General features: G+C 47.3%; 2 protein-coding genes across 5 annotated transcripts; one reads left to right on the top strand and one right to left on the bottom strand.

Moving 5' to 3' along the window:
• Positions 1-19,883: 19,883 nt before the first annotated feature.
• Positions 19,884-27,011, bottom strand: RWDD4 (RWD domain containing 4). The gene is made up of 7 exons (XM_049771437.1): positions 26,763-27,011; positions 25,945-26,025; positions 23,430-23,539; positions 23,155-23,302; positions 22,135-22,252; positions 20,498-20,547; positions 19,884-20,344 (listed from the first exon to the last, which is right to left on the bottom strand). The coding sequence occupies exons 1-7, from the start codon at positions 26,784-26,786 to the stop codon at positions 20,303-20,305; spliced, it is 573 nt and encodes a 190-aa protein (XP_049627394.1). The 5' UTR covers positions 26,787-27,011; the 3' UTR covers positions 19,884-20,302.
• A 526-nt stretch (positions 27,012-27,537) lies between these two features.
• On the top strand, positions 27,538-68,856 carry TRAPPC11 (trafficking protein particle complex subunit 11). 4 transcript variants are annotated; one of them, XM_049771418.1, is made up of 31 exons: positions 27,538-27,671; positions 30,966-31,111; positions 32,702-32,931; positions 34,235-34,404; positions 35,004-35,074; positions 36,705-36,819; positions 38,544-38,643; positions 39,417-39,490; positions 42,356-42,452; positions 44,679-44,812; positions 45,514-45,661; positions 46,405-46,498; positions 47,345-47,424; positions 47,919-47,997; positions 48,092-48,146; positions 48,612-48,757; positions 50,197-50,258; positions 50,563-50,695; positions 51,864-51,994; positions 53,135-53,290; positions 55,541-55,728; positions 55,819-55,967; positions 57,404-57,525; positions 59,334-59,453; positions 61,518-61,583; positions 61,669-61,825; positions 63,351-63,462; positions 64,493-64,584; positions 65,934-66,067; positions 66,767-66,934; positions 68,618-68,856. In XM_049771418.1, the coding sequence occupies exons 2-31, from the start codon at positions 31,039-31,041 to the stop codon at positions 68,660-68,662; spliced, it is 3,501 nt and encodes a 1,166-aa protein (XP_049627375.1). In that variant the 5' UTR covers positions 27,538-27,671; positions 30,966-31,038; the 3' UTR covers positions 68,663-68,856. The 4 variants fall into 4 exon arrangements, with proteins under 4 accessions (XP_049627375.1, XP_049627374.1, XP_049627376.1 ...); XM_049771417.1 differs by having other exon boundaries at positions 27,538-27,675; XM_049771419.1 differs by lacking the exon at positions 27,538-27,671 and having other exon boundaries at positions 31,067-31,111; positions 32,634-32,931.
• Positions 68,857-69,855: the final 999 nt, after the last annotated feature.

Below are 69,855 nucleotides of genomic sequence, written 5' to 3'. Positions count from 1 at the left end.
TGGGGGACCATATGGGATAAATTTTTTTTTTTTTTTTTTTGGTTTTTGGTTTTTGGGCCACACCCTGTGACGCTCAGGGATTACTCCTGGCTATGCGCTCAGAAGTTGCTCCTGGCTTCTTGTGGGACCATATGGGATGCCGGGGGATCGAACCGCGGTCCGTCCTAGGCTAGCGCAGGCAAGGCAGGCACCTTACCTCCAGCGCCACCGCCCGGCCCCATTGGCATATTATTTTCAAGATGAGTTGTGGTACTGGGTTGTTTCTATCCTAAATGATGTTGGGTGTGTCAGGGGCTGCTGGGTCTTCCATTGACAAGGGGTTGGGGGAATCTGCCCACCCCCATTACCAGAAAACCCCAGAGTTTTCTTTTTCTTTCTTTTTGTTTTGTTTTGTTCCGTTTTGTTTTTGATGCTCAGGAGTTATTCCTGGCTTCCTGGTTATGCACTCAGAAATCACTCCTGTTCGTGCATTTGAATTTAATATTCCAGAACATTTAATAAACAAAGAAAGAAGAACAGACAACACATGTGTCTAGGAAAACAACCTCTTTGATGTTCTCATCAAAAATAATTATCAGGGCTGGAGAGATAGTATGGAGGTAAGGTTTTTGCCTTGCATGCAGGAGGACAGTAGTTTGAATACCGGCATCCCATATGGTCCCCTGAACCTGCCAGGTGCGATTTCTGAGCTTAGAGCCATGAGTAACCCCTGAGTGTTGCCTAAAAAAAAAACCCAAAATTATCAAGGGGCAAGAGCAATAGCACAGCAGATAGAGTCTGTTTGCATGGAACCGACTCAGATTTTATCCCATATGGTCCCCAAGCCTGCCACAAGCAGATTTCTGAGCACAGAGCCAGGAGTAACCCCTGAGCACTGCTGGGTGTGGATGGTGTGGACAAAATAATTATCAAGGGGCCTGAGAAATGGTACAGGGGTTTTTAGGCATAGTTTGCCTTGCACATGACCAACCCTGGTTCAATCCTCAGTGCTACCAATAAGCCCCTGTAGGAGTGACCCCTGAACACTGTGCCAGGAGTAAACCCTGAGCACCACTGAGTATGACCTAAATCTACACCCTCCAAAAGAGTAATTATGGGCCGAAGAGAGATAGCACAACGGTAGGCATTTGACTTGCAATCGGCCGACCCAGGTTCGATTCCTGGCATCCCATATGGCCCTCTAAGTCTCCCAGGAATGATTTCTTAGTGCAGAGCCAGGAGTAACCCCTCGCCACCGGATGTGGCCCCAAAACAAACAAACAAAACGTAATTATGAAGGAAAGCATATTATTTCCTAAGCACCTGACAGTCATTCCACTCAAACGAGAAAAGGGATGTCCCACTGACTACAAATAACAATTTTGTTTTGTGGCCACACCTGGTGGCACTCAGGGGTTACTCCTGGCTCTGAGCTTGACACCTGTCTGGGTTCATTTCACCTCATTTATGTTCCTTCTGTAAATGTTCAGCCTTTGGCTGTCCAATGTCAGGTTTGTTTTGTTTTTATTTTTTTTTAATTAAAATATTTATTTTAGCACCATGATTACAAACATGTTTATAGTTGGGTTTCAGTCATTAAAAATAAAGTACACACCCCTTTCACCAGTGCAACATTCCTACCACCAATGACCTCCATCTCCCTCCTCCCCATCCCCTGCCTGTATTCCAGACAGGCATTCTGCTTCTCTCACTCACTACCATTGTCATGATAGTTGTCGGTGTAGTTATTTCTCTAACTGCACTCACCACTTTTTGTGGTAAGCTTCATATCATGGACCAGTTCTTCCAGCCCTCATCTCTATTGTCTCTGGGTGTTACTACAATAATGTCTTTTATTTCTTAAATTCCACAAATGAGTAACACTTTATTTCTTTTTGATTAATTGATTTTTGGGCCACACCCTGCGGTGCTCAGGGGTTACTGCTGCTTCTGCGCTCAGAAATCACCCCATGGGGCCGGAGAGATAGCATGGAGGTAAGGCGTTTGTCTTTCATGCAGAAGGTCATTGGTTCTAATCCTGGCATCCCATATGGTCCCCCAAGCCTGCCAGGAGTGATTTCTGAACATGGAGCCAGGAGTAACCCCTGAGCACTGCCGGGTGTGACCCAAAAACCAAAAAAAAAAAAAAAAAAAAAAAATCACCCCATGGCAGGCTGGTGGGGGGAACCATATGGGCTGCCAGGAGTCGAACCGGGTCCCTCCCGGGTTGGCTGCATGCAAGACAAATGCCCAAATGCTGTGCTATCTCTCTGGCCCCTGAGTGACACTATTCTGTGTCTGTCTCCCTCCCTCTGAGTTATTTCACTCAGCATAATAGTTTCTATGTACATCCATATATAGGCAAATTTCATGACTTCATTTTTCCTGCCAGTGTCAGGATTTTTTAATGCTTTGCCCAACCTGTCTCTCACACTCTGATCTTCTTGGCCGATCTCCTTTGTTCTTGGTTCTTCTGCTCATGATTCTCAGATGGCTGTGTGAGTCCTCACTTCCTTTCCCAAGCCTGGTTCTTTCTTTACTTTGTGCTTTGAATGTCTCAAAAGTGCCTCTAATTCAACACATCAATTACCCAACTTGCCTCTCTTCTTGAAGCTGGTCCTTCTCCCTCAATTGGGACATGAGTGATAGGTGACAATGTGCTAACACCCAGTTAGGTGTTCTCAGCCCTTCTCGGACTCAGCATAAGTCTATTTTCCACACTTGATGCAATTCTGCTGGCTGAGATTCCTGGGCTGGTCTTTTTTTTTTTGTTGGTTTGTTTTGTTTTCGGTCATACCTGGCTGTCCTCAGGAGTTACTCCTGGCTCTGTGCTCAGAAATTGCTCATGGCAGGCATGGAGGACCATATAGAATGCTGGGATTCGAACCATTGACCATCCTGGATTGACTGCATACAAGGTAATTGCCCTACAGCTGTGCTATTTCTCTGGCCCCTCCTGGATTGGTCTTGATGTTTCCTCCACTGTCTTGGGGTTTTTGAAGGGCTCAAGCACATTTCTTGTTTTGGGGACTCTAGGTTTGGTCCTTGGCATTGCGTAGTACCTGGGTGCTGTGGAAAACCATCCCCCAAGCACTGAGACCAGAGTAGGCCCTGAGCATCACTGGGTTCGCCCCCCTCAAAACTACCCCCCCATAGTTAAAAGCTATACATAGCGGATTTGTTTCTTAAAATAATATGCACCGATAAATAAAAATCGATGGCAAAATCCTATTCTTTGTATATTCAATTTCAACTAAGAAGAACACACACACACACATACACCCAGCTATGAATCAGCAAAAGTATCCCCCATCATGGAAAATATACCGAGTGGATTTGTTTCCTAAATAATATGTCTCAATAAATAAATACACACTGATGGCAAAATCATTTCTTTGCATATTTAATTTCAACTAAGAAGAACACCCACCCCTCAACTATGAAGCAAAGAAACCTAGTACAAAGCGGGTTCAGTTGGATTCACAGGTGGCTCTTCAGGCAACACAGTCAAAATTTACCAGTGACTCGTAGGATAAAAGAGTCTTTCCCCTTTTCAAAGACTCACTGGGAGCGAGGTTACAAGTGTGTAGGAGTGTTTTGAACATGAAAAACCCCTCTCGGAGCTAGCAGTCTGTGCAGCCAAAAGCTTTTCACTCTTGACAATGATCACCATGCCAACAGGCCACAATGGCGGGCAGGGTGCCTCTCCCAGAGAGAGTTCAAGGGCAAGCTGCAGCCTGGTGAACGGCCTGATCTCGTCTCTCCGCACAGAACTTCCTACTGACTAGCAGCCAACATTCGTGGGAGCCTCAACCTTGAGCAGGATTGAGGCTCATTAGGCTGCCAGGCTCAGCCAGTTCCCTCCTGTGGATCCTTCCTGGAACTTCCTGTTCCTGTCCTTTTCTCCAGTTCTAGGAAGACCCTTCAGTGTGGTGGTCATCAAATTCTTTCACCGAGTGCCCACCTCCCTCTGCCCAGAGGTTCAGGCCTCGGTTTTGATTGGAGCTTTTCTCTTTAGGGCTGGGGTCACACTTACCTTAACCTAAGGGGGAACACAGGCTTCCTCCCTCCTTCCAAGGTGTCTTCTACACTGGGGTTATCTTGATATGCTTAATATACCTCTCACATCCGAGGTCTCTAATGATACTACATTTGGGGTCTCTGAACCAAAATGATTGCCCACTCTCAGTAAACCATGAGTCCTTAAGACATGTTTATGTTCTACACATGCATAAATCTCTGTTATATCTTCTGAGGCCTGCTATTTTTCTTGTGTGGAAAAATAGAGTAAACATTTTTTTCTCACTTTTCAATGAACCATCCTGCATGTCTCCTTGGTCATCCACATAGATGCCTTTGGGAACTCTTCACTCTTCCTTGTGGCAGAGCTCACATGCCAAAGGGCTTCTAATACACAAATATCGCCATGTTTAACCCTTCCATTGGACTACGTTGTTCTCAGGAGAAAGGCCCAAGTCTCTGTACTGTATTTTATTTATTTATTTATTTGGTTTTTGGGCCATACCTGGTGATGGTCAGGGGTTACTCCTGGCTATGCGCTCAGAAATGGCTCCTGGTTTGAGGGACCATATGGGACACGGGGATCGAACCTTGATTCATCCTAGGCTAGTGTGCACAAGGCAGACACCTTATCGCTTGTGCCACTGCTCCAGCCCCTCTTTATTGGCAAAGCTTTTTTAAATTACTTTATTGAAACACCAGCGTTATAAGATTGTTCATAATACAGGTTCTTTTTCACAATTGCAAAGTTGTTCAAGATTGGATTTCAGTCATACAATGTACAACACCCTTTGCCAGTATACATTTCCTGTCACCAATATCCTCAATTTCCCTTCATCCTTCCAACCTGGGACAGGCATTTTTCCTCTCTCTCTCTCTGTCTCTCTGTCTGTCTCTCTGTCTGTCTGTCTGTCTGTCTGTCTGTCTGTCTCTCTCTCTCTCTCTCTCTCTCTCTCTCTCTCTCTCCTTTTTTACCCCTTTAAACACTATGGTTTGCATTATTGTCACCATAGGAGTATCATGCCTCTCACTTTTCCTCCTTCAAGTACCCAGTTCTTGTCCAGAGTGACTGTTTCCCACTATCATTGCCCTAACAGTCCCTCCTTTGCTGTCACTGCACTCCCTGCTCTGGAATGTTTGACAGCTAGTGGGTAATTCAATAAAGATGGTGTCTCTTGAGACCAGAGCTATAGCACAGCAGTAGGACGTTTGACTTGCACGTGGTCAACCCTGAACGGACCCCGGTTCAATTCCTGGTATCCCATATGGCCCCCTGGGCCTGCTAGGAGTGATTTCTGAGTGCAGAGCCAAGAGTAACCCCTAAGCACTGCTGGATGTGACTCAAAAACCAACTCCCGCCCCCAAATAGGATGGTGAAAATTTTATTCAGTAGTCAAAAAGGACAAAGCTTGGAAGCAAACTCCCCCATGAAAATAAGTCTAGTGCCAGTTTTTTTTTTTTGGTCACATTCGGCAGTGCTCAGGGGTTACTTCTGGCTCTCTGCTCAGAAATCGCTCCTGGCAGGCACGGGGACCATATTGAATGCCAGGATTTGAACCACCATCCTTCTGCATGCAAGGCAAACACGCTACCTCCATACTATCTCTTCAGCCCGCCTTTTTTTTTTTTTTTAAATCTATCACTTGTTTGTCCTCTCCTCCTCTTCCTAGTCAAACCCAAGCCACCATGAACTTTCAGCCGACCCCTGTGCTTCTCACATGGAGCAGGGAGCCCCTGTCAGGAGCATGACGTGTGTGAGATAGATGACTCCATGGAGCACACGTTTTACATGTGAGAGGCCTAGGCTTGACCCTTAGTAGCACACAGTTCCTAAACAAAGCACAGTCAAAGCAATCTCTAAGCACCAAGCCAGGAGCAGCTCCTCAAACACCACCAGGTATAGCTGCAACACTAAAGTTTCCCACCTGCATCCCCCAAAAAGAAGCATGGCAGGAGGGGCTGGAAATCCATCATTCTCGCTCAGCCATGTCTATGCCCTCAGACCCTGGTTTCTATACCCACCCTCCCAACCCCCTGTGTTGAGCCAGTGCTCGAGGGTTATTCCTCACTGTGCTCGGGAGCGCCCCTGGTGGTGTCCAGAAAGCTACATGGTGCCCGGGACCAAGCTGAGTGGACAGCATGTAAGGTCAGCATGGTAACTCCGGTCTATCTCTCAGACCCTCATTCACTGTTTTCTTTCACTGTGCAGAAGTGTTTTGCTGTGCTGTAGTCACAGGTTTACTTGCACTGTCGTGTTCCCAGTTGTTGGTGGCATCTGAAGGCCAGATGACCCAAAGCTTATATCTCTGTTTCCTTCTCTGTATCTTACGATTTTAGTTCTTCTTTTTTAAATATTTTTTTGTGTTTTTTTTTGGGTCACACCCGGCAGTGCTCAGGGGTTACTCCTGGCTCCATGCTCAGAAATTGCTCCTGGCAGGCACGGGGGACCATATGGGATGCCAGGATTCAAACCGATGACCTTCTGCATGAAAGGCAAATGCCTTATGTCCATGCTATCTCTCCGGCCCCCCTTTTTTTTAATATTTTAAGTTTATTAATTTTTTAATAATATATTTAATCACCATGACTATAAACATGTCTGTAGTTGTGTTTAAGTTATAAAAAAGAACAGCCCCTTCACCAGTGCAACATTCCCACCATCAATGCTCTCCATCTTCCTCCTCTCTGACCCCCTACCTGTATTCGAGATAGGCATTCTATTTATCTACTCACTCCCATTATCAAGATAGTTGTTGGTGTAGTTATTTCTCTAACTAAACTCACCACTCTTTGTGGTAAGCTTCATACCATGGGCCAGTCCTTTCAGCCCTCATCACTAATGTCTCTGGGTATTATTACAATAATGCCTTTTATTTTTCTTAAATCCCACAGATGACTGAGACTATTATTTGTCTATCTCTCTCCCTCTGACTTATTTTACTCAGTGATAATAGTGTCCATGTCCATCCATATGTAGGAAAACTTAATGACTTCATCTCTACTGATGGCTGCATTGTATTCCATTGTGTATATGTACCACAGTTTGTTCAGCCATTCATCTGTTGAAGGGCATCTGGGTTGTTTCCAGACTCTGGCCATTACAAATAGTGCTGTAATGAATATAGGTGTGCAGAAGACCTTTTTGTGTTGTGTTTTTGTGTTCCTAGAGTAGATTCCTAGGAGTGGTATAGCTGGATCACAGGGGAGCTCAGTTTCCAGGTGTTTTTTTTTGTTTTGTTTTTTGTTTTTTGGGCCACACCCGGCGATGCTCAGGGGTTACTCCTGGCTGTCTGCTCAGAAATAGCTCCTGGCAGGCACGGGGGACCATATGGGACACCAGGATTCGAACCAACCATCTTTGGTCCAGGATCGGCTGCTTGCAAGGCAAATGCCTCTGTGCTATCTCTCCGGGCCCTAGTTTCCAGTTTTTGAGAATCTCCATATTGTTTTCATAAAGGCTAGACTAGAGGGCATTTGCACCAGCAGTGAATGAGAGTTCCTTTCTCCCCACAGCCCCACCAGCACTGATTTTAGTTCTTCTATTCACACTCTGTGTCCTTGGAGAGACTCGATGTAGTTGCCATAGACATTCATGTCCAAATCTTTCAGATGCCTTTGGAATTTGGTCTCTACATAATATAAAGCATCTTGGGATAATCTGTCCTCAAGGATCAAATGAGATGTACCCAAACCCCAAAGGTCTCTCAGCCATGTGCAAACATTTTATTTTCTATTCATTCTCCTTCCTGTAATGAGTGTAAATTATATTCATAGTTGTTTCTTAATTCATAGTTATTTTCTTACTCGGAGGATAATTGTTAACTATTTTCCCTACTGATTATCATGGAAGAAGAACCAGGCTTTTAAAAACTGTGAGATGAGGGACAGAGAGTTAGCACAATGGGAAAACATTTGCCGTGCACGTGGCCGACCCGGGTTTGATCTCCAGCATCCCATAGGGTCCCCCGAGCCTGCTAAGAGCGATTTCTGAGCATAGGGCCAGGAATAACCCCTGAGTGCCACCAGGTGTGACCCCAAAACAAAACCCAAACATGCCTTGGCTCTGACATCACAGAAGCCATCTTCAGTTTTTTATTCCTAGTTGTGCAAAGGGGTAGCTGTGACAAAATAAATTTTTTCCACATATTAAGGAGAGCAAATGCTCTAACCTCTTCTGCCTCAGAGGCATTGTAGCCCTGGCAGAACTGTCTAGCACTGTTATCAACTGGAGCAGTAAATAAAAAAATCTAATACCTGTGGCTGGAGCGATAATACACTGGGGAGGGTACTTGCCTGGTATGCGACTGACCCAGGCTTGATCCCCAGCTTCCCATATGGTGCCATGTGTAATTCCTGAGCCAGGGCAAAGAGTAGCCCCTGAACATTTTTATGTGTAGCTCCCTTTCTCCCCAAAAGGAAAACAGAAATCTAAGAGCCCCTCCCTCGCCAATTTTCTCCACTGGATGTTCTCAGAGTTTCTCTGGCTTTGATTTTTTGCTGGTGGGAACAAACGGTAGAGATCAAGGGGTGTGAAGTAAGTGTATCTTTCAGTTTCAGAACCAACGCGTATCTTGTGGCTATTATCGTTTGGAGCATGCTCAGTGGTGCTACTCCTGGCACGTGCTCAAGGGACCATGTGGTGCTGGGGATAGAACCCTGGTCTCAGTGAGATAACATGGAGGTAAGGCATTTGCCTTGCAATCAGAAGGTCGGTGGTTTGAATTCTGGCATCCCATATGGTCCCCCGTGCCTGCTGGGAGCGATTTCTGAGTGTAGAGCCAAGAATAACCTCTGAGTGCTGCTGGGTGTGACCCAAAAACTAAAGGAAAAAAAAAAAAAAAAAAGAACCCTAGTCTTCCACATGTAAATAAAGCCCACAGCATCAGAATCGGCAATCTTCTTCACCCTGATAAAAACACCCAGAACAGGGGCCAGAGTGATAGAATAGCAGTAGGGTGTTTGCCTTGTACACAGCTGATCTGGGACAGACCCAGCTTCAATCCCCAGCATCCTGTATGGTCCCCTGAGCCTTCCAGGAGTGATTCCTGAGTGCAGAGCCAGGAGTAACCCCTGAGCACCACTGGGTGTGGCTCAAAAATAAAATATAGGGCCCGGAGAGATAGCACAGCGGTGTTTGCCTTGCAAGCAGCCGATCCAGGACCTAAGGTGGTTGGTTCTAATCCCGGTGTCCCATATGGTCCCCCGTGCCTGCCAGGAGCTATTTCTGAGCAGATAGCCAGGAGTAACCCCTGAGCACCGAGCACCGCCGGGTGTGGCCCCAAAACCAATAAATAAATAAATAAATAAATATAAAGCAAAACAAAAAAACAACACCCAGAACAACATTTGACCACATGTCTGAGCATCATAGGGTCCAGTAAAATTGACTCATAAAATTAATCATGCCAGGACCAGAGCTATGTAAAAGTTTAACAGGGAGGACCCTTGCCTTGCATGCAGCTGACCTGGGTTCGATCCCCAGAGCTACATTTGGTCGCATAGAGCCAGTAGTGATCCCTGAACACAGCTTGGTGTGCCCCCAAAACAAATGAACAGGGGTTACTCCTGGCTCTGTGCTTAGAAATTACTCCTGGTAGTTTGGGGGACCATATGGGGTGCTAGGGTTGAACCTTGGTTAGCCATATGCAAGGCAAATGTCCTCTTTGCTGTGCTGTTACTCCAGCCCTATGCTTTTTATTTACTTATTTTTTTGGTTTTTGGGCCACACTTGGCAAGCACTCAGGAGTTACTTGTAACCCTTCCCCAACTTCCTCTAACCTCTAACCTTTAAGAGGTCTCTAACCTCTTCTTTTGGTATGTAAAAGCCCATCTGAATTACAGGACATTTCCCCACATTTGTGGGTGGGGTTCTGGATAAAAAAGAAAAGGTCTGGCTTTGGGCTTGGCAGAGCAACCACATGGCACATAAGTAGCACATGGCAGAGAGAACTGACTCCAGTGAATATCTTTTCTGACTTCTGTGTATTATTTCTCCACCACTACCCTGCTTCATCAAGCTTGTCCACCTGAGGGGTTAGAAACATGGAAACATGGTACCTGGGGTGTTCTCACCAAACTCGTGGATTATTTTAATATTTTTATTCGACAACTGGTGCCAAACAGGGAGCTGAACCCTAGAAGAACGTGATGGAGATTGAGAATACAAACCCAGTGGAAGCTCAATGGAAGAGAAGCTGTTTTCAGAACTTCTGTGTGGATTATTGCGAGAATTGCTTCTGAACCAGCTTCTCCTATCCTCCTTAGATGAGGATATGGGATATCCCTTTCCCTTTTGGGAACTGTGGGAAAACCAAACCTCAACCCAACACCCAAAGAACGTCTCTTCACATGGCCTTTATAGTCATTGTAAGATATTTCATTGCAAGGTGTGTTCTTTAAATGTGACAATAAGCATGTACTTACACACAAATACAGACACATAAACACACTCAGACACACCCACAGCCTGCATTTCCCTAGGTTCCTACTGAGGAGGAAGCACAACTACCTCTAAGCAAACTCACTATGTCAAATAGTTATTAAGCACTTCCTGTGAGTGAGTGAGTGAGTGAGTGAGTGAGAGTGAGTAGCACTTGGGACAGTTGGCAGTTTAGGAGTTTCACTTGCCCTTTGGAATTGAACCTGCAGAGACAAAGTAGTCTGGCTTTGATCTCAGAACTTCGTGAATCCAGACCAGGGCCAGAAGGCTGAACCATGAAAGGAAGCTTGTCACACAGAGAGCGGGGAGTGCAATGAGGGTAGAGAAGGAACTACTAGGACAGGGAGAGTTGGGAAATGATCACTCTGGACAGGAATGGGGTGCTGAAAGGAGGGAAAGTGATAGATATGATACTACTTCAGTAACAATAATGCAAACCACAGGTCTAAAAGAAAAATAAAGGGACTGGAGTGATAGCACAGTGGTAGGGTGCTTGCCTTGCATGCTGCTGACCCAGGATAGACCTGGGTTTGATCCCGGCATCCCATATGATCCCCTGAGCCTGCCAGGAGTGATTTCTGAGCACAGAGCCAGGAGTAACCCCCAAGCACAGCCGGGTGTAGCCCAAAAACAAAAAAGAAAAGAAAAAGGGGGGAAATCATGCCTGGCAAGCTCAGGAAACCATATGAGATGCCGGGAATCCAACTGGGGTCCTTCCTGGCTTGGCAGTGTGCAAGGCAAATGCCCTACTGCTGTGCTATCTATTTGGCCCTGGAGGTGATTTTTTATGAATGGATCCTTCCAAGGATGAATCTGGGGAGCCAGGTGGGCGGGCACTCCCGAGTTCTTGGGGGGAGGCAGAGCTGGTGTCTGGGTTTTGCTATGTGGAGGGAGGTGGGGATGGGCCAACCTCAGGAATTAAATCCAATTTCAGTGGGGTGGAGTTATCGAGAGGCCCCATTTCCTGCCCGTCCCGCACCCTTGATGGTCTCTTTTCCAAACTCACAAAGTGAAGTGCATGACCAGCTGGAGGGGGAGCAGGCAGCTGGTGGCAGGCTCAGCTGTTTGCATTGTCTTTAGCCTTTGATGACACCCCAAGTGACTTTGGGGGTTCAATCCCTCCTGTGGGAAGAAGGACAGACTCAGGGTCATGTTGATGGTTGCCAGGCAATCTCAGTCTTCAGTGAGTCTGTTTGGCCCCAGGGATAGAGACAGTTTGGTTTACTACCTTTTTTTTTTTTTGGTTTTTCGGGCTACACCCATTTGATGCTCAGGGGTAACTCCTGGCGGGGGACCTAACCGCGGTCTTGATCTTTCCTTGGCTAGTGCTTGCAAGGCAGACACCTTACCTCTAGTGCCACCTCACCGACCCCTGATGTTTTTTGTTTTTTTTTTTTTTTTTGGTTGGTTTACTACCTTTTTGTTTGGGACATATGTGCTGGTACTCAGGGCTTACTCCTGGCTTTGTGCTTAGAAATTCCTTTAAAAAAAAAAGAAAAGAAATTCCTTTAAGGGCCAGAGAGATAGCATGGAGGTAGCGTGTTTGCCTTGCATACAGAAGGATGGTGGTTCGAATCCCGGCATCCCATATGGTCCCACGAGCCTGCCAGGAGTGATTTTCTGAGCGTAGCCTGAGTGCTGCCTGGTGTGACCCCCCCCCCAAAAAAAAAAAAAAAAAAAAGGAAAGGAAAGGAAATTCTATTTTTGGCAGGGTTTAGGTACCCTATGAAGTGCTAGGGATTTCATGCCCAGGGCAGTGGTTCTTCGAATAATGCTGTGCTGGAAGGGAAAGAACCTATTTGGGTGATGGGCACTGGGCAAAAGACAAGATGCTAGATTCAAGGGGCTGTACTTGGCCAGTCTGAGAGAAATGGGGCTGCAGGGTGAGAAATATTCCTCACTTCTGGATAAAACCAGCCTGTGTGGGACCAGAGCGATAGCTCAGGAGGGAGGGCATTTGCCTTGCAAATGGCAGACCTGGGTTCAATCCCCAGCATCTCATATGACTCCCTTGAGCTTATCAGAAGTGATTCCTAAATGTAGAGCCAGGAATAACCCCTGAACACCACCAGGTATGGCTCCTCCAAACCCCCCACCAGCCTGTGGCTTTATCAGTCCACACTGATTGTCAAGGTGGGAGAGCCTTGTATCTAGGCTGTCTGAAGGCAGGGATTAGCTGCACATGAACGTGAGTTATTTCAGACAAGAGTCAACAGCAGAGGCTGTGGATAAAAACTGGATCTGGAACAAGGGGTTTGTACTTCAACAAAGTACCAACCCTAAAAGATATAGATTAATCACAAAATAAAATCAAAGAGTGACCTCCAGTGGTATAATGGGGGCAGACAGACCTTAACATGTTCAGGGGGATCCCGTTAGGCATCAGTTGAATATGTGCTGCTGTTTCAAGCCAAGGAACACAGAAAACACCTTGAAATTTTCCTCCAGCTCCCATGCATGAGTCACATGTCTGAGCCATAGGTCTCTTCAGTCACAAGGACACTTGATGCATTTCTGAACATAGTCAAGTCTCAGAAGCAGGGTTGGAGCAAGAGCACAGATGGGAAGGTGCTTGCCTTGCATGTGGCCAACCGGAGTTCAATCCCTGGCATCTCATATGGTCCCCTGAATCAGCAGGAGTGATTTCTGAGTGCAGAGCCAGGAGTAACCCCTGAGCATCATCGGGTGTGCCCCCCCCAAAAGACTCAGACATCTTAGATAAAGGTAGGGGGTTCCAGCTTGTACTCCAGAACCAAAACTTACTCCCACATTCTTCTAAAGAGCATTTGAGAAGACAGCAGGAATGTTGTTCGTAGCAGTGAGAAATATTCATCCTGATTCAGACCATGGTGCTGTACTCCTGGGACGTTCTGCCCTGTGTTGAATGTGAAGGGCTGGCTGGGGTATGGCAGGAGAAAGGGTGTAATGTTCCCAGAAGCACAGAAATATGCATTAATAATGGGGAAGGGGAGGAGAGAGAGAGAGACAGACAGCATGCTGGAGAAGAAAGAAAAAGGAAGAGCAAGCGGAAGAGGAGGGGAAGGAGGAGATGAGAGGGGAAGAAGAGGAAGAATGACAGGAATGACAAACATACAAAGCAAACATACAATAGCAAAGCAGGGAGGGCATTTGCAAAAATGCACAAACATACAATAGCAAAAATGACAAATACAATAGCATGACAAAATGACAAACATACAGTAGAAAGCTGGGAGGGCATTTGCCTTGTACTCACATGCAGATACACACAGACATTCACACACACACCACACCACTCTCACCTCCACGTGTCCTCAGCCTTGCTCTCCTACATTTCATGCACACAGAAGCCTGCCAGAGGGAGACTTACCTACTGGCCCCACTTTTCAGAGGGAACAAACAGCACAGAGCTCATGGGCCATGAGCTTAGCTGGGGTGACCGGAACCAGGCCTGATTTGGACTCAAAGTTCCCGCTTCTCAAAAGGTACAGCAGGGCAGAGTGAGGGCAAGAGGTCACTTCATTTCTGCACAGCATACCTCCCACATCACCCTTGGCATCCACACGTTCACAATACATCATTCCTGCTGGACACATGGAGCATGCACATCACAGATCACATGTCATCACACCTGTGACATACGTACATCACAGATACACCAGACCTGTCACATATGTGTATAACACACAAACACATCAAATGGTGTTCATCAGATACTCCTGGCTCTATGCTCAGAAATCACTCCTGGGGTGTTTGGGGGAGCCTATGGGATGCTGGGGATTGAACCCAGGTTGGCTGCATGCAAGGCAAATGTCTTCCTTGTTGTACTATCACTCTGGCCTCACACACTGGAGTTTTGCTTGCATTTGAGCACTGAATGAGTTCAAGAAGATTTAATCTGTTTTCCCTGTAACCCTCATATTTGTTCGAGTCTAGTGCCAAGCAGTGATCAGAAAAGTGGCTTTTACTAGAAATAAGCCCGTACAAAAGCCCTTTTGTTCTCGATCAAGCAGAAACGTTGCAAAATATGGTATCTCCTCTTAAAACATATATTGGATTTTGAGCTCTGCTAATATATTCTGCTCAATTAAAAAAATGCTGCTAAAAGCCTGCTAAATTGAGTTTCTGTCCACTAATGGGCTGTGAACCAGTCTGAAAAGCAAAGGCAAGGCAAAGTGGCTGTTTTTGTTCTAGGATGGGAAGAAGGTCGGCAAAGTGAAGAACATTTGACATTGGCATTCAAAGACTGGATTTGGGGTAGGAGCAATAGCACAGCGGTAAGGTGTTTGCCTTGCACGAGGTCAACACACTTCAAATCCCGTCATCCATATGGTCCCCCAAGCCTGCCAGGAGCGACTTCTGAGCGCAGTCAGGAGTAACCCCCTGAGCACCACGGGTGTGATCCCCCCACCCCCCTAAAAAATTGAATTTGAACAATAAAGGTTTTTATTTATTTATTTATATATTTATTTATTTATTTATTTATTTTTTGGTTTTTGGTCACACTTGGCAGTGCTCAGGGGTTACTTCTGGCTTTCTGCTCAGAAATTGCTCCTGGCAGGCTCGGGAGACCATATGGGATGCCGGGATTCGAACCACCATCCTTATCCGTCTAAGGCAAACACCTTACCGCTGTGCTATCTCTCCGGCCCCACAATAAAGGTTTTTATTGAAAAAAAAAAAATGCAGAGGCCAGAGCGACAGTGCAGCGGGAGGGTGGTAGGGTGTTTGCCTTGCATGTGGCTGACCCAGGATGGATTGCAGTTCGATCCTCTGGCATCCCATATGGTCCCCCAAGCCAGGAGGGATTTCTGCACGCATAGCCAGGTGTAACCCCTGAGCATCACCAGGTGTGGCCCAAAATGAAAAAAAAAAATACAAAAACTCTAAAGACGGGACATAGCTCAGAGGGGATGGGGCATAATCTTGCTTTAAGGCCCTGAGTTTAATACCTGACATTTGAAACTACACAACAATAAATAACAAAGTGTGCGAGACTGGAGAGATAGCACAATGGTAAGGCATTTGCATTGCATGCGGCTGACCCGGGAGGGATCCGGTTTGATTCCTGGCATCCCATATGGTCCCCCAGCCTGCTGGGGCAATTTCTGAGTGCAGAGCCAGGTGTGACCCAAAAAACAAGTTTAAAAAATAAAACACAAAAACACAAAGTGCTAGATGGTACAGGGGATAAGCTACTTGTCTTGAGTATGACTCTACCAGTTCCATCTGCAGCATCCCATATGGTCCCATAAGCTCCTCAGGAGTGATCCCTGAGTGCAGAGCCCAGACTAAGGCCTAAACACTGCTAGGTGTAGCCCCCCTCAAGAAAAAGATGGTTTCATCACTTACAGCCCTCAGGTTGGTGCAAAAGTGGAGAGGCCGGAGAGATAGCATGGAGGTAAGGCATTTGCAGGTTTACATGCAGAAGGTTGGTGGTTCGAATCCTGGCATCCCATATGGTCCCCTGAGCCTGCCAGGAGGGATTTCTGAGCATAGAGCCAGGAGTAACCCCTAAGCGCTGCTGGGTGTGGACCCCCCCCCAAAAAAAAGGTGAAGGGGAAAAGCAGCAGGGAGGGGACTATATCATTTCCTCCCCAGAGGAATCCATTTGCATTTCAAAATGAGTCTCACCCAAGAAAGGGACTATTCATTCTTTTTTAAAATATTGTTTTGGAGTCATAGTCCAGTAGTGCTCAGGGCTTACTCCTGACTCTGCACTCGGACCACTCTTGGCAATATTTAGGGACCACATGGGATGCTGTTGTCATATATCTATAAAACTCTTTTTTGCTTTTTCCTTTCACCTTTTCTGAGATAATTAGGACAAGTACCCTTAATTATGTTCATCCTACCCTCAGGTGGTTTATGTTAAACTCTGGCTAATAAGTGGCAAGGAAAGCAGCAAAAATAATGAGGGAGAGAAAAAGAAGCCTGGCTGACTTAGTAAGATTCAAGAGGCTGCTCAATACACCCTGGCTGAAATGATTTTCTCCCATGACTATGTTTGATTTCTTGTGCAAGCTGATACCTCATAGATGCCAGATACTGAACCTGTGAGAAAGGCTAGGTCCTACCTGCTCATTATCATTCTGGTCCCTAGATCTTTTTAAATTTTAGCAAAAAGCAATAAAAGCATCAGTCTATGGCCTGGCCAAGAGATAGTGCAGCAGGGAGGACACATGCCTTGCATGTAGCTGACCTGGGTTCGATCCCAGCAACCCATAAGGCCACTGGAAGCCCACCAGGAGTAATCCCTGAGTACTGCTGGGTGTAAGCCTCCAATGCCCTCAGTGTCTAAGTCTAGGTACTGGCTCTTCAATTCCTTCAGGTCTGCCTAGAAGCAGAGATGGTCCAGGCATTTTCATATTATTTTTCCTTTTAAAATATTACTTTATTTTTGGGCCAGACCCAGCTGTGCTCAGGACTTATTTCTAGCTCTACACTTTTTTTTTTAATATATATATATATATTTTTTTTTTTATTTAAACTGGCTCTACACTTTTCATTGCTGCTTGAAAGGCATGAAAGCGCCTTACTTACCTACTGTACTATCTTTCCAGTCCCTAAAAAGTATTTTGTGGGGCCGGGCGGTGGCGCTAAAGGTAAGGTGCCTGCCTTGCCTGTGCTAGCCTTGGACGGACCGATGGTTCGATCCCCCGGTGTCCCATATGGTCCCCCAAGCCAGGAGCAACTTCTGAGCACATAGCCAGGAGTAACCCCTGAGCGTTACCGGGTGTGGCCCAAAAACCCCCCAAAAAAAAAAAAAAAAAAAGTATTTTGAATTCTAACTTTGTAAATGGTCTCCAGTTGGGTCTATTTTGCAGTATCAGGTGAGGCAGGCTTAGGACTCCATTCTCTCTTGATTTGAAAGAAATAGAGAAAAACCATTGTGTTGAAATCAGATTTTATTGCTTACGAATGAGATCAGTCCATACAATTTTTAAGTCAACAGATTTTTAGAAAATATATTGCAGTGTTCCACAGGTGATGGCCACATTAAGAAGTTTCCCGTTTACAATACTCCCCCCAAGTATGCACATTTCATAGAAAAAAAAAAAAAGTAAAAACATTTCATTGGCATGACTAGCAGCATTCTTTGTCATCTCTGAAATCATGATCCATTTTCAGAGTCACTGTTTCCTTCCATAAACACTTGGAGCAGTTTTCAATTTTCATTAAAAAAAATTTTGGGGGTTTGGGAGCCTCACCTAGTGGGTCACTCCTGGGGGGTGCTCTAAGTCAAAGACCTCAACCCCTGTACTCTACTGTTCAGGTTCATTAAAAAACAAATAGGCAAACCAAAACAAACCACCCACCAAACATATTTAAGAGCTACACATCCAGCCCTATGTTGGGTGGATTGTAGTGACTTGAGGTCTTCATGTTTTTATCACAAGTTCAAGCAATAAAACATGATCCCACTTTTGAAAATGTCATTGAACTTCTTCACTACACTGGTCTTTCCTTTACAATTTAAATGATTTGAGTGATTTAAGTCACAGAGTTAATCCGCTCAAGACATTGCTCTTAGAGAGGGTGCGTTTGCCTTGCACACAGATATCCTGGGTTCCACCCCCTTAAACCCTGCCAGGAGTAAGCCCAGTGCAGCTTCAGGTGTAAACCCTGAGCACAGCTGGGTGTGGCCTTAACACCCCAAAATAAATAAAAAACCCAACCACAACAAGTGTAAGGAGAAACCAACAATCAGAGACAGTTCTGAGCATTTTTAAGCACCTTAAAGCTGGAGGCATATGAATGCCTTTGGATGACTGTGAATCCATGAAAACATCGCAAGTTCCTTGACTTACGAATGATTAAAAAAAAACAAAAAAAAAAAAACACTAAATCTGTATAACAGTTTGGGGGAAGATTCCAGAGTGTCAAGAGTTACAGAGAGGCTCAGGCTGAGAAACACTGGTACATGAAAAGGCGTTATCAGAAATAAGCCTTGATGGAACCTGGTTTAAAACCAGAGACCACCTTTAGACGGAACAATAGAAAACAACCAAGAATAGGTGACTGAGAATTTGCTAAAACTTCAGTCTCCAAAAATGCAAAAATGAAGGTATCTTCTGCCCACTGCTCTGGGACCCACATTCCTTTGCAAATGCTCTCCTGTGGACTTGTGGACTGGCGGATATTCCAATTTTTCTATTCCACACAACACTAACAGTGTTCAGGAGCAAACGTTTGACTCAAATCAAAAGGGAAAAATATTTATATTATTTTTGCCACTCTAGCTGTGCTCTGGGATCACTCTTAGCGGGAATAGGGGACCATACCTGGTGTCAGTGATTGAACCTCATTGGCCCTGTGCAAAGCAATGCATTAACCCGTGTAGTCTCTTGGGCCCTGACCCAATAGTGACTTACTCAAAATTAACAGACCAACCGCTGGCCTGTGCAGAGGGAGAAGGAATTACACTAGACATTATGCATCAAGACCCAATGCCAGTGTCTCAAATGCTCTAAGCCTCCAAGGCATGAGTCGTTTGGAGAAAGCAATGGGATTCCTTTCTAATGGGTGAGTTTTGGAGGCCACAGCTGGCTGTGCTCAGGGCTAAATCCTTTGTGGCTTTGTGTTCAGGGATCGCTCTTGCTAGAGCAGAGGGCAAACAACTGGCAGTGAGTGCCAGGAAAGTTTGCTGCATGCAAGATTTTTGCTTCCCTACTGTGCCATCTCTCTGGTTCAGTGGTGAGTTTTTACTGAGATAAGAGTAAGAGCACGGATCAGGAAAGAAATGCTGCTTTCCAGCATACTCCACTCCTGTGGCTTGAGCTGGAAAAGGGTTTCCTAATGTATTAAAAAAATAGAGCACAGCAGGGAGGGCATTTGCCTTGCGCGCAGTCTACTTGGTTCCATCCTGGGAACTCGTAGGGTTCCCCAAGTCTGCCAGGAGCAATTTCTGATCACAGAGCCAGGAGTAGCCCTGAGTTTAATGGGTGTGGACCAAAAGCAAAACAAACAAAAATCCAGATAGCAAGGATACAGCCGTGCAGGAAAGCTCACTTATTGAATGTATGAGGCCCTGGGTTTGAACCCTGGCTCCAAACCACCCAGATCACATCCTCTAGACTAGAGTAAGAGGTGTCATGTACAACTGGTTCCTTTTCCAACCCCAGCCTTTTTTTTTTCATTTGCAAAGCCTAAGAGGCTTCAAAAATATACTAAGTAGCAACATTTTCACCTTATATTAAGGCAAGTTTGTGAAAATAATTTAATACCACCAAATTTCCTTCATGAACTCTTTCCACTTACGAAACATACAAAAAAATTGCATTTTATAAAAATCCACCTCAATCCCAGAAAGAATGGAAGATTTTGAACCCAATTTGTCTTTTAAAAGATATTCTTCCCTTGTCCATATTTGGAGGCTAGTCATCTTCTTGAGAGCCAGTTTTGCTTAACTAGAAAAAGAAAAAAAAGAGAAAAGAAAATATGAGCGATGAATCTTTAACTTTAATTTTTTCAAATTTATTATTTTTATTACTTTTGGTTTTGTGGCCACACCCACCCAGTGGCGCTCAGAGGGATCACTCCTGGCTCTGTACTCAGAAATTATTCCTGGCAGGCTCAGGGGACCATATAGAATGTTGAAGATTAAACTGGGTCAGCAGTGTGCAAGGCAAATACGCCTTCCCCACTGTACTATCATTCTGGCCTTGAATTTGTTAAACTTTAGCGTGTTTGATTTTGGGGCTATGACCAGGGATGATCAAGATTTACTCCTGCCTCTACACTCAGGAAGACCTATGAGTTGCTGGGTCAGATGCATGCAAGGCAAATGCCCTTCCTGCTGTGATATCGCTCTGGCCCAAGAGCCGTACTTTCTCACAGTTAAACCTTACTTGAACAGATTTTTCTATCATTAATAAACCTCAGTCAGCAGGTAGAAGTGGAGGGTAAGTGAGTTGGACTCACATGCTGAGTGCAGGGCCGGCATCACACATCCGAGGAAACACAGGAAGAAGTGCACGTTGTGGGGAAGAAGAACACGGAAGAGACAAAAAGGTCATTATTATCTGCTTTGAGCAGATGCCAAAAGACAGGAGATAACAGGAGGGGGATCTCACATACCTTCACCACATCCACCCAGTTCCAGCCTCGGGGAAGTTCTCCTTTGTGGTCTGGAAGATAAAAAATATTTTTGGGTTTGTCAGTTGGTTTGTTTTGGGGCCACACCCGGTGATGCTCAGAAAACCATATGGGATGCTGGGAATCTAACCTGGGTCCAGCCACATGCAAGGCAAACAATCATACTCCCTTCTGTGCTATCTAGCCCCAACAACACTGTAATTTCACCACTAACTCTGTGATTTCAAATGGTGCTTCTTATAATGAAGCTCCAAGGACAATTCTGTAACACCAGGAGGTCAGGGCTGAAACCCCAATCCCATCTGATTGCCCTGCAAGGAGTCCAGTTGCTCTGAACCATGAGTAACGGTATCTGAGGCTGCTTGCTAAGCATTTAGGGTGGGACCGGAAATCTGCCTGGACACTGCTTTCTCCGCTCAGGACAGAATCTACTCCCCAGTGGGTAGTATTCCACCCTCACAGGTGGCCAACCAAGACCTTGCAGTCCTGCACTGCTTTTCCTACAAGTTTCAGCACCAGTTCTAGATCAGAACTAGATCTGCAGTGTCACTGGCAGTGTGAGGTTCCGGGCATGAGCTACATAGGGTTGTGCCAGCGATGAGCCCACATGGGAGAAAGACAGCAGCGACAGCACAGTGGATGACTCCTGCAGTTACTGGCTGAACTAGGGTGGGGACACCAGGACCATGTGGTGCCTGGAACCAAACATGCCTTATTATACTATACATTAGCTCCTGTCCTCTCTCCAACGGTCTCTATTCTGATGAAGGAGGAGAAGGAATATTTGCTACATGCATCCCAGCCAAATGTTCTGAAGATAAAGGGTGCTGCTGACTTTGAATCCATTTGTTGTTTATTATTACTATTATTATTATTATTATTATTATTATTATTATTTGGTTTTGGGGTCACACCCGGCAGTGCTCAGAGGTTATTCTTGGCTCTAAACTCAGGAGTCAGTCCTGGCAAGTTCAGGGGACCTTATGGGATACTGGGGAATTGAACCTGCCACGTGCAAGGCAAATGCCCTCACCACTGTATACTCACTCTGATTCCAAACCCATTTATTTATTGAGCTTTCTTTCTTTCTTTTTTTGCTTTTTTGGTTTATGGGTCACACCCGGCAGCGCTCAGGGGTTTCTCCTGGTTCTACGCTCAGAAATCGCCCCCGGCAGGCTCGGGGGACCATATGGGATGCTGGGATTCGAACCACCGTCCTTCTGCATGCAAGGCAAACACCCTACCTGCATGCTATCTCTCCAGCCCCACTCTTTTTTTTTGGTTTTTGGGTCATACCCGGCAACGCTCAGGGGTTACTCCTGGCTCCACACTCAGAAATTGCTCCTGGTAGGCTCGGGGGACCATATAGGATGTTGGGATTCAAACCACTGTCCTTCTGCATGCAAGGCAAAAGCCTTACCTCCATGCTATCTCTCCGGCCCCTATTGTGCTTTCTTGAGCCACACCTGGCAGTACTCAGGGGATTATGAGGTGCTGGGGATCACCAAATTCAGCAGAGCAAAAGGCAAGTGCCTTACCTGGGTGCCCCCAACCCCCTGGCCTATTTACAAAGCATGTGCCAGACCACATTAAGAAGCCTGACCCCACACAGTACACACCTGTTTTGTCTGCCAGCTTGCGTTTCTGGGCTTTGGAAAGTTGCTCTTTTTTTTCTTTCTTCTTACTAGGCAAGACTGAATTCGGAGTTTCAACCGTGATGATATTGTTTATGGATGTCTAGGAAAAAAAATGGAGACTTAAGACTCGTGCTGAAAAAGGCACTGAGTTCTACTACACAGAGCCATCTTCTAAAAGGAGTCATGAGTGTGGAGGCTCAGAAAGAGAATTATATGCTGAGCTAGTTGCCTGTGAAATCTGCAGATTGTTGTTTTCAGTGTCTTAAAGTATGAGGCGCTGCAGTGGCTGAGAGAGCAGCAGAGTCGGTTTCTGAAGCCCTGTTATTTGTGGGAATGTACCTGCAACCCAAGAGTGATTCTGTATGGGCTGTATGTGCAATAGCACAGCAGGGAGGGTGTTTGCCTTGCATGTGGCTGACCCATGTTCGATCCCCAGCATCCCACATGGTCCCTGAAGCCTACCAGGAGTAATTCCTGAGCACAGAGCCAGGAGTAACCCAAGTGCTGCTGAGTGTAGTCAAAAAACAAAAACAAAAAAAGAGTGCTTCTGCATTTCCCTTTTGTTTTCTTCTTTCTTGGGGTTTTGGGCTGTACCTGGTGATGCTCGGGGCTTATTTCCTATATGCACTCAGGCATCACTCTCGACGGGGCTGGGGGAACCATGTAGGATGTCAAGGATAAAGCCTGAGACCTACACCTGATGTACAAAACCTTCATTTTCAGTCAAACACAAAAACCTCTCCCCAAGGGGGTAAAAAACAGTCATGAGCCAAATGAGTTATGCCCAGGGGAGCCAAGGAGAGGAGAGAAGTGGAGTCAGCCGAGAGCAGTGCTTGGCAAGACAAGTGTCCATGTGTCCAACCTCCAGGACAAGCTCCCTGGATTCCAACAGATGACAGGGACCTAGTTCTAGCACTTTGCCAGTAAGAAGTCAGGAGGCCGAGTTACTCAAGCAGGGTAAAACCTGAAGGCGGCACAGCAGCAGTTGCGGCCAAGGCTCACCGTGGCGTGCACTGGGTGATGGTTCTCCATGAACTGGTCCTTGTTGTCCTTCGCAAACTCAAAGAGCGTGTAGGTCATGGCTGTGCCCAGGTTCACGTCCACAGCTTCCTGTAACCTGGCCAATATGCTCTGTTTCACGGCAGGTGATCTGTAGGGCACAAGAGGAAGTTGGAGAGGGGGAGAGAGGAAGGGAGGGAGAGAGAGAAGAAGTAGGGAAGAGATGGGGAGAAAGAGACAGAAAGGTGAGGGTGAAGGGAACAGGCAGCATGACTCACATGGTGTTGTTGAAAAACGCATTCATGGAAATGATGGGCGGCGTCTGGGGGTAAGTCTCTGTCCAGGAGATCTCAATCAAGAAAGCTTTGGGGTCTCCATTTTCACCTATCTGAAGAAAAGGGGAAACTGAGGCAGGGGAGAGATGTGATGCAAAGCATGAAATGACCGTTGTTCAGGTGCTGAATAAGTTCCTGCTGTGGTGCCTACTTGTACTACACAGGCAGGGCTCTCAGAGGCTCAGGGATGTGCGTGATCTGAATCTGACTTTGGACTCACTCAGGTCAGTGCAAAGAGCTTTCATTTTCTGTCTACAGTGGCCTCTGCATCAGCCCCTTTAGCAGTAGCAGGACTGTGGCTTATTTATGCTATTGTTTTAGCAGGGTTTTGTGAGCGTCAAAACAAGACAAAAACTAGGGAGAGTTCAGAGGGCTGGAAGCCTCGAGTTTGATTCCTGGAACTACCAGGCTCCCTCTTAGCACCTCTGGGTAGTGGTGTGGTGACCCTCGGTGATGAATGGCAGGGTGGCCAGCTTGTCTGAGGGTTTTCAATGGCTCGCTCTGAAGTGGCATTCAGGACAAGGAATCACAAGACTGCCACACAACCCTGGGAGACTAGAAAACAAAATGTAAAATCAAAAGGAAAAGGCAAAGAAAGAAAAAGAACAGGAAGGTCTTGGTTTGGACAGTAAGTCCTGAATAATTTAAAGATGTCTTTTCCCCACTCCTATTTTTATTTCAAAAACAAAAAACAAATCTTAAAGCATCAATGAGTGCCAAATTGTAATGTAATGGCTCTGTACTATCTCACTGGCCCCTGTAAAGTGTATACATGTGATAATATATATTTAATATATAAAAGTATGTTTAATGTTTTCTTTTTTTTTTTTTTTTTTTGGGTTTTTGGGCCACACCCGTTTGACGCTCAGGGGTTACTCCTGGCTATGAGCTCAGAAATCGCCCCTGGCTTGGGGAGACCATATGGGACGCCGGGGGATCGAACCTCGGTCCGTCCTACGCTAGCGCTTGTAAGGCAGACACCTTACCTCTAGCGCCACCTTCCCGGCCCTGTTTAATGTTTTCTTGCTTTAAAATTAAAAAAAGATTAACAGCAGGCTTAAAACATTTTTACTCTATACAATTCCTTGATTACATTTTATTTTTTTATTTATTTATTTTGGTTTTTGGGTCACACCCAGCAGCACTCAATGGTTACTCCTGGCTCCATGCTCAGAATTCGTTCCTGGCAGACTTGGGGGACCATATGGAATGCTGGGATTCAAACCACCGTCCTTCTGTGTCTAAGGCAAACGCCTTACCGCTGTGCTATCTCTCCAGCCCCACGTTTTATTTTCTAACTTACTGTTTTGGATTGGGGGCCATACCAAGTGATACTCAGGGATCCACCTGGTGATGCTCAGAGGACCATAAGGGAGGCCAGAGATGGACTGTAGAGACCTGTATTTGATTCTTAGATCACTTCCTGCTTTTCCTCCTCACAGACTTTTTGAGTTGTAAAAAAAACCCACACACACCCTGCCTTGATTAGGGATCCATTTAGGCTTATTTAACATAAGTACCCTTAACTACATTGGAGTAATTGTCAGTGAACTCTGGCTAATAAAAGTGGAAGTAAAAGCAGCTCAAGGGCTGGCTCAGTAAGATCCAAGAGGCTGCTCAACCCCCCTGCCCTTTATGTGTCTTCTCCCATGACTTCTGTGCACACTTGTGCGACAATTCTGCTGCCTGACCAGTGCGTTACAGGGTCAGCAAGAACATGGCTAATACTATGAACCGGAAGCAGTAGCCCTTGGGAAAACAATCATCACAGAATAGAACACAGGTTGGCTGTGTGCAAGGCAAACACCCTCTCCACTATCTTACAGTTTGGGTCCCTAACATTTTATTCTTCTACACTAAAAACAAGTTTACTTTTTTTTTTGTTTTGTTTTTGGGTCACACCCAGCGGCACTCAGAGGTTACTCCTGGCTTTGCTCTCAGAAATTGTTCCTGGCAGCACTGGGGACCATATGGGATGCCGGGCTTTAGATCACCATCCTCCCTGAATTGGCTCCATGCAAGGCAAATGCCCACTGCTGTGCTATTTCTGACCCCAGTTTACTCTGTGTGTGTGTGTGTGTGTGTGTGTGTGTGTGTGTGTGTGTGTGTGTGTGTGTGTGTGAGAGAGAGAGAGAGAGAGAGAGAGAGAGAGAGAGAGACAGAGAGAGAGAGACAGAGAGAGACAGAGAGACAGAGACTTTTGGCCGTGCTCAGGTTTTTTTCTGGCTCTGCATTCAGGACTCACTAATGGAGGTGCACAGGGGACTCTTTGAGATGCTGGGAATGGAATCTGGGTTATCTATGTGTGAAGGCCAGTACCCTCCCCGCTGTAGCATCTTTCAAACTCCAAGACATAATACATTTAAAGCATTAAATGTGAAAAACAAAACCAACATTTTGGCACCCCTTCATCTTTTCTAACAGAGTAGTTCTCGTTTCTGTTCAAGCTGTGCCTTACCCTATATTGAAAGGATACTGGACTTAATTCCCGGAAACTTTCATCTCCTTCATAAATAGAACGCAAGGCTTCTAGTTCCATCTGAAAGAAAGGAATTATGTTTAGTGGCTTAAAAGGATTTGAAGGGATTCCTGGAGGGGCTCAGGAGACTATCTATATGGCATGCCGGGGATCAAACCTGGGTGTGTGGTGTGCAAGGCAAGGACCCTCCTGACTGTACCATCTATTTCTCTGCTCTCATTTAATAATAATGTGAATTAAAGTTTTAGTTGGAGGGGTGGGGGAGTCCTGCAGTTATAGCAGCAGGGATTATAAACAAAGCAAGTCGACACCCTCCTGGCCAGGAGTAAAAAGCGCCCCCTGTCTCCCAGATTCCAGCAAGCCTCTCCCCTCACCTTCCCTCACCTCCAGAGGATTCCCAGTGGGTTCAAGAACGGAGCTATGGAGCTGGCACCCACACCCGACCAGGTCCCCTCTGTTCAGCCCTCATATCTGCCCTTCCTCTCATTCTCACTGGGATAGGGACAAAGTCACAATTTGACGTTGACAGTCATGCCCAATGACAGAAAACTGCACGACCCCCCAAACAACCTCCATCCAGCGTGCAACTCTACCTAGAAGTAGCACCGTATTTATTTGCTGTGTTTATATTTTGCGCCACACCAGGGGCTTCTCAGGCTTAGGGGATCTCTCCCGGCGGGAGAAAGGGAGGGAGCCTAGGCGGGTGCTGGGGAAATGGTCACCGCAGGGCCCGGGCCTCCGTGCAACGCAAGCCGCAGCGGCTCCAGGGCCGGGTCCCGGGCGGGCGCTCCGCTCACCTCCTGGTCCTCGTTGGCGCCCATCGTGCCGCTGCTCTACGGGGTACCCCCGCCCCCCACTGCCCGGCTGGCCGCTGAGGAAGCCCGGGCGGAGGCCCCCAAAGTCGGGGCGTCTTCTTTCCGCGCCCTCGGCGGCGGCGGGGCAGCACCCGGGTCCCCACGTCCTTTCGGGCAACAAACACCGCGCCGCCGGGTGCAAGGGTGTCCGGGCAAAGACAGCCGCGGAGACGAGGCAGGTGGGGCGCCCAGGCGTCCAGGGAGCGGCGGCGGGGCGGTACCGAATAGGGCTCCGCCCCTCAGCCTCCTCTCGCTTATTCTATTGGCCGCTCGGCTCAAAGCACTCGTTCTATTGGCTCTTACTCACTCCGCCTCCTCTTTCGATTGGTTAATCCTATATCCGCCCACACTTACTATTGGCGTCTACTCTCTCCGCCCTATCATCCAATTGGCTAGTCCTCTCTCCGCCCTCTCGTCCTATTGGCTTTTTTTCTCCCCGCCCTCTCGTTCTATTGGCTGATTCTCTCTCCGCCCTCTCATCCTATTGGTTTTTCCTCTCCCCGCCCTCTCGTCCTATTGGCTGCGCCGCTCTCCTCCCACTCCTCCTATTGGCTTTTCTTCTCTCCGCTCCTCCCCTCCGCCTGCTCGTCCTCTAGGAAACCGGGCAACCCGTGACGTCCGCGAGCGCCGCGTCAAGTCTCCGGATAGCGATTGGTGCTCAGCGCTGTCACTCAAACCCACAGCGTGTTTCCGGCGCCTGCGTAGTGGCGTTCGGGGAAGTCGCGCCTGCAGGACCGGGGCGGTAGGGGACCCGGGGCCTCGCCCTCGCGTCACCCCCGCCGGCCTCCCCTCGTCCTGCCCCTGCCGGCGGCGACGGCCTCCGGCGGCTGTTGAGGGCCGCGTGTGTCCTGGGTGAGTCCCCGGGCCGGAGGCCTGCGCGGGAGCCGGTCTTGCGGGACTGCAAGGCGCCTGCTTGTGCTCTTTGGGCCTCCAAATAAGGATCCGCCTGTCTTGGGGTCCCCGCGATGTCGGGGCGACGGTCGGTGGGGGCTAGGAAGGCCTGGACGTCTTGCAGTCTCCAAATCTCTTGCAGAGTCATTTCAGCCTCCCCCCTTTTTTATTGGTTTTTGGGTCACACCCGGCAGCACCCAGGGGTTACTCCTGGCTCTGCACTCAGAAATCACCCCTGGCAGGTGCTGGGGACCATATGGGATGCCAGGATTTGAACTACCGTCCTTCTGCATGCAAGGCAAACGCCCTACCTCCATGCTATCTCTCCGGCCCGGCCCCCCTTTTTTCTCATTGCGACTCCCAGGCCAGAATTCTGCGACCCCGGGGCAGCTCATCTGCCCCGTCCTATCCCAGGGGGCCGAGCCCTATCCGCCAATCTGTAAGCACAGGAGCAGCATTTATTGGCCCTTTGCACCGGGTATACCGCCCTTCCCTCTCTCACCCCCCTCACCCCAGACCCCCAGGGCTGCAGACTGAGCTCCACCGTTGCTGGCCGTCTTCATTGTATTGGGGGCTTGGTGGTGGTGGTGGAAGCAATATCTCTGATCGTTTTTTTCTTTGGGGGACAGAGCCCCATTGTGTCCAAGCCTTTGAAGTAGGTGGTAGAGGTGAGTCCAGATTGCTGGGTGCTGTGGGTGTATGTACCCCTCAGAAGGCTAATACAGAAAAGGAATTTATCTGTGTAGTGGATGGTACTTTGGACAGAAAGGTTGAGGAGAGGGACTTGGGATCCAGTCCATTTGTTCCTTTGAAATGATTTTTTTTTCTGTTTTTTTGAGATGTGATTGCTGGAAATTTGCCGAGAAACAGAGTTATGTTTCTTTCTGGCAGGGCTGATGGACAGTTTCAGGAGCAGTTTCTAGTTCTCCTGAATCTCTGGGGTGAAAAAAAGGACTTGACAGCTCTGTCCTAGACTTTTTTGGTAGCAAGCAAAGGCGTGTAAACCATCTATTTTGATTCCCAAACTCCCTAGAACCAAAATATTCTTCTTTGATTTTATTTTTGGTTTTTGGGCCAAACACCACTGTGCTCAGGGCTTACTCCTGGGTCTGTGCTTAGAAATTACTTTTTGGTTGGGATTACATTAGATCTGTGCTCAGATTTTCTCCTGGTTCTGTGCTTAGTATCAAGTCTCTGTTTTTGCTAAGGACTTATCTCTTGATAAGGCTTGTGGGAAGGGATCTTATGTTTTTATTCGAGTTAGACAAGTGCTTTTCTGATTGTATTATTTTAGCAGCCCCTGGAATATTTTACCTTACATGTACTTCTTGATCTTTGTAGCCTCAGCCCGACAGCCACGTTCTAAGCAGCTCTAGAACCTCATGGGTAATGCTTAGAAAGCTTCTAAGTCATTTGTTTGCCATCACTACATAGATGTTAGAAGCCCAGTAATCTTTTTGTTTTGTTTTGTTTTTGTTTTTTTGGGTTACACCTGGCCGCGCTCAGGGGTTACTCCTGGCTCTATGCTCAGAAGTCGCTCCTGGCAGGCTCAGGGGACCATAGGGGATGCCGGGATTCAAACCACCGACCTTCTGCATGCAAAGCAAACTCTTTACCTCCATGCTATCTCTCTGGCCCCCTGCAGTGATCTTTTTAATTGTTGAACTTCCACCATCCCAAGAGATAGGTCAGGGGTTAGAGTACCAGGGTAGCTTGCCCTTGACACCTGACCTGTGTGTGATTCCTGGTACCTTGTGGTTCTCAGAGTATCAGTGAATACAGCCTGGACCAGAGCAGCATTCCAACCCAATTGGTTTAGGAGCTCTGCATACCCAAAACACCAGACCTAGCAGATTTGATGGGGCCAGGGACTTAGCCAAGGAGGCCTGGGTTGGATCCTTTTGTTCTGCTTAACAGTGGGAAAGTGCTTCCTGCTTTTCAGAAAAAGTGAGCTTGAGTTGTTTTTATTTATTTTATTTTTTTTTCCACAGAATTATTTATAGTACATAGTGACATTGAATGAGGGCATTCCCACCACCTGTGTTGTCCTCTTCCCCCTACCCCCCTTCCCAGCATACAACCCATATCTCCTCCCCCCCCCCCCAGAGTACTGGTGTAACTGGTCTCCACTTTAGAGCTTGTTGTAGATTATCTATTCTGTTGTAGTTTGAGATAAAAAAAGGATAAGAAAAAAAGGAAGAAAAAAATTTGGTAGCAACTACCAAAAAAAAAAAAAAAAGAGAGAGAAAAAGAAAAAAAATGCACCCGGTTAATAAGAAAAGAAAAAAAATGGAAGAAAAAAGAGAAGAAAAATAAAGTCAAAAACTAACAAATCAAAACAAAACAAGAAAAAGAAGGGGTGCTGGGGTGGCAGGGTTTGGCATTCCCTTCACTTTTTTTTTTTTTTTTGCATAGGCACAGTAAGCATTGGGGGAGAATGGGAATTCCTGTGGCCTAAGAGATTCAGGGCTTCTCCATTCTTGAAACATACCATCATGGGATCAACCCCTGGCTCCATAGATACTCATTACCTCATCCCAAGGGCTTTTTACGTGGTGCCAGGAAACTTTCCTGTCAGTTGTGGGTGAGAAAATGAGGCCACTGTAGCTAGCAGTCTCGGTATTTGCGCAGGTCCTAGGACAGGGTCCAGATTAGAGTCTTTACAGCTCTAGAGGTTCTGTTCTATCATTGTTGTTGTGTTCAGTTTTCTGTAACAGATACTCCCTGTTTTCATTCAGTCCCTAAGCCAAAGTATGGGATATTATGGATCTAAGGGTTCTGCTCAGTCTCTGTTGTCCAAGTTGGGCCTCTGTAATAAGAAGTCCCCTCCCCCCCTTTTTTTAAATAAGAGTCCTGGGCTACAGTCTAGGTTAGGGTTTTCCTTATTGGTCCCAAGGAAAGTTCTGCCCAGTCGCGGTTGTCAAAGTCAGTTTTCTGTGGATGGTGCTCTGTTTTTATTTTTTATTGGGCTAATGGTGCTCAGGGCTTATCCTTGGCTCATTACTCATAAATCACTCCTGACAGGCTGGAGGGACCATTTGGGATGTTTGGGTCAGCAGCCTGCAAGGCAGACACCCCCCCTGCTGTGCTGTCACTCTGGTCCCCAAGCTTGAGTTCTGGCTAACTGAGTTCGTGCTGCGCAGAGGAGGGGTGTCCTTGAAGGATGGCACCCAAATGCATCTCTGTGACATGGGGACTTTGCAGTGTTGAACATTGCAGCACAAACTGATGCCATGCTTTCTCCCTCACGCTTAGGTCACGCTTAGGCCCCGTAGAAGTGTCCTCTCTCACCTGTCCTGGTGCAGATCACCTTGGGACCGAACCTCGCATGTCCGGAGATGAAGAGAATCTCTTAAGTCACACCACCATTTCCTTGGGAACCTCGTGGCCGTACCCTGAAAGTGAGTGCGCTCTTGGGTTTATCAACTTCTTGAGCCTCAGATAATAGGAACTGAACCTGCGTTCCTCCATTTTCCCCTTCATCATTTGCTTTTCTCCTTATGAAGATTTTTTTCCCTTTAAATAGTACTTGATTTTTAATTTTTGGGCAACTGGGCCATATCTAGCGATGCTCAGGGGTTACTACTCCTGGCTCTGCACTTAGAGATCAGTCCTGGTGGTGATGGGGAGGGGGACCCTATGGGATGCCGGGTTCTAACTGGGGTCAGCTATGTGCAAGGCAAGTGCCCTCCCTGCTTGTACTATTGCTTAAGCCTTAAACAGTACTTTTGTAGGCACAGTGGAGAAAAAAGATTTAAAAAAATGAGTTATACAATTAAGAATAGTTCCATAAATAACGAAAGACTATTTTTTGTTTTATTTTATCTTATTTTGAGGCCACACCCAGCAGCGCTTAGGGGTTATTCCTGGCTCAGCACTCAGAAATCGCTCTTGGCAGGCTCAAGGGATCATATTGAATGCTAGGGATTGAACCCAGGCCTATCCTTGGTCGGCCGCATGCAAGGCAAACGCCCTACCTCTTGCTATTCCTCTGGCCCCAGACTTTTTGTTTTTTAATTCCAGGAACTTATATGCTAGTAATCGTAGAGAGATTAGTGATTACTAATCACTAATAATAATCACATTTATGCCTGATTGTCTGTGTACATCAATAATTTTCTTCTAGGCAATACAGGTCTTAACTTTTGACCTGTTTTCATTTAATCAACTGCCTTGGCCTGCTTCTCTCATGCACACATTTATATGCCTTTTGAGATGTCCCTGCATATAGCAGCTTATCTTCAGCTTGCCCACAATCTTGAAGATTGGAAAGATTTGTTAAAAATAGAATTTCACAGGGGCAGAGAGATAGCACAGCGGTAGGGCATTTGCTTTGCAAGCAGCCACTCCAGGATGGATCCAGTTTGAATCCCGGCATCCCATATGGTCCCCATGCCAGCCAGGAACAATTTCTAAGCACAGAGCCAGGAGTAACAACTGAGCGCCATCGGGTGTAACCCAAAAACAAAAACAAAAAAAAGAATTTTAGGGGCCAGAGCGATAGCACAGCGGTAGGGCATTTGCCTTGCATGCGGCCAACACAGAATGAATGGTGGTTTGAATCTCGGCATCCCATATGGTCCCCCGAACCTGCCAGGTGTGAGCGCAGAGCCAGGAATAACTACTGAACACCGCAGGGTGTATCCCCCTCCCCCCACAAAATAGAATTTCAGTAGCTGTCATGTAAAATGATGTCTAGTTTGGAGAATTTCCCTTTTGATCTCATCTAATGCCCTCCAATCTTTGCCCTTTTTTTGTTTGTTTGCTTGGGGTTTTTGGGCCAAACTACACAGGGATTCCTCCTGGCTCTGCACTCAGGAATCACTCCTGGCGGTGCTCAGGGGACCCTGTAGGTTGTCAGGATCTAATTCCGGGTCAGCTGCATCCAAGCCAAATGCCCTCCCTCCTGTGCTATCTCTCCAGCCAGGGAGCCCTGGTGTGAGGGAAGAAGCAGGTGTTGGACCCTTGCTCTCGCCACTCTCCCCATCTAGTTCCAGAGCCCTGGCGTGCTGCAGCCATGAGCCCCTCGCAGTGGGACCTGCCGGTGGAGCTTTGCTGCCGGCCTATGGCCTTCGTGGCACTGACAGGCCTGGATGTGGTCTACAACGCTGTCCATCGGGCTGTGTGGGATGCTTTCTGCGGCAACCGCAGGGCCGATCGAGTCCCCATTTCGTTCAAGGTGCTGCCGGGGGATCATGAATACCCCAAATGTAGGCCCAAGGTAAGGACTGTGTGTGGTGGTGGGGAGAAAGGGAAGGAGGGAGGAGAGGGGGGAGAGATCTGTTATCAACATTCCTTTTCTATCTTTTTTTCCTTTATTCCTTCCCTCTTCTTTCCTTCCCTTTCTCTCTTTCTTCTTTTTTTTTGGGGGGGGGGTCACACCCAGCAGCGCTCAGGGGTTATTCCTGGCACTACGCTCAGAAATCGATCCTGGCAGGCTGGGGGACCATATGGGATGCTGGTATTTGAATCACCGACCTTCTGCATGCAAGGCAACCTTACCTCCATGCTGTCTCTCCAGCCCCCCCTTTCTCTCTTTTTCTCCTTCCTTTCTTTCTCTCCTTCCTTCCTTCCTTCCTTCCTTCCTTCCTTCCTTCCTTCCTTCCTTCCTTCCTTCCTTCCTTCCTTCCTTCCTTCCTTCCTTCCTTCCTTCCTTCCTTCCCCTTTCCTCCCCTCTCCTTCCTTCCTCTGCCCCTTTCCCTCTCTCCTCTTCTTCCTCTCCCTTCCCCTCCCCCACCAGCCCCCTCAGGGATCACTCCTGGTGGTGCTTGAGGAACTAGGTGGGGTGCCATGACGGGACCAGGTTAGCCCTGTGCAAGCACTCTCCCCTCTATCCTATCACTCTGACCCCTTCTTTCTAGAGTACCCTGCATCGGTGCAAACACTTTGAAAGGAATTTGAGTTTTTTTCTGGTTTCCTCAGGGCTCAGGCATCACTTTCCACACTGTAGCCTTGGTTCTGGACTCCTGGGACAGCTGTTCACTTGTTCTGCTCCTCTGTATTTAACACTGGACCGTGGGGTGCCGGAGAGATAGTTCAGTGGTGAGGGCACTTGCCTAGCACTCAGCCGGTGTGGTTCGATCCCCGGCATCCCATACTCAGGCAGTCCCCTGAGTACTGCCAGGAGAGAGCCCTGAGCACTGCTGGGTGTGACCCCAAACCTTTCCTCTTAAAAAAGGGGAGGTTCGACTTTCTTCTTTCCCTTGGTCCACAGTTTAGTTCAGGGTTTGCGTTGTCTCCAATTGGCTTTCAGCACCAAGTAAAGCCACACTTTTTTTTTTTTAGCATGTTGGAGTTGAGCAGCTCTTGTAAGAGTAGCTACAGAATTTTCTGGGATAGGGCAGTCCACCCCAGGAGGGGGCATCTCAGCTCCTGGGTATCCTTAGCCAACGTCCTGGCTTGGGCTGTTCTGGAAACATTTGTCTGCGTGTCCATCTTGAAACGGACCACAGGGTTTTGGGGTGGTGGGGATGCAAAGCCGTGGCAGCCCGAGTCATTGCTGCCCCTCTTGGCCCTGCCCGCAGAGACCTTCGTATGAGTGGTACATCCCCAAGGGCATCCTGAAGACCGGCTGGATGAACAAGCACCTCAACCTGGTGCCGGCGTTGGTAGTTGTCTTCTACGAGCTGGACTGGGACGAACCACAGTGGAAGGAGAAGCAGTCGGAGTGTGCTACACGAGTGGAAATCGTCAGGCATGGGCAGGGGCTGTGGGGGGCAGCGGGGTCTACTTGGGTGCCCCCCACATGTCCCGACCCCACATAGTTTGGGATCCTGCTGCTGGGGTGAGTGGGCATTGCACGTGTCTGGCTGTGGGGCACCCCACTGCACCCTGTGCTCACAGTGGCTCATGTCACCCCTGCCTGCAGGGCACATGTGGCCTTGTCCCGGGTCACATTTCAGGCTGCCACTGGTGCATCTTGAATCCTGGTGCTCATAAACACCTCCCTTGGGCCCAGGTCACATCCTGTCTCTGGGCACAGGGATCACAGTGGGGTGGGACTCAGAGCCTCACCTTGGCTAGTCTGGTGTTGTTAGCCACCCCTGAGTTTTTGATACTGAAGCCAATTTCTTTTTTGATATTTTTTTTTTTTTTTTTTTTTTTTGGTTTTTGGTTTTTGGGCCACACTTGGTGGTGGTGCTCAGGGGTTATTCCTGGCTCTGCACTCAGAAATTGCTCCAGACAGGCTCGAGGGACAATATGGGATGCTGGAAATTGAACCCAGGTCGGTCTGGTTCAGCCATGTGCTTGTAGGACCCTTCTTATGTTCATCTTAATGTTTTTCGGTTTCAGGCAAAGTTTACAAGGAAGAAACACCAAAGTAGCCGTGGTTCTGATTCAGAAGAAAAGCCCTTTACCCCCAGGTATTCCATGATGGATCAGCAATGAATTCTTTTACCTTCAGCTCTTCCTGTTGGGTGCATAAATTTTAATGTTGAAAAATCTTTTATACTTTCTAAGATGGTGCATTAACTTTAGGTGCTAGTATTGAATGAATAAGTGCTAATTTTAAAAACAAGACAAATTTATTTTTTGTTTGTTTGTATTTAGGCCACACCTAGCAGCTTTCAGGGTTACCCCTGGCTCTGCACTCAGAAATTGCTCCTGGCAGGCTCAGGGGACCATATAGGATGCCGGAAGCAAACCCTAATCCGTCGTGCCTTGATGCGAAGCAAACGAGTTACCACTCTTCTATCTTCAGCCCCTTATCTTTTTTTTTTTTAAATAAACTTTTATTTTGGGGTTACACCTGGCAATGTTCAGGGTTATTCTTGATTCTTCTGTTAGAAATCATTCCTGGGGACCATATTGGGATTCTGGGATCAAACCTAGGTCAGCCATGTGCAAGGCAGACACTCTCCCCACTGTGCTATCGCTCTGTCCCCCAAAGAAAAAGACTAATGAGATTCCATGTCCTTTCCTATCTTCTGCTTTCTTTGTCTACTTTTGTAGGGAGACTGGTGCTGGTGATAAAAACAGGCATTCACTTGAATCTTTAAAGAGAGATGCTATTTAGTTCTCTCTAAGTTATGCTTAAAATCACTCTTCCTAATCCGTGAGGACCTTTTCATTTATCCACATCAGGGCAAATTAACTGCTTATGGAAATGTATTACTTCATAGAAATGTGCACCAAAGACTTTTTTTCCCCCTATCTTCTCATTTTCACAGCCCAAACTCTTGTAAAGAATTGATTTTGGGGCCTGAGCAGTGGTGCAAGTGCTAAGGTGCTTGCCTTGCAGGCGCTAACCTAGGACAGACCACATCCCATATGGTCCCCTAAGCCAGGAGCAATTTCTGAGCTCATAGCCAGGAGTAACCCCTGAGCATCATCAAGTGGGCCCCCCCCTCAAAAAAAAAAAGAATTGGTTTTGCATTATATCTTGGAAGCATCCTAAGTGGTTGTGGAAAGCTCTGGAATGATTGTGTGCATTGTAATATTGTCTCCTTGATGCTTGTGGGCCTTGCTGTTTGTTTCTCTCAGTTTATGAGAAAAGGAGGGAAGGAGAGAGAGAGAGGAGATAGAGACAGACAGACAGGCCCAGGCACTGTGTTTCTAACCCCTTTGGCCTGTGGGTCTGAAGAAGGGTAGTAGCAGAGAAATAATTCACAAGCAGTCAGTTGCAGTTTCATTGGAGTCAGCTCGCTTTATTCATTCCCTCACAGCTTTTTTTCACCACTAGTCTCTGCGCCCTATTTCCCAAACTCATGTCTTTCTCCAAGGAGCTTTGTCTGTCTCCCTCCCTGCTTTTCAGCTAAGCTTTCTGCTGTCTGCTTTCTGAGAGCTTCTTGCTCTTTTCTGGCTCTCAGCCTTTTGCTGCTCCTCCTTTGGCTCCCCTCCAGGCACTCTTTTATTCTTTATTTAAAATAGCCAGTCCCATTCCAGGCCAGGGTGAATCTGATTCTCCAGGTAGGATTAACACCTCAAAAGAAGAGGTTAGGAATCAGGAATTTGGAGGCAGGGTTACAGAACCTGACTTCCCACATCTTGTAGGAGAAGACCTGGTTGCTTCCGAGAGGGCAGCGGCTCTGTGCAACGCCTGCGAGCTGTCGGGTCAGTCCCTGTTTGTCCTGCCGCACACTGACCACCTGGTGGGGTACATCATCAGGTGAGCTGGGCCCGTCCTCCTGCCTCTCTCAATTTGGTCCTCAGGCATGGGAGAGTAGTAGCTTGGGCTCTTGCATTTCTCAGAAAAACATTGATTTATGGGGAAAAAGGAAAAAAATGACCTGGATGATACAGAGATCACAAGGGAAGGATTTATTTTCCCCTCCCGGAAGGATGTGTTGTCTGGCTTTCCTTGGCACAGTCATATCTGGCATCTTCCTAGGGAGCCTTCCCAAAAGGGTCTGTCTGTCTTTCTTTCCTCCCTCCCTCCCTCTTTCCCTCCCTCCCTCCCTCCCTCCCTCCCTCCTCTCTCTCTCTCTTTTCTTTCTTTCTTTCCTTCCTTCCTTCCTTCCTTCCTTCCTTCCTTCCTTCCTTCCTTCCTTCCTTCCTTCCTTCCTTCCTTCCTTCCTTCCTTCCTTCCTTCCTTCCTTCCTTCCTTCCTTCCTTCTTTCTTTCTTTCTTTCTTTCTTTCTTTCTTTCTTTCTTTCTTTCTTTCTTTCTTTCTTTCTTTCTGTCTTTCTGTCTTTCTGTCTTTCTCTCCCTCTCTCCCTCTTCCTCTCCCCCTCCCTCTCCCCCTCCCTCTCCCTCTCCCCCTCCCTCTCCCTCTCCCTCTCCCTCTCCCTCTCCCTCCCTCCCCCTCTCTCGTTCGTTTTTTTTGGGCCACACCCGGTGGTGCACAAGGGTTACTCCTCGATTTGTGCTCAGAAATCGCTCCTGGCAGGCTCTGGGAGCCATATAGGATGCTGGGATTTGAACCATGCAAGGCAAACACCCTACCGCTATGCTATCTCTCCAGCCTTAATGGGAAGGATTTTTCTTATGTCCTAAGAGCAGATGCAGAAATAAAAGAAGTTGGGGCTGGAGAGATAGCATGGAGGTAAGGCATTTGCCTTTCATGCAGAAGGTTGGTGGTTTGAACCCGGGTACCCCATATGGTCCCCTGAGCCTGCCAGGGGTGATTTCTGAGCATAGAGCAGGAGTAACCCCTGAGCTCCAGGTAAGACCCAAAAAACAAAAATAAAAAGTAAAAGAAGTCCTTGGGCACCACCTCTTACCTGCCCTTTCACCTGGACACATGTTTTTGATTGAGATTTGAATAACCTTACCTCTCCAAACCCTCAGATTTAACGTAGCTTACAATAAGAGCTTGGAAGAATTTTAAGAGTTCTCTGTTGTTTTTTGTTGCTTGCTTTGGGCCACACATGGCAGTGCTTAGGAGTTCCTCCTGACTCTGCACTCAGGAATCACTCCGATGGGGCTGGGGGACCTTAGGGGATTCTGGGGATCAAACCCAGGTTAGACCAAGTACAAGGCAAGCATCCTCCTGCTATGCTACCACTCTGGCCCCTAATTAGAAGTTCTTTTCATCAGGTATTTCTTGGATTATAATTAAGTTCTAGTGGCTTGGGTGTGTTTGTGGGGGGTGGGAAACTAGTTTTTTAATCTAGAAACCTGGACTGTTTCTTGCTTCCTTTAGGTTTTGTTTTGGCTCTATTCTCAGGGATCACTCCTGGCAGACTTGGGGGATCATATGAGCAAGTGGGGAATCAAACCCGGGTCAATTTTACCCCTGTACTATCGCTCTAGTCCTTTGCTTCTTTCTTTAAATTTGCACCCTCAGGAATGTGCTTTTAATTCTCACAGTTAGGATTCTTGAGAACAGTTTCACTGAAAGAATTTTAGTGTTTGAATGTGATTGTTATTGTTCTGCTTATTTTTTAACAGATTAGAAAATGCCTTTTATGAACATGCCCAGACTTACTACTACACTGAGATCCGAAGGGTGAAGTCTCATAAGGAGTTTTTGAATAAAACCACCCACCAGGTAGGCATTTTCTTGAAGTTGGAAGTCAGGGAGTGTCCTAAATGACGTATCATTGGTTAGTTTTGAGCTTATTAAATGGCTTTAACACTTGAAGTTTTTAAGTGACTTTTTGTACTTTTAAAACTTCCTAAAAACTAATTTCTTCACTGAAAGTTTTTAAAGTTAGATATTTTGGCTTCTTTCTGAACTATATAATTTGTTGTTCATTGGACTTGAGCTTTTTTTTTTTTTTTGGCTTTTGGGTCACACCTAGCGGTGCTCAGAGTTATTCCTGGCTAAATTGCTCCTGGAAGGCTCGGGGGACTATGTGGGATGCCAGGATTCAAACCGGGGTCCGCCCTGTGTTGGCCGCCTGCAAGGCAAACACCTTACTGCTGTGCTATTGCTCTGGCCTAGTTTTTGTTTTTGTTTTTTTGTTTTTGGGTCACACCAGGCAGCGCTCGGGTTTCTCCTGGCTCTACACTCAGAAAGCACTCCTGGCTGGCTTGGGGGACTATATGGGATGCTGGGATTCGAACCACCATCCTTCTGCAGGCAAGGTGAATGCCCTACCTCCATGCTATCTCTTTGGCCCTGTATTTTGGTTTTTGGGCCACACCGGGCAGCACTCAGGGGTTACTCCTGGCTTTATGCTCAGAAATTACTCCTGGCTTGGGGGACCTTATGGGATGCCGGGGGATCGAACCAAGGTCTGTCCTAGGCCAGCGCAGACATGCTTTTCAGACTTTTAAGAGATTGTGTGTAATGGTGCCTTTTCCCCTCTATTCTTTCAGCTTTTGTTTGTTAGACATCAGTTCAAAATAGCTTTCTTCAGTGAGTTGAAACAGGACACTCAAAATGCTCTGAAGTAAGTTTATACAAGTTAGTCAAACTAAGATGTTCTTTATGTAAGTGACAATTTTAGTAGTAGTTTTATGATCTTTTTTTTTTAATGGGTGGGCGGGAAGTAGCGGGTGGAGCAGGGGAGTCTGGGTAGCCCAGCCCGAGCCGAGCGGATCCCAGTTGAGCCCAGCATGCTGCATGCCGTCCTCGCCCACATGCCGGGACACCAGGGACACCAGTTTTATGATCTTAATTAAACTTCTCATTAATCTCAAAATGTTTATGTGGGTTAGATTCAGGATTTATTTATTATTTCACTGTTGGGAATCAGTGAGCCACATCCCTGGCTGCCATTTTGTGATATTGAAAATAAAATTCCAGGCCTGGAGAGATAGCACAGCGGTGTTTGCCTTGCAAGCAGCCGATCCAGGACCAAAAGGTGGTTGGTTCAAATCCCGGTGTCCCATATGGTCCCCCGTGCCTGCCAGGAGCTATTTCTGAGCAGACAGCCAGGAGTAACCCCTGAGCACCGCCAGGTGTGACCCAAAAAAAACCAAAAAAAAGGGGCCGGGAAGGTGGCGCTAGAGGTAAGGTGTCTGCCTTACAAGCGCTAGCCAAGGAATGGACCGCGGTTCGATCCCCCGGCGTCCCATATGGTCCCCCCAAGCCAGGGGCAATTTCTGAGCACATAGCCAGGAGTAACCCCTGAGCGTCAAACGGGTGTGGCCCAAAAACAAAACAAAAAAAAAAAAAAAGAAAAGAAAATTCCATTTTATTATTGGAAATAATTCGGATTCGGGCTTAATTTACTTAAATTTCATGACCTAAACTATCATGTCTTATATTAATATTTTCCCCTATTGTCTTAATCACTTTTATTATTATTTTGTTTGTTTTTGTTTTTGGGCCACATCTGATGATGCTCAGGGGTTACTCCCAGCTCTGCACTCAGAAATCTCTCCTGGCTTGGGGGACCATATGGGACGCTGGGCGATGGGTCCATCCTAGGTCAGCCGTGTACAAGGCAAATGCCCTACTGCTCTGGCCATTATTATTATTATTATTATTTTGTTTTTGGGTCACACCCAGGAGCGCTCAGGGGTTACTCTACACTCAAGAAATCGCTCCTGGGGCCGGGAAGGTGGCGCTAGAGTTAAGGTATCTGCCTTGCAAGCGCTAGCGTAGGACGGACCGCAGTTCGATCCCCCGGTGTCCCATATGGTCCCCCCAAGCCAGGAGCGATTTCTGAGCACATAGCCAGGAGTAACCCCTGAGCGTCAAACGGGTGTGGCCCAAAAATAAAAAAAAATAATAAAAAAAAAAGAAATTGCTACTGGCAGACTCGGGGGACCATATCGATGCCGGGATTCGAACCACTGTCCTTCTGCATGCAAGGCAAATGTCCTACCTCCATTCTTTCTCTCTGGCCCTGTTATTATTATTTTTTAACTTATTTATTTGCTTTTGGTGATGACTCATGGCTTACTTCTGACTCTGCTTAGGATCACTCCTGGCAGTACTTAGGGAGCCATCTGGGTACCAGGGGATCTAACCTGGGTTGACTGTGTGGCAGGCAAGCAACCTACCCACTTGTTATCTTTCCGACCTCCATATTTGGATATTTAATAAAATCCACAGGATTTTATTTTCTTTCTTTTTTTTTTTTTTTTTTGGTTTTAGGACCACATCTGGCAGGTGCTCAGGAGTGACCCCTAGTGGTGGTAAGGGACTGTCAGGTGCTTTGATCCTTTGCAATTTCAACTTCTGTTTGTTTGAGAAGGTGGCGTTTTGTGGTGTTTTGAAAAGAAAACTACCCCCCCCCCAAAAAGAAAAGTAGCATTTAATTTATCTTGGGGGCCACTCTCAGCAATGTTCAGAGTTTACTCCTGGCTCTGTGCTTAGGCCTCACCCTAGGAGGTACGCAGGATCCCCTAAGCTTGACCCTGGGCTGACTGCAGGCAAGACAAGTGTCCTGCCCTCTGTACTCTCTCTACGGTGTCTGTTTTTTTTTTTGTTTGTTTGTTTTTTGGGCCATATTAGGTAGTGCTCAGGGGTTACTTCCTGGCTCTGTGCTCAGAAATCACTCCTGGCAGGCTTGGGGGACTCTATGAGATGGTGGGGATTGAACCTGGGTCACCTGTGTGCAAAGCAAATGCCCTACCTGCTGTGTTATTGCCCCTATTGGTTTTTTTTTTTTTTTTTTTTTGGGTTACACCCGGCAGCGCTCAGGGGTTACTCCTGGCTCTACGCTCAGAAATCGCTCCTGGCAGGCTCGGGGGACCATATGAGGTGTAGGGATTCAAACCACCGACCTTCTATATATGCCTTACCTCCATGCTATCTCTCCAGCCCCTACCCCTATTTTTTTAATAGATTTTCAACAAAATCATGCATAGTTGTCTGGTTTCACTTTTCAGCATCTGTTCTGTCCATTTCTGCAGATGTTTAGGATGAGACATTGTGTGTCATTTACAGAACCTTCATGGGGCCACTGGTTCTGCCCCACATGGAAAGTCTTTTACTCCTCCCACAAATTTCTTTTTTCTTACTGTCTGTTAGTTTTTGGGCCACACCTGGTGGTGCTTAGGGATTACTCCTGACTCTATACTCAGAGATCGCTCCTTGTCCTAGCAGTTCAGTGGACCATATGGGATGCCATGAATTGAACCCGGGTTGGCCACATGCAAAGCAAATGCCCTCCCTGTGCTATCGCTGTGCTATCGTTCCAGCTCCCAATGCATACTTTTTGAAAAGTTGATTATTTTTCTGGAAACCAGAGATTCAGGCATACACAGCTGAGATGTTGAATCACTGTTAGCTTTTATTTTTAATAATTTTATAGTCCACAGTCTCCCTCATATTGATTCACAACCCCACATGTGTGTATCAGGAACTACCGGACCGCCTATAATCTCATTCATGAATTGAGAGCCCATGAGATGAACATTCTGGAAATTAAGACCATGGCAGGATTTATAAACTACAAGGTAATCAATTTCTCTTCTTCCAGATTAATGAGAATTTGTCTCTTTGGAGATGAGAGCTTGTGTCGACAACCTTTCTGCAATTATTGTACAGATTTAAAGTGATTGTTCTTTGCCTTAGCAGTTGCATTTCAGGGAGTGCATGAGAAGCTGTTTCTTGTATCTTCTCATGGGAAACCGTTAGGAATGTCCCCGCAATAAGGGGTCTAGTGGAGTTAGTATAACTCGGTACAGATGTAGGACAATTCAGAACGAGATAGTTCTGAGTATCAGTATAGGTTCTTATCTTAAGATATATTGTTAGATGAAGAAAGTGATGCATGAGGGGTCTGAAAGATATATGGCAGGTCGGATACTTTCCTTGCATGTGGCAGATTGGGGATCAATCCCTGGCATCCCAGATGGTCCCCCAGACCCTGCCAGGTGTGATACCTGAGTGTAGAGGCAGGAGTAAGCCTTGAGCACTGCTGGGTGTGTTCCAGAAATAAATGAATAGCAACAACAGAAAGGATCATATTAATTATAATGATACTTGTATAAAAACTTTGCTCTTTTTTTTGTTTGTTTGTTTTTGGTCACCAGCCACACCTGGTGACACTCAGGGTTACTCCTGGCTATGCGCTCAGAAATCACCCCTGGCTTGGGGGACCATATGGGAAGCCAGGGATTGAACTGAGGTCCGTCCTGGTTCAGCCATGTGCAAGGCAAATGCTCTAACGCTTTCGCCACTGCTCTGGCCCCAAACTTCACTCTGAATATTTGCACAGACTCGTCTTTCTCTAGAACATATCAGGGAACTCACCATATGTGTGTTCTCTTTGGAAAGAGAAATTGATGATTGGAACACGGGTAGATGAGAGGTTTTTTTTTATGTATTTTTTTGTGTTTAAGAAAGAAAACTTGAGTCTGGAGAGATAGCATGGAGGTAAAGCATTTGCCTTGCATGCAGAAGGATGGTGGTTTGAATCCTGGCATCCCATATGGTCCCCTGAGCCTGCCAGGGGCGATTTCTGAGCATAGAGCCAGGAGTAACCCCTGAGTGCTGCCGGGTGTGACCCAAAAAAACAAAAACAAAAAAACAAAAAAAGAAAGAAAACTCAAGAAAAAAACAATAGTCAACTAAAGCTAGTGACGAACATGTGAATTAACTTAAGTATCCTGGTTTGCCTTTGGCCTTGCATGCATGTAAGTTATTGCATTTTGAAGTAGCATCCCAGAACAATTTCCTGCATTTCTATAATCCTTGTGTGATAATATTGGTTATGTTACGAGAAAAAATTGCATTTTTTTGGGGGGGTTGTTTTTTTGAGCCACACCTGACAATGCTCAGAGGCTACTCTTGGCTCAGCACTCAGAATTCACGCCTGGTGGATCCCGGGGACCATATGAGATACCAAGGATTCAACCCAGGCTGGCTGCGTGCAAGGCCAATACCCTTTGTGCAGTTCCTCTGGCCTGAGGTTGCACTTTCTGGCAATTCTAAAACTGGAAGTTGCTTTGTCTTACTCCGTTGGAGATGGGTCATTTCAGCCCGTCTGTACATTAATTGAACGTGATATTTTGTTATTGCTGTTGGGTTTTTTGTTTGTTTGTTTGTTTTTTTGGGACATACCCGTTGACACTTGGGCTACTCCTGGCTATGCTGCTCAGATTGTTACTGGCTTGGGGGACCATATGGGACACCGAAGATTGAACTGAGGTCTGTCCTGGTCAGCGCCCTACCACTCAGCCTGTTGTTGTTTTTTCTCCCATATAGCTTTTAAAGTTTTTCTACAGGGGAGAATTGATTTCGACAATTAGAGTGTTTCCCTGTACTAAGGGATCTGAGTTTTGACTATTACTAAATTTTGCTTTTGGGGAAGTAGCAGTTTTTATTGCCGGGAACTTGGGAGAAGGGAACTGGTGTCCTGTTAACATAGCCAGACGGTCTCACAGGTTATGCTTTTTTTTATACTGCATTTGCCCTTGGCTTTGCTTTCCTTCTATTTTGAGGTGACTGTTGGTGTTCCTCTTGATTTGGGGGTGACCATCAGTATTCCTCTTGATCTGGGTGTGACTGTCAGTTTTCCTTAATTTGGGGGTGACTTGATTTGACTGTCAGTTTCTCTTGATTTGGGGGTGACAGTCAATGTCCCTTTGATCTTGGGGTGCATATTGATGTCCCTCTTGATTTGAAGGTGCCTGTCAGTGTCCCCCTTGATCTGGGGTGCCCTTGTGCTTGTTTTGCAGATCTGCAGGCTGTGTTTCCAACACAACACCCCACTAGATGCCATTGCTCAGTTCCGCAAACACATCGACGTGTGTAAGAAGAAAATAGGTAGCTCCGAGCTGTCCTTCGAGCACGCGGCCTGGATGTCCAAACAGTGTGTGTCTTCACCTTGGTGGCTTTTCCCAGGGCGAAGGCGTGGGTGTGGACTCTGGTGTTAGAGTTTAGCAAAGATCCCTGTTGGGGTGCCGAGCCATAGTCCAGCGTGTAGGATGTTTACCTGGCGTGAACCTGAGCCCCAAACTCCACATGGTCTCCTGAGCCCACCAGGAGTGATCCCTGAGCGCAGAGCCCAGAGGAAATCCAGAGCACCACCAGCTTGGGCCAAAAAAAAATGAAAGAATAAATATCTTTTGTGGGGGGAGTTCTTAAATAGCATTTCTTGGTGCTGTGACCTCTGTAGTTCCTCTTTCCTCATTCGTTTTTATTTTTTTTGTGGGGGCACAATTGGAGGCTTTCTGGGGTTCTGTGCTCATTGATCACTTCTGGCAGGCATGAGATGCTAAGAATCAAACCCAGGTCAGCCAGGTGCAAGGCAAAGGCCCTCCCCACTGTGCTCTCGAGCCCCTTTTTATTCTTTTTATGTTTTTGTTTTTGTTTTGGTTTTTGGGTCACACCTGGCAGCTCCCAGGGTTTACTCCTGCTCTATGCTCAGAAAACGCTCCTGGCAGGTTCGGGGACCATATGGGATGCTGGGATTCGAACCACTGTCCTTCTGCCCTCAAGGCAAACGCCCTACCTCCATGCCATCCCTCCAGCCTCATCATTCTTTTTTGTTTTAACTCCACCCTCCCAAAGATTCCAGGCCTTTGGGGATCTGTTTGATGAAGCCATCAAGTTGGGACTGACAGCAATTCAGACGCAGAACCCTGGCTTCTATTACCAGCAGGCTGCCTACTACGCACAGGAGCGGAAGCAGCTGGCAAAAGCCCTCTGCAGCCATGAGGTATGTATCCGGAAGCCTCCCCTCTTCTGTAGGAAATAAGTCTCCTCCTCCTCTTGTTGGGCTGAGGAAATTGGTGTTGCCTGTCTAGTGTGGCTCTTCTGTCCCAGACTTGGGATAGAATCCATCTGATTTCACTGCAGAGTTTAGGGTGTTTTGGGAGCCAAATGTAGACTCAGGGACCTGTCTGATGATCCACTACCAGCTCAGGAATAGAGGTAAGGAAAAAATAAGGCAAGAAACAAAAGGCTTTTCCTCTTAAGTCAGGGCTGCAGAGGCTGTTTCTTCCTTCTGGTGCTCAGCTGCGGAAGACATCAAGATGCTCCAGGAAAGGGCTTGGATCAAGCCCAGGAGCACATCTCTTAGTCATTTCTCTTGTGGGCCTTTCCCTCTGGGAGGGCTTTGGCACCAGCCATGGGCCTGGCCTGGGAACCCAAGGATGCATATCAGTGGCTAATTTGATATTTTAAAGTATGCTGGTATTTGCATTTCTGCAAACTTTTTTGTTCTTTCTTTTGTGGGCCACACCTGCCAGCAATCATGGGTTACTCCTGGCTCTATGCTCAGGAATCACTCCTGGCAGCTCAAGGGACCCTGTGGAATGCTGGGAATCGAACCCGTGTTGGCCTCGTGTAAGACAAATGCCCTCCCAGCTGTGCTATCACTCTGCCCCTCAAAAGTCCCTAAGAAACTTGGGTTATGATGAATCAGGAACAGTCTTACTGAGTGCATGTTTTTCTTCACAGCCCTCCATCTCGTACCCCAGTCCTGATCCCTTGGAGACACAGACAGGCGTCCTTGACTTCCATGGACAGAGGGCCTGGCGGCAAGGAACACTGAGTAATTACCTCTTTGCCTCTCCCAGCCTCCAGGCAGACAAGACCATGGCCATTTTTCCACTGTGTGGTGCATGACCACATCTCTTTAGAATTTTTCCAGCTCTTTCCTTCCAGCTATGGTTGTTTTATTATTATTGTCATTGTCATTTATATCACTATATCATTATGTACTATTCTGAATTGTAATCAAACACACAGGGTATCTGTCTTTTTGTTTTGTTTTGTTTTGTTTGGGGCTACACCTGGCAGCACTCAGGGATTACTCCCGACACTAAGCTCAAAAATTGGGGAATTGGCATGCCAGGAATCGAACCCAGGTAAGCTGTGTTGCAAGGCAAATAACCCTATACCTGTCATTTAAGGCCACATAGCTAATAAGGCATTCAAATCTGTTTCCACTCTTTCAGTTTCTCTTAAATTTGCAGGGGTTTTTTTTTGGTTTGTTTTTTTTTTTTTTTTTTTGAGGAGGTGACACTTTAAAGCCATATTCACCTATCTATCCTGACATTTGTTTTCCCCATGTGCCTTGAGATGCTAATATGTTGTGTAGCCCTGGGTCTGTTGAGCAGTGTGCACTGTTTTAGGAATGATCCTGGGCACGTGGGTCTAGGGGCGCTTGAGTCCACTTAGCAGAATTCTGAACTCCCCTACTGTTCTCAGAACACAGGTCACAGAGACTTGTCTGTTGGAACAGATGTTGCTGGGCACCTCTGAGGCTCCAGATGGTCTCAGAACGCGACGGGTCTTACATTCAAGAGAAGGACTCAGGGAGGGCTCATGTCTACTGCTCCTGTGAGGAGTTGGCTCAGGGCCCCCTCTAACATGAACTGTGTCTTCCCTTACGCAGGTTTTGATCTTTCTGATCCTGAAAAAGAGAAGGTGGGAATTCTTGCCATTCAGCTGAAGGAGAAGAGTGTTATCCACTCTGTAAGTCGTCATCAAATATCCCATGAAGTTTGGTTATTTTGTTTGTTGATTGGTTTTAGTTTGGGAACACAATTGGCAGTGCTCAGGAGTTATTCCTAGCTCTGTACTTCAGGGACCTCATGGGGAGCCAGGGATCAAACCTGGGACAGCAAGGCAAATACCCTCTCCACTGTGCTATCACTCTGGCTCCAGTTTTATTTATCTATTTTATCATTTTAATTTTTATACTTTGTTTTGGGCCACACCCATCGGTACTCAGGAGTTACTCCTGGCTCTGCACTCAGAAATCACTGTTAGCAGGGTCGGGGGACCATATGGGATGCCAGGGATCAAACCCAGGTCCGTCTTGGGTCAGCATGCAAGGCAAACACCCTACCACGTTGTTATTGCTCTGGTCCCCTTTTATTTTTTAAAAATCTTTCCCCTATAATTTTGCAGGAAAACTTAGGGTGGTTTCTAGTGCCACATCTCCACTGTGGTCTCTTTCCCCACAGGAAATGATAATCACTCTCCTGAGCAATGCAGTTGCGCAGTTTAAGAAGTACAAGTGTCCAAGGATGAAGAGTCACCTCAGTAGGTGTCTGGACCATGCCCAGTTTCTCAGCAGCCCGGCCTCATTCCCCAGCACACTCTCCCAAGTCTTTATTTGTTTGTCTTTCCTTTGTAGTGGTTCAGATGGGAGAGGAATATTATAATGCGAAGGACTATACCAAAGCTTTGAAGTGAGTCCCATTCACCCTGGATTTATTTACTGGTCTTCTAAGAACCTTTTTGGTGCAAATTTGAGTCATAATTGTTGAAAGGATGTGTATTTGGGGGGGTTGGGCCATGCCCAGCAAGTGTTTAGGGGTTATTCCTGGCTCTGCACTCAGAAATAGCTTCTGCCAGACTCTGATGACCCTATGGGATGCCGGGGATCCAACCCGAGTCGGCTGCATGCAAGGCAAATGCCCTCTCCACTGTGCTATCACTCTAGCCACCTAACTTCCCTTCTAAGTTCCATTTTTCCTCATGGTAGAGTCAGTTGATGACTGCCTGGCTTATTTTGCCAAACTTTGTAGACTGAAGATTTGATACTGTACCCCAGTTCAGTGGTGCTCTGGGGGGGTGTCCACATGTGGGAAGGGAGGATAGTGCGGGCCTAATCAGTCCTCCCCAGTCCAGCCCAGCCCTCCTCGGTCCTGCAGGCTGCTGGACTACGTAATGTGCGACTATCGTAGCGAAGGCTGGTGGACGCTGCTCACATCCATCCTTACCACCGCGCTCAAGTGTGCCTACCTGACAGCGCAGGTCAAGGACCACGTCACTTACTCGCTGGAACTCCTTGGCAGAGGTGAGTTCATCCCTCCCTGTTTTTACTTTATTTATTTATTTATTTATTTATTTATTTATTTATTTATTTATTTATTTATTTATTTTGTATAGTTCAGAAATCTTTTATTTTATAAAAACCTTTCATGCCATGAATTCATAAGCAATGGGTTCCAACAGCTCAGGCTTCTCTCCATTGGTTCTCACAAAGTGTGCTTCTCTGGGTGGAGCAGGCTGTGCTTCAACTGAACCCAAGTCCTTTTCTCTCTGGCTTCCTCCTTTTTCCAGTCATTCACTCGCTTCAGGAAGTTGTCTCGATGTTTAGAGTGCTTAATATGCGCAATTTGAACATTAATTCTCTTTGCAAGAATCTTGTCCTTGTTTCTTTGCAACAATGCCAACAGCATGCTTGGTCACATCCGGTTTTTCCATGGTGACATTGGTGGGACTTTTTTTTTTTGAACAGCTCATTCATTTTATGTCTACTATATCACCTTTCTTGTAAATCTTCATGTATATGGCCAAGGAACAACTGCATGTTTTTGAAAAGATCTAGAAAACATACAGTAGGTGCCCCTCCTCTTTCCCTTTGTGTTGGGCATGACTGCGATTTATTGGGAAGATGGTTACCCTCCAAAAGGCAGGACCCTTCCTGTTCTGTTGAGATAGAGGAACTGAGTGGGTTCAGAATGTTCCACTGGAATTGAATCCCTTGACACAAAGTTGAGTTAGCAATGAGTTGGGACATCAGTCCTAAGAAATGATGTGACTTGTGTGCAAATGGAAATGGGCCAGTCATATATGTGGTGAAGGATGAGCTGTTTGTATTAACCAATGAAATGCTTGGGGGAAAAAAAGCTTGTAAACCTTGTATAAACTGCTTGGAAATTTGAATTGGGAATTGGGGTCCTTGTTAGATGAGACTTGGGTCTCATCTAGCTGAATAAACTCCATATTGTATTTTGCATATAAAAAGAAAAAGACCAACTGGAAAAAAGTAGGGTCCCCTCCTTTCTTTCCCTGCAGTCTCCAACCCTTCTTTTCCCTTCCACCCCCACTGCTGGGCTGGGCACCCTGTTGCAGTGGTCTGAAAACCAGAAAGATCACTTGGGGGACGCTCTTGAGTTCTCTTAGCCAACTTCTCAGCTGAGATGGAGACATAGAGAAAGAAAGCACCACTGCTTTGTCTTTTTCTATGGTGGAAGATGATTTTTTTTTTTTTTTTTTACCTCCTCTCGAGTTCTACAGGAGGATAGAAAGATCAGGGCTGACTTTTGGAGCATCCTTCTTTCTGCATTTCATGGGTGATTATGCTAAACCTCCCTTCAAAGAATGATTTATTTTACTTATTGTGTTTGCATGTTTTAGGAACCAACTGTTGGACGGTGATATGAATTTATTGGGGAATCCCCAGCTTTCTTTATGCTAAAGCATTTTCTCTTTCTTTCTCTCTGTTACTAGCTTCTACTCTGAAAGATGACCAGAAATCTCGGATAGAAAAGAACCTCATAAGCGTTTTAATGGTAGGTGTTGGCAGTTGGGGGATCTCCTTGGGTCTCCAATCCCTAGCATCCCACATGGTTTCCCAAGCACCACAAGGAGTAATTCCTGAGCACAGAGCCCCTGGCCGTGTGTGTGTGTGTGTGTGTGTGTGTGTGTGTGTGTGTGTGTGTGTGTGTGTGTGTGTGTGTGTGTGTGTGTTTGTGTTTTAAGCTCACTGGTGCCCACTTGAATCCTGGCCGTGTGTGTGTGTGTGTGTGTGTGTGTGTGTGTGTGTGTTTGTGTTTTAAGCTCACTGGTGCCCACTTGAATCCTCTGTTGGTGCAGAACGAAAGCCCTGAGCCGGAACCTGACTGCGATATCTCGGCTGTGAAAACTGCTCAGAAGCTGTGGGCCGACCGAGTGTCTCTGGCTGGCAGTAACGTTTTCACAATAGGGGTGCAGGACTTCGTGCCATTTGGTAGGTAACCAGCACTGCCCCCACCCCACCCCATCCTCGGATGATTCAAGAGAATTCTATCTTGTTTACTGTACACAGGAAGAGGGCAAATAATGAAGCTCAAGTCAAGGGCTTCTCAGAAGTACGGACTTTTTACCTGGAGACTGACTTCTTTCTCTGTGGTGATTTCTAAAGATCAAACTTTGATTTTTAAATTTTATTTAATTAAAAAATAATTTTTAGGGGTTGGAGCGATAGCACAGCAGTAGGGCATTTGCCTTGCACGCAGCCAACAGGGGACAGACCCCAGTTTGAATCCCGGCATCCCATATGGTCCCCTGAACCTGCCAGGAGCAACTTTTGAGTACACAGCCAGGAGTAATTCCTGAATGTGGCTAGGTGTGACCCCCCCCCAAAAAAAAATTGGGGGGGACTGGAGCAATAGCACAGCAGTAAGGCATTTGCTTTGCACAAGGCCAGTCCAGGACGGTCCCTGGTTTGGTTCCTGCCATCCCATATCCCCTGAGCCTGCCAGGAGTGATTTATCAGTACAGAGCAAGGAGTAACCCCTGAAACTATTGGGCACAGACTAAAAACAAAAATTTTTTCTGGGGGAGGACCACACCCAGTGCTCTGAGGTTACTCCTGGCTCTGTGCTCAGGAATTACTCCCTGTGGTGCTTGGGAAACAATGTGGGATGTTGGGGATCAAACCTCAGGTCGACCACAAGCAAAGTGAGTGCCCTACCTGCATTAATATTTCTCTGGTCCCAAAGATCAGGCTTTTAAAAAGTGTGTATCTTGGGAGCTGGAGAGATAGCAGGGTGATAGGGAGTTTGCCTTGCATGCAGTCGATCTAGGACAGATGGTAGTTTGAATTTCGGCATCCCATATGGTCCCCCGTGCCTACCAGGAGTGATTTCTGAGCACAGAGCCAGAAGTAACACCTGAGCACTGCCGGGTGTGACCCCAAAACAAATCAAAACAAAAAAATTTTCAAAACCAAAAAGGCAACTTTTGAGAGTTAAAACCAATCTTTGGAACCACAGTCTGAGTTCTGTTGCTGAGTGCCATCAACGGAGGGCAGTCCTGGGCTCAGAGATGTCCTTTTTGGAAATTCCTGGAGCTGAGAGTTGTTATGGATCCAGTGTGTGTGCAGTGCATGACTCGGCCCTGTGCTTGATTTCCAGTGCAGTGCAAAGCCAAGTTTCACGCCCCGAGTTTCCATGTGGATATTCCCGTGCAATTTGATGTTTATCTGAAGGCTGATTGTCCACACCCCATCAGATTTTCAAAGCTTCGTGTCAGCTTCAATAATCAGGTAAGGACACCTTGTATGTCTTTGTGTGTGTGTGTGTTAACAGTGCCTTAACTGCTCTTTGTGTGTGCACACGTGTGTGCATGCCCTTTTGTGCCCCACATTATAGCTACTGTTAAATTGGGTAAAACATGTTTGGTAGAGCTGGAGAGATAGCGTGGAGGTAGGACGTTTGCCTTGCATGCAGAAGGATGATGGTTCAAATCCCGGCATCCCATATGGTCCCCTGAGCCTGCCAGGAGCGATTTCTGAGCGTAGAGCCAGGAGTAACCTGTGAGTGCTGCCGGGTGTGACTAAAAAAGCCCAAAACAAAACAAAACCATGTTTGGTAGATTTGAGTGCTAATGATTCCACCATCCTAAATGAGCCTAGGTGTGTCTAGTGAAAGAAATGTGTTTTTTTCTGGTCTTTAGAAGTCACTAAAAGTCACTGTAAACTTCTCGAATATTCTAGGCATTTTCTAGTAACCAATTGTAGACACATTTGGTTTTGTTTTTTCCCTCCAGAATTAGGACCAGACTATATTTTCTAAATTTGCTTAACTTTAAAGTGTGATACAGTGTTTTTAAGTGCTTTCTTTGATTCCATTTCTGGGTTGTTGTGGGTTTTTTGGTTTTTTTCTCTGTGGGTTACTCCATCTCTGCACTCAGGAATCACTCCTGGAAGGTTAGGGGATCCTATAGGATACCAGGTTGGCTGCATGGAAGGAAAACTCCCTACCCACTGTGCCATCACTCTGACCCCATATGTTCTGGTGTTTGAGTTTTATCTTGGCACTGTATTGGTGGAGGGCCTCTCTCCAACAGTGCTTTGGAGGCTCCTCCCAGTGATGTGTCAAGTAGTGGAGCTGCCAGTTGGGGTTGGGGGCAGAGCCCAGGGATGCAAAAACCAGAGCTAGAACTGGGCCTCAGTGGCCCCATAAGACCAGGAAGGGAAGGAGTGCGTGTGTGTGTGTGTGTGTGTGTGTGTGTGTGTGTGTGTGTGTGTGTGTGTGTGTGTGTGTGTGTGTGTGTGTGTGTGTGTGACCCCTTCCAGGCTGTCTTCATCTCCTTATGCTCTGACTTTGAAGCAGCTCTCTGCCGAGCAGACCCCCAGGATTGACTGGCCGCCATTCCTTCACCACCTTTTGTCCCCTCTTCCCAGGAATACAACCAGTTCTGTGTCATCGAAGAAGGAGCCAAGGCGAGTGATGTGCTGGACAGTTCAGCTCAGGGGAAGATGTGCCTGGTTCCTGGGAAAACCAGGAAGTTTTCCTTTAAGTTTGTTGCAAAAACTGAAGATGTGGGGAAGAAGATTGAGGTCAGTTGAGCCATTGGGTGGGGAATGTCTCCAGTGGCGGGGGATGATTGTCCATGTTGGGGGAATTTCCCTGTTACAGAACTGCTAACTAAAGAGCCCCCTACGGGAATATGCTTCCCTTGAGATCCCCTCTATGGTCCCCCATCTCTACCTGCATATGCCATTGTGCCTGACACGTCACCTCTCACTCTCCCTAACTTCAGCCTCATTTGGTTTGTTTTTGGACCACACTTGGTGCTCAGGGTTGCTCCTGGCTCTGCATTCAACAATCACTCCTAGTAGGCTTGGAGATACTAAGGGATGCCAGGGGTTGAATCTGGGACAGCTGCATGCAAGGCAAATGTTCTACTCATTGTACAATAGCTCTGACCCCTCAATCTTTTTTCTTTTTTGATTTTTGGGTCACCCTGGTGATGTTTGAGTTACTCCTGGCTCTGCACTTAGAAATCGCCCCTGGCAGGCTCAGGGAACCATATGGGATGCCAGGAATTGAACCATTGTCAGCCCTGGGTCAGCCCCTACCATTGTGCTATATCTCTCTAGCCCCTCAATCTCATTTTTTTAATGACTACATAGTAAAGAAATTGGAATGAATATGGGGGCCAGAGAGATAGGAGGTAAGGCATTTGCCTTGCATGCAGAAGGTAGGTGATTCGAATCCCGGCATCCTATATGCTTCCCCAGCCTGCCAGGAGCGATTTCTGAGCGTAGAGCCAGGAGTAACCCATGAGCACTGCCGGGTGTGACCCCCCCCCAAAAAAAAAAAAAGAAATTGGAATATATGAATATAGAGATGTTTTTTTTTTGTTGTTGTTGTTGTTGGTTTTTGGGCCACACCTGGCGGTGCTCAGGGGTTACTCCTGGCTGTCTGCTCAGAAATAGCTCCTGGCAGGCACGGGGGTATGGGATACCGGGATTCGAACCAACCACCTTTGGTCCTGGATCGGCTGCTTGCAAGGCAAATGCCGCTGTGCTATCTCTCCGGGCCCAGAGATCTTAAGCTTGAATTATTGCTCATGGGTCCCTTATAACTGCAATAACATTGTCAGGGCAGTTATTCTGTTGGCACCATGGATTCATAATTCAGACTAAATTTTTCACTGGCATTTTGGTGTTTAAAAATTATGAATGATACATATTTTTTTTTTGTTTTTGTTTTTTTTTTGGGCCACACCCGGCGATGCTCAGGGGTTACTCCTGGCTGTGTGCTCAGAAATAGATCCTGGCAGGCACGGGGGACCATATGGGACACCGGGATTCAAACCAACCACCTTTGGTCCTGGATTGGCTGCTTGCAAGGCAAACACCGCTGTGCTATCTCTCCGGGCCCTGAATGATATTTTTTGGTTGGTTTGTTTTGGTCCTACACCCAAAAAGAGCCCTGGGATACTATCCCCAGTTATCATTATCATTAGGCCAGATTGCAAACAACACTTCCCCAGGAGTGGGCCCACAAACACGCACACAGAAGTTAATTAAATCATTTTTTTTTGTTTTGTTTTTTTTTTTTTGGGGCCACACCCGGTGACGCTCAGGGGTTACTCCTGGCTATGCGCTCAGAAGTCGCTCCTGGCTTGGGGGACCATATGGGATGCCAGGGGATCGAACCTCGGTCCGTCCAAGGCTAGCGCAGGTAAGGCAGGCACCTTACCTCCAGCGCCACCACCCGGCCCCAATTAAATCAATTTAATTAAACCTGCAATCAGGAATTTTGTTAAGATCATGAATAATTTTTCTCTTAATGTAAAAGCTGAAAGAAATGCCCTCCCCTCAAGCATATAGACAGACACACAAGTGATATCAGGAAGTTGGTAAAATCATTTAATTTTTTTTTAATACATAGGCCCAAAACTCTGAAAGCTTTAGAAAAAAAATAGTGAGATAGAGCGATAGTACATTCAGTGGTTTATGTTTGCCCAGTTTAAATTACCAGCATCCCATAGGATCCCCCATGCCCGCCATGAGTGATTTTTCAACACAGAGCCAGGAGTAACCCCTTGAACACTGCTGACCGTGCCCTCTCCCTCCCTTGTTCAAGAAAATAAAAAACCAGTAACACAAAACACATCTGTTTTCCCTCGGTGTGTTTGGGCTCTAAATTGTGCTGCCTGTGGGAGTCTAGATGGGCCTGTGCAGTTGGTCCCTGACCTGGAAGGTGCCTCAGTCAGTTTCCTGGCTGGGGATTTTTCAGGGCACCCTCTCCCCCCACCACCACCACCCCCCGTTGTGCTCATGGCTTCCTCCATGCAGATCACGTCCGTGGACCTGGTCCTGGGCACCGAGCTGGGAAGGTGTGTAGTACTCAACTGGCAGGGGGCAGGTGGTGACGCTGCATCAGTCCAGGAAGCCCTGCAAGCATCTCGCTCCTTCAAGAGACGACCCAAGCTAGTGGACGGCGAGGTGCCCTGGGATGGGCTGACAAGCCAGGCCAGCACTATGTGAGTGGCTGCCCCCAGGGCTTGGCCTGCCCAGTGTGTCAGCGTCTCCCCATAACTCTTGGCTCAGTTGCCATCTCCTCTTCCCTGCAGGATCATTTCCAGGGTCCCTGAAATCACTGTGAGTCTGCAGCATGCACCGCCTGCCCTGGCCAACGAGATGTACTGTCTGCTTGTGTCTGTGCAGTCACGAGAGAAGACCCGCATCCGAGATGTAAAGATTACTGCAGGCCTGAAGCCCGGTAAGCCCTTTCCTGGGGCTTCATCCTGGCTATTAGTGGTCGGGTCCTGCAGGGTTAGGGGTTCGGCCTTGGAGCCTTCCAGGCTGGACCAAGTGGTGCCTGGGGGGCCAAATGGTTCTGGGGACCAAATCAGAGTCATCTCTGTGCTGTGTCTCCAGCCGGAGTGTCTTTCTCTCTCTCTCTCTTATTTTTTTTTGTCACACCCGGCGATGCTCAAGGCTTACTCCTGCCTCTACACAAGGATCATTCCTGGCAATACTTGGGGGATACCTTGGGGTACTGGGTCAACTGTGGTGTGCAAGGAAGATACTCTCCCTGCTCTACTATTGTTCTTCTGCCTGACCCTATCTATTAAAGAGTTTTTTTTTGTTTGTTTTGTTTTTGTTTTGGGGCCACACTGGTGATGTTCAGGGGTTACTCCTAGTTATGCACTCAGAAATCGCTCCCGGATTGAGGGACCGTATGGGATGCTGGGAGTTTGAACCTGTGTCCATCCTAGGTTAGTGTGCGCAAGCAAATGCTCTACCACCTGTGCCACTGCTCCGGCACCTCTCTTAAATAGTTTTTATTTCAAGAAATTGCACACAGCTAACACAGGATGGACCCTGGTTCAAATCCCTGCATCCCATATGGTCCTCTGAGCCTGCCAGGAGCGACTTCTGAGCGTAGAGCCAGGAGTGAATCCTGAGTGCCGCCAGGTGTAACCCAAAAACCAAAATAAAGAAAGGAGAGAGCGAGGGGGGGAGAAAGAGAGAGAGACAGAGACAGAGACAGAAAGAGAAGAAAGATGTGAGGGGAGAGAAAGAAAGGAAATAAGTGTGTGTATATGTGTGTGTGTGAGAAAGAGAAGGGGGGGCAAGGAGGGAGAGTGAGAGAAGGGGGCGAGAGAGGGAAAGAGGTGTTTAAGAGAGAACTAGGGTTTGACTAAACAAGCAAGCCCTAAAACTAAAAACCAAATATAAAAAAGCAGGTCAGAATTAATTGAACGTAAAATAAGCACCTTTAGCAGCATGGTATTGTGTTGCTTTAAAATAACGTCTTTGGGGGCCAGAGCCATAGCACAGCAGGGAGCACATTTACCTTGCCCACAGCTGACTCGGGTTCAATCTCTGGCATCCCATATGGTCCCCCGACTTGCCAGAAGTGATTCCTGAGCACAGAGCCAAAAGTAGGCCCTTAGCAGGACCAGAGAGATAGAACAGCAGTAGGGCGTTTGCCATGCAAGCAGCAGACCCAGGACCGATGGCGGTTCAAATCTTGGCATCCCATATGGTTCCCGAACCTGCCAGGAGCAATTTCCGAGTGCAAAGCCAGGGGTAACCTCTGAGTGCCACCGGGTGTGCCCCCCCAAAAAAGAGAAAGTAACCCTGAGCACCACCGGATGTGGTCCCCAAAGCCAAACCAAAAATAAACGAAAAGGCTCTTAATGTCTCTAGGACAGGACGCCAATCTGACTCAGAAAACGCACGTGACTCTAGAGGGCGCGAAGCTGTGTGACGAATCCTACCCAGCCTTGCTCACCGACATCCCCATCGGAGATTTGAATCCTGGGGAGCAGGTGCGTGGGCCAGAGGACCGGGGGCTGGAGGTTCTCCCTGGGGTCTCACAGCATCAGCTCCTGTGATGCAAAACACGAGCAAAATGGAGTCTGGGACAACCTTTGGCCCTGAAAAGTGATCCCCATCTCATGGGTGGTGGGAGGACTGTGTTCAGGTCTTAGGTTCCTTTACAGCTGTGCTGTACCTAGCAGTTCCTGTACCTGGGAATTTCGTTTTTTTTTTTTTTTTTAATGATGCTGAAAGTTTTTATTTATTTAGTTTTTTTTGTTTTGTTTTGTTTTTGTTTTTTTGTTTTGGGGCCACACCTGGCGGTGCTCAGGGGTTACTCCTGGCTGTCTGCTCTGAAATAGCTCCTGGCAGGCACGGGGGACCATATGGGACACCAGGATTCGAACCAACCACCTTAGGTCCTGGATCGGCAGCTTGCAAGGCAAATACCACTGTGCTATCTCTCCAGGCCCTATTTATTTAGTTTTGTTTTTGTTTTGGGGTCACACCCAGCTGGGCTCGGGGCTACTCCTGGCTCTGCACTCAGAAATCACTTCTGGTTGGCCCTGGGGACCATATGGGATGCTGAGATTCGAACCACCATCTGTCCTGGATCAGCTGCCTGCAAGGCAAATGCCCTACCACTGTCCTCTCTCTCCGGTCCCTGAAATTTTTTATTTTGTTAAGGCACAGTGATTTATGAAGTTGTTGATAGTTTAGTTTTAGGCATACAATGTTCCAGTACCAATCCCACCATGTGTTTCCAGGTTTCAAAGTATGAATGTTAAAGTTTGTGTCTCATGATTTCAGTATTGTTTTCTCTATGGTTTGGATATTTTGCTAAATCACTCCTTTAAACCACTAATATACTTAGACCCCTTGATTCAGCAGGAATGACCCTAATAAGATGAAATTGCTTCCCGATTTCCAAAAAAATAAAAAAGAACTTGCGAGGTCCTGAGTGTTAGTCCAGTGGGGAAGGTGCTTGCCTTGAATGCAGTAGACTCAGGCTTGATCCCTGGCATCCCTAGGTAGGGTCCCCTTGACCACCACCAGGAGTATCTCTGAGTGCTGAGTAAGGAGTAAGTTCTGAGCATTGCTGGGCATAGCAAAAAAAAGCAGAAAGAACTGTAACTTAGTGAAAAGACCTTTTAGTTCATTGTCACTACTGAACTAGTGGCAGAGAATTCTTGGTAAGGGACCAGAGCAACAGCACAGTGGGTAACTGCCAGGAGCAATCCCTGAAGGCAGAGCCAAGAGTAACCCATGAGCTCTGCTGGTTTGGCCAAAAAAAAAAAATCTTGTCTAGGGGCCAGAGCGATAGCACAAGGGAAGGGCATTTGCCTTGCATGTGCAGCCAACACAGGACAGACCCCTCTTCGATTCCCAGCATCCCATATAGACCCCCTGAGCCTGCCTGGAGTGATTTCTGAGCGCAAAGCCAGGAGTAACTCCTGAATGCTGCAGGGTGTGGCCCAAAAACCATTAAATAAAAAAGAATCTTGTCCAGTTGAGTATGAGGAAGGGAGAGATTAGTAGGGATGGAGGAGAGCTGTTGGGGTGTGGGGTACGTGTTTTGCATTCGGCATATGAGATTAATCCCTCACCCCACATAATCTCTCTGAGCAAGCCGGGTGTGACCCTAAAATCCAAACTAAGGGGAAAAGTGGAATCATCCAAGTTCCATTCTCGGGGGGGAAAAACATTCTGGAATGCAGCCAGTTGGCGTAATAAACTCCAACGCGAGTGTGTGGTACAGAAGGAAGGAGGAGCTGGAGAAATGCTTCAAAAAATGAGAAATGTCCTTGCTCTATTCCAGCTGGAGAAAATGCTCTATGTTCGCTGTGGGACCGTGGGCTCCAGAATGTTCCTGGTATACGTCTCATATCTCATCAACACGACTGTTGAGGGGAAAGAAATTGTCTGCAAGTGTCACAAGGTACTATTGGAGTGCCATCTGGTCTTGAGTGCTCAGAGAGGGGGTGCTGTGTTGGGTTTTCAATGCCATTGGTTTCTTTTCTTGGGGGGGGGGGTGCCAGAAGTAAGCTCTAGGTGTTCTGCATATGAAGTAGGAATTTGCCTTCCGAGCTACATGTTGACAGACGATGTTTTTAATCTTTTGTATTTATTATAATCAACCTATCCAGGGCAGTCAATACTCAAACATTAGAATTGAACCTCCCTGGTTTTTCCTAGTAAAGAACCAAACCAGCAAACACAAAAAATCCCTTTAAAGACTTAATAGGGCTGGAGCAATCGCACAGTGTCAGGGGGATGCTTGCCTTACACGTGGCCAACTTAGGTTCGATCTCTGGCATCCCATACAGTCCCCCAAGCACCACCAGGTATGACACCTGAGCACAGAGCCTGGAGTAATCACTGAGCATCACAGGGTAGCCAAAAGGCGAACATAAAGTAAAATAGGGGCTGGAGAGAGAGCACAGCGGTAGGGCACTTGCCTTGCATGCAGCTGACCTGGGAGGGACCCGATTTGATTTCTGGCATTCTATATGGTCCCCCAGCCTGCCAGGGGCAATTTCTGAGTACAGAGCCAGGAGGACCCCTGAGCTCTGCTGGGTGTGGCCCAGAAACCAATCAATCAGTCAATAAAGTTTAAAAAAAAATAAAGACCTTCTAGCTGGCTGCTGCTTTTTGAAAATCTCACATCAGATGAGAGACGTTGACAGGTCTCGGAAGGGGGAATCTTTTTATGTATTGAAGAGTTTTAAATTAAGAAGTTGGGCATGGGGCCGGAGAGATAGCATGGAGGTAAGGCGTTTGCCTTTCATGCAGAAGGACGGTGGTTCGAATCCCGGCATCCCATATGGTCCCCTGTGCCTGCCAGGGGCGATTTCTGAGCATAGAGCTAGGAGTAACCCCTGAGTGCTGCTGGGTGTGACCCAAAAACCAAAAAAAAAAAAGTCTGGCAGCTGGAGAGATGCTGTACAGGGTTTTAAGGCACTTGACTTGCACGTGGCTGATCCGTTTGATTCCCAGGATCCCAGAGGGTTGAACCCCCACCTGGAGTGATCCCTGATTTACCCCTGGATGTGACCCCCCCCCCCCCAAATTAGTCCATGAGAAGAAAGCACTTGGTACTGTGAACTGCCACTGAATTGCAGGATTTAGGGGAACCTTAAAAGAACCTTCCATGTAGATGTTCCGCAAGGAAGGGCCAAGGCTGCCTCTGAGAGAGTTGAGGCCCAGGAGATACCCTGGCCGCGCTGCCTGTTACCTCTGTTGTCACCTGTTAGCAGAGACATTGAATGTGCCCATGACATCTTTTTTCCTTTAATTAAATTTTTAATTTTTTTATACTTTATAATTGATTCACCATAAGATAATTACAAAGTTGTTCCTTATTGAGTCCCAATATACAGTGTCCATCCCTTCCCTAGTACACATTTCCCGCCACCAATATCCCCCACTTTTCTTTCCACACTCCTTCCTGTCCTCTCAGGCTCTATCTGTCTCTGTCTCTCTCTGTCTCTGTCTCTCTCTCTTGCCCCCCCACCCCCTTTTAGACACTGGTTTGCACTGTTGTTACCGAAGGTTACAAGGTTACCATGCCTGTCACTTTATCCCCTTTAAGTGCCCAGTTCTTATCTGAAACGACATTTCCCACTCCCACTGTCCTAGTGATCCCTTCTCTACCCTCAATGCACTCCCTGCTCTTTGTAACAAGCTTCCTCCTGTGAATCTGGTTCTCCTAGCTCTCCATTGTTTCCACTATCTTTGGGTATTACCATAAGATGAACTTTTTTTTTTTTTTTTTTTTGTGGTTTTTGGGTCACACCCGGCAGTGCTCAGAGATTATTCCTGGCTCCAGGCTCAGAAATTGTTCCTGGCAGGCACGGGGGACCATATGGGATGCCGGGATTCGAACCGATGACCTCCTGCATGAAAGGCAAACGCCTTACCTCCATGCTATCTCTCCGGCCCCAAGATGAACTTTTTTAGCGCCCATAAGCTAGTGCCATCCTTCTCTCCCATCTTCTTACAGGATGAAACAGTAACAATTGAGACAGTCTTTCCTTTTGATGTGGCAGTAAGATTCGTGTCCACCAAGGTATGTTCCGGGCATTCTCCTTGGTGGCCCTTAGAGTTCACTGTGGATGGAGCGTCGTTCTCACCCGAGCTGCTCTGTTCTCTAGTTTGAGTACCTGGAGAGGGTCTACGCTGACATCCCCTTTCTGCTGCTGACGGATCTTCTGAGTGCCTCCCCCTGGCCCCTCACCATTGTGTCCAGTGAGCTGCAGCTGGCGCCCACCATGAGCCCTGTGGATCAGCTGGATTCCCTGGTGGACAAAGGTACAGAGGCCCATGTGTGTGTCTGTGTCTGTTTTTGTGTGTGTAACTGAGTGTGTGTGTGTGTGTTTTCATTCTTCTAGCTCATTTATTTAACTGTAGTGTTTGTACTTAGCAAACATGGCCATTTTGGTAGACTTTGGAGAAGTAGACATCTTTAAGAAGTAGTTCATGTGACTAACTTTTTTTTTTTTCTTTTGGTTTTTCAAACCACTCAGGGGTTACTCCTGGCTAAGCGCTCAGAAATCTCCCCTGGCTTGGGGGGACCGTATGGAACGGCAGGGGATCGAACCACTGTCCTTCCTTGGCTAGCGCTTATAAGGCAGACACCTTACCTCAAGCGCCACCTCACCGGCCCCGACTAACATTTTTATTTTTAAGAAAAAGTTTTTATAGGTTAGAATTAGAGTGTTTTTTATTTACATTTTTAAAAAATAAAATCTGTAGTTTTAATCAAAAAAAAAAAAAAAACCAAAATAAACAAAAGGGGCCGGAGATATAACATGGAGGTAGTGAGTTTGCCTTTAAAATTTTTATTTTCTTTTGGCTCTCTGACTTGAAAATTATTTTCTTTGTTTTTTGGGGTCACACCCCACGGTGCTTAGGGGTTACTACTGGCTCTGTGCTCAGTAATCACTCCTGGCAGGTACAGGGGACCGTATGGGATGCCGGATTTGAACCACCATTCATCCTGGATCAGCTGCATGCAAGGCAAATGCCCTACCTCTGTGCTATCTCTCTGGCCCCTGACTTGACATTTTTAACACATTGAAAACTTGTCACAGAGGAGCCAGAGTGATTGATAGCACTTTGATAGCACTTTTTGTAGGGCATTTGTCTTGCACACAGCCGACCCAGGACAGACCCAGATTCGATACCTGGCATCCCATATGGTCCCCCAAGCCTGCCAGAGTGATTTCTGAGAGCAGAGCCAGGAGTAACCCTTGAAATCTGCCAGGTGTGCGCCCCCCCCCCCCAAAGAAAAGAAAAGAAAAGAAAACATATCGTAGGTATACACATTTATGTGACCTGTTTCAATTGCACTGGAATATTGATAGAGTCAGAAAAAATACTGAATAGAAAATTGAAATGTCATTTCATAGTGGGCCAGAGAAAGATGTTATGGGCCCTGGTCTTCCCTTAGCCCTCTCTGGCTTGATTCTCTGAGCACCAATAGGAGTGATCCCTGAAATGTAGAGTCAGGAATAAGCCCTGGGCACCACCAGGTCTGGCTCCCCCCCCCCCCCCAATACAACAAATAAAAACCAGTCATTTAATATTGCTGAACTCTCAGGCTCTTAGGGGTTACTCCTGGCTCTGCACTCTGGGGTCATTCCTAGCAGTCACCAGGCAACCCTACAGGATGCCAGGGATTGAACCAGGTCAACGAGACAAACACCCTACCCTCCCTGCTGTGCTATCACTCTGGGCTCTGTGCTGAGCTATTCTTTTCCCATCTGACACTCAAGGCCAGACTGTCCCCTCACAGATGGAACTGTGGCAGTGGGTCATAGCCTCTCTCTTGCAGTTGTCTTGCAGACTGGCGAGAGTGCCAGTGAGTGCTTCTGCCTACGCTGTCCATCCGTGGGACCTGTGGACGGCGGAGTTGCAACTGGCCTCTATACTGTCTCCTGGAAGAGGTAACAGCAGGTCTGCCCTGTCTTGCCCTCGTGACTTTGCTGGTCTCGGGCCACTTTTATTTGTCCTTTCATGAAATACTGAGCGTGCCTGGGAGTTGCAGCGGGCAGAATAGAGGCTGCCTTATTATTACTGACCAGTTAGAAAGAAATCGAAAGGAAAGATGTAGGAGCCGGAACGATAGCACAGCAAGGAGCGTGCTTGCCTTGCATGTTTCCAATCCAGGTTCTATCCCCCACATCCTATATGGCCACCTAGCCACCACCAGGATTAATACTGAGCACAAAACCAGGAATAACTTCTGGGCACTGCTGGATGTGGCCCAAAAAGAAGAAAAAAAAAAAAAAAAAGGAAGATACAGGACTGGAGAGAGTGCAGAGGGTGGGACACTTGCCTTGCATATTCCTCACCTGGGCTACTCTCCCTAGCCCCTCCAAAAAGCTTCCCAAGCTTGGTTCGATATCCGCCATCCCATATGGTCCTCAAGCCCACCAGGAGTGATCCTTGAGTTTAGAGCCCAGAGTCAGCCCTGAGCAAAGTTGAGAGTGGCCCAAAAACAAACCTTTCACCCCCTGGGTAAAAAAAGGGGGTGGAATATTAAATAGGAGAAATTGCCTTGATTTTTAGCTGATGGGATTGTCCCCGCAAAGGCCAAGACCGATTACTTACAGCGGTGGAGTGACCTGCTTCTGTGCTGTAGCTTAGACACAGCCTGTAGGCCAGATTGGTGATAAGGGAAGGGGCTGGGACTGCTTTTCCCTGAGGCTGGCCATGTGCTGTGAGGTGTCTGGGCCTGTCTCCTGGAAGATTGGCATTGCTGTCATTGCTCTGGGCGGTGACACTATGCTGTCCCTGAGTGCCAGCAACTCGTGGTGGCTCAGGTGCCTGAGGGCTCAAGGAAGTGGGTACTGATGCCTCCTTGCCGTATTAGATGTGCAGACCTGATGCAGGGGTTCCTGCTGCTATCAGAGGTCCCCACTCCCAGACTCCTGCCTCAGCCCCCGGTATGACAGGTGCTCTTGTGTGTCCCAGGACCACAGCCATGGCGGACATCCCTGTCATCAGCACCACCATCACCCTGCCTCATGTGCTTGTGGAGAACATCCCGCTCCATGTGAATGCAGGTAAGGGGGGGGGGTAGAGAAAGCTTCGAGTGAGTGGACGTGAGGCCCTGGGTTCGATCCCCAAACCACAGAAAAGCACGAGTATCAATTTATCAGTGAAGACAGTCTCGAGTCCTTTTGATGCCACAGTAGTGACAGCACTTGCTGCTCTTCTGCTCCTCCCTTCCGTCCCATCATTTGCAAGCAGACACTCCCAGAATCTCTCACTGAGTCTCAGTAGGAATTCAAGGATTCATTTCCTTGGTCATGGCCCAAGCAATGTTGGTCATTTCTGACCCAATCAGATGGCCCAGGATGCTTGTAGGTTCTCCCTGTCCCAGCTGTTGGGTATCTCACACTTAGGAAATCTCCCAGTAGAGGTGTCCCTGCTTCTCTCCACACCCCCTCATGGCCAGATCTTCCCATACCTCCCCTCCCCTTCTTGCTGCCTTCAACTCACCTGTTTCCTTTTTGCTGCTCACTGGTTGTTGTAGAGTCACAGCCCTTAGGATGGGCTTGGATGGTGGAGATGGAGGCCTTTGTCCTTAGGCCCTGGCCACGTGGCTCCATCCCCCATTAACTGTCGAGTCAACAGCTTCAGGTGGTCGCGGTGGGAATCAGACTCACTCAGACAGGCTTCAGGAAGTATCAGCTTTATTTATACCCTATCCAGCACATGTGTGGTCAGTCTCAACCATTTACTCATGCTGTCCTTAGCTTGCCCTGTGTCTTAGCTTTTCCAGCCATGTCGTCTCCTCTTACCTCTCCATCCTGGCAAAGACCCTAATCCCTTCGATCAAAGGCCTTATCTAACCTTCCCAAGACCCTTCCCAGGAATGGGCAGGGTCTTGCAGGTAAAGATACACAAATCCAGGGTGGAGTCTCAGGTTGTAAGTCAATATGCTGCGGAAGCAAGCACATCACTGGTTGAAAATTAAAAAAAAAAAAAGTCCAGTCATTTGCCCTACGGAACTTCCTGTGGTCTAGACATGGCTGAGTTCTCAGGTCTCTTGCTTTACAATCAGGTGGTTTGTGACCATGGCCTCCACGTTGCGGGTTCAAGCTTTTTGATGAATGGTATGTGTGGCCCACCATCAGGGCAGCCATATCACCTCATTTCTTCTAGAACCTTGTATCTTCTGCCTTTGAGAAGTGATTCCTACAGGGTCTGGTTTCTGCTGAGTTAACATGGGGCAGGCCAGGCAACAGATTCTCCGCTGGGGCCCAGCACTTTTGTGCCAAGAAAGATAGGCTGTCTTAGCCTAACACTACAGTCCCCAGATTGCTGCAGGTCTTGCTGGCAGCTGGGGTGATTTGCAGGACCCTGGGCCTAGCCCAGGTTTGTGACTAGAGTATTTTCTGACCCGAAGATCTGCCATCGTTCGGCCGTGTCCGTGAGTCGCTGCCTGTTCGCTACCACCTACAGAACAAGACCAGCACAGTTCAGGATGTGGAGATCGCAGTGGAGCCCAGTGATGCCTTTATGTTCTCCGGACTGAAACAGGTTAGCCGCGGGCCCGGTCTCCTGCTGCTTGCACTTCCCCATCCTTGCACGGGGTTGAGGGTCCTGGGAGTGCCCCTTTTCCCTTTCAAAAAGGGCCATGGATGTGCTCAGGCTTGCCTACCTAGGACATCCTCAGCATTGCCCTCAGCATCATTTTCAAATGTTTCCCTCAATTCCCACAAAGTTTGGTACTACCAAATCCTGACAGGCCGGCGAGAAAGAGTTGCCAGCCCAGGTTTGATTTCCGGCACTGCCAGTGGTCCTCTGAGCACCATCAAGAGCAGCCCTGAGCACAGAGCAGGGAGTTGCCCTTGAGCACAGCCAGCTGTTTGTTCCCTACAATTTGTTTTGCTGTTCATAGTTGGGGCCACATCTGGCTGGACTGCAGGGGGTCCAGTGTGGGTTAGGGTGCTGTGCTGTGGGTTTGGGACCCAGGCCCTCACCTGTCTTGCCGCCTGTAATTCCCTTTGAGCTGTTTCCTCAAGAGAGTCAGGAAGATCATTGGGGGAAGGGGTGGTTCTGAGCCCCTCACTGACCTCAGTCACTGCAGTCTGCAGACTGGGCCCCAAGGCCAGGCGAGAGGGAGGAAAGGTGTCCCCCGAAGGGCTGGGAGGACATCTGTCTGTCCATGTGGAGAAGTCCCAGGACAGGAGCCACTGAGTAGAGCTGGTTCTTCCCTCCATGCTTCCCTCAATTCAGATCCGGCTTCGTATCCTGCCTGGCACTGAGCAGGAGATGCTCTTCAATTTTTACCCTCTCATGGCCGGCTACCAGCAGCTGCCCTCCCTCAACATCAACCTACTCAGGTTTCCCAACTTCACCAGCCAGCTGCTCCGGCGCTTCCTACCCACCCGGATTTTCGTGAAGGTGAGGGGAGAGCCCAAAGGAGCCCTGTTATTACTGCCTGAAGGGGCTAGTTTGAACTTTATATCCTGGGGATCAGTCTGCATTGCTGCTTATGTCCAGAGAATGACTCTGGTTTTATATAGTAAATGGCTGAGATTTGTATTTTCTATTTGATGTCATTTTCTGGATCGATCCTTCCCTTCCTTCCTTCCTTCCTTCCTTCCTTCCTTCCTTCCTTCCTTCCTTCCTTCCTTCCTTCCTTCCTTCCTTCCTTCCTTCCTCCCTTCCTTCCTTCCTTTCCCTCTCATCCTTTCCCTCCCTCCCTCCCTCCCTTCCTTCCTTCCTTCCTTCCTTCCTTCCTTCCTTCCTTCCTTCCTTCCTTCCTTCCTTCCTTCCTTCCTTCCTTCCTTTCCTCCCTCCCTTTCCCTCCCTCCCTTTCCTTCCTTCCTTCCTTCCTTCCTTCCTTCCTTCCTTCCTTCCTTCCTTCCTTCCTTCCTTCCTTCCTTCCTTCCTTCCTTCCTTCCTTCCTTTTGACAGCCTTCTTTCTCCTTGATCTTATTTTTTACTTTTTTTTTCCTGGCTCAGGAAAGTATGTTTTCTAACTAGTGGCTGGTTTGCAATTGATTTTAAGCCAAAGTGAATTCACTTTCTAAAGATGACAAACCCTGCCCCCCCCCCCCCCCCAGCTTCCTTAATTCTCCCTGTGTAGCACTAAATTTGTCTTCTGAAAATGACTGTTGGGAGCTGTTCCCTGAGTCTGGTGTAGTGGTATGTGAGAGAGGAGGAGGGTGGTTGTGTTTAGGGAAGGTGAGTGAGGAGGGCTTGACTGTGAGGGAAGGTGAGTGTGTGAGGAAGAGGGCTTGAGTGTGTGAAGAGGAAGGTTTGAGTGTATATGAGGGACTTGGTGGCTCTGCAGTGCCTTCACCCTGTCCCATCTGTGAGGACATCTTTTCGGGTACTAAATGCAGGCCTGACACCCCCAAGGAATGGGAGAGCCTCCAGGCATCTCTGTGTTAGCTTAAGAACTTGTCTTCTCAGCCCACTCTCTGAGGAGGCGAAAGGGAAACTGAGTCACTGAAGCAGGCACAACTCAAGTCCCTGCCCTGGGCTCTGGAGCTGTGAAATTACCCCACATGCCATATTTCCACCCTGAGGCAGATGGGTCTGAAGAAGGATAGGAAAGAAGAATGAATAAACCAAGCCAGTCAGGAGACAAGAGTCTGTATGTAGCATTTCTCCTCAAGGTGTCTCTGCATGCCAAGCCAAACTGACCTTTCTTTATTAAAAACAGTACAAACTCATCAGAAGGGGGAAGGTCAGGTGAGATCCAGGTGGGCTTTTACATATCAAAGGGCTGAGTGAAAAGGAAAGAAGAAATTGGGGGAACACTTTTGTTCTGCAGAATAGCTGGGTGTCAAAATTAAGATGGAGTGCACTTGGCAGAAACTGGAGGAGTGATCCAGGAGATGAGGAAGCCGCAGACTGCTTTCCTGGGTTTGGGTTCGAGTGAAGGAGAGGATGACAATCTCTGGATCCTGCCAATGTTCATTCCTTTCTGTGTCAGCCTCCGAATTCCGAGCACTTTAGGGGGCTTGTCCATCGAGTTTTGGGGGATGTGGCTACGTGGCTTGGGGACTTGACTGTGTGGTTTGGGGGGCTTGTGATTGGCAGGTAATGACCTTTCCTTTATTTTCTCACTACTAGCCACAGGGCCGGCTCGAGGATGATGCTTCAATTGTGGCCGCGTGACGGAGCCCGCCTGGTGCTGTGCTCCGGAGACCACAGAGCCCCTTGGCATATGCTTATGAACTGTAGCTTCAATCATGGTCCAAGTGAATCTATTTTTTAATGGGCGTGATACCAACTTTGCAGAGGAACTCACGCTTCAAAATATTAGGAAAAAAATCTATCCTATAGTTTCACAAATAAATATTTGGAATCTCTCTGATGTGGAAGGCTTCATCTCTCCCGGGCTCCTCTTTGGGAAACTGGGGCTTGGCTTGTACACGATTAAGGGTTTGACACCCTAAAAGTGCACTAGCCCCCAGAGAGAAGGGGTTACCTTGAGTCATCCCCAGAAAGAGCTTGAGAGAAGACTGAGTGGGTGTCCTCACCCTAACTCAAAATCTGGTAGCACGTTTTAATCACAGCAGTGAAGGGTTCAGAAGGTTCTCTAGCTCAGCACCCAGCCCTGTCATCGGTTTGGGGGCTTCTGAAGCAGGTTGGTGTTCCTCGAGCTTGTTTGTGAGGACTTGGAGAGAATTGTGGAGCACATGCAAAGGAAGAACATCCAGTTACATGGTGCAGTTTCAGGAGAGATTTTAAAAAAAAATCCATGTTAAAATAAAATCATTGTGAAAGTGGTCTTTGGTAATATATTTTAAAACAACCCTGTTTCCCAGAGGATTGCATTATTTAAGTCTAGGGATTCGAAGAAGGAAAGAGCAGAGTCAATAAATGTTCACTTTCAAGTGTGTTTGCACGTCTGGGCCTTTTCTTGAATTTGAGCTGATTTGGCTTCAGCTTCACGAAACCACTTTTTACTAAGTGTGGTGTGGGCTGGACTTGAGGCAGCCCAAAAGACAAAGTAGCTTTCAAGGACACTCAAGCCAAGCTCTCACAGAGCTTGGTCTTGGCTGAGGTTGGGGCTCCAACCAGCTCTGCTGCTTCCTCACACGGTGACTTTGTTCTAGCAACTTACCATCTGTGTCTTTCACTAGTCTGTTGTAGAATGGAGCCTCAGAGACCCACAGTCTTGGCCACTGAGCTGCATCCTGGACCTGAGCTTACTGCTATAGTCTGTCTTTTTTTTTTTTTTTTAATTCTTTGGGCCATGCCCAGCAACACTTGGATTACTCCTGCCTCTGCACTCAGAAATCACTCCTGGCAGGCTCAGGGGACCATATAGGATGCTGGGGATCGAACCTGGGGCCATCCCAGGG

The sequence above is a fragment of the Suncus etruscus genome, chromosome 4, assembly GCF_024139225.1.
Source record: "Suncus etruscus isolate mSunEtr1 chromosome 4, mSunEtr1.pri.cur, whole genome shotgun sequence".
NCBI lineage: Eukaryota > Metazoa > Chordata > Mammalia > Eulipotyphla > Soricidae > Suncus > Suncus etruscus.
The sequence above is the reverse complement of the archived record's forward strand: the minus strand, read 5'-3'. Positions and strand labels throughout refer to the sequence as shown.

What these genes read in the sequence shown, in the direction of transcription:
- RWDD4 (XM_049771437.1), bottom strand. Translation starts at nt 26,786, where the DNA reads ATGGGCGCCAACGAGGACCAGGAG. An exon ending in GCGCCAACGAGGACCAGGAG is followed by an intron (nt 26,026 to 26,762) that starts GTGAGCGGAGCG and finishes CCTTTCTTTCAG; the next exon opens with ATGGAACTAGAAGCCTTGCG. An exon ending in GCGTTTTTCAACAACACCAT is followed by an intron (nt 23,303 to 23,429) that starts GTGAGTCATGCT and finishes TGTGCCCTACAG; the next exon opens with ATCACCTGCCGTGAAACAGA.
- TRAPPC11 (XM_049771418.1), top strand. Translation starts at nt 31,039, where the DNA reads ATGTCCGGAGATGAAGAGAATCTCTTAAGTCACACCACCATTTCCTTG. An exon ending in GACTATACCAAAGCTTTGAA is followed by an intron (nt 48,147 to 48,611) that starts GTGAGTCCCATT and finishes TCGGTCCTGCAG; the next exon opens with GCTGCTGGACTACGTAATGT. An exon ending in ATGTGGGGAAGAAGATTGAG is followed by an intron (nt 53,291 to 55,540) that starts GTCAGTTGAGCC and finishes TCCTCCATGCAG; the next exon opens with ATCACGTCCGTGGACCTGGT.